The 70693-nt window shown below is 48.0% G+C and overlaps 1 protein-coding gene across 2 annotated transcripts; it reads left to right on the top strand.

Annotated features, from left to right (window-relative positions):
* Nucleotides 1-24705: 24705 nt before the first annotated feature.
* HRAS (HRas proto-oncogene, GTPase) lies at nt 24706-67506 on the top strand. 2 transcript variants are annotated; one of them, XM_086612769.1, is made up of 7 exons: nt 24706-24841; nt 46909-46973; nt 56817-56970; nt 61449-61627; nt 63938-64097; nt 64804-64928; nt 67030-67506. In XM_086612769.1, the coding sequence occupies exons 3-6, from the start codon at nt 56860-56862 to the stop codon at nt 64921-64923; spliced, it is 570 nt and encodes a 189-aa protein (XP_086468895.1). In that variant the 5' UTR covers nt 24706-24841; nt 46909-46973; nt 56817-56859; the 3' UTR covers nt 64924-64928; nt 67030-67506. The 2 variants fall into 2 exon arrangements, with proteins under 2 accessions (XP_086468895.1, XP_086468896.1); XM_086612770.1 differs by lacking the exon at nt 46909-46973.
* Nucleotides 67507-70693: the final 3187 nt, after the last annotated feature.

Genomic DNA, 70693 nt, shown 5'->3' with positions numbered 1-70693 from the left:
ACATCTACCTGTCTTTTAAATACCTCCAGGGATGGTGACTCAATCACTTCCCAGAGCAGCCTGTTCCAGTGCTTGATGACCTTTTCAGTGAAGAAATTTTTCCTAATAGCCAATCTAAACCTCCCTTGGCACAACTTGAGGCATCTCCTCTTGTCCTATCGCGTCTTACACAGGAGAAGAGACCAACACCCACCTTACTACAACCTCCTTTCAGGTAGTTGAAGAGAGCGATAAGGTCTCCCCTCAGCCTCCTTTTCTCCATGCTAAACAACCCCTGTTCCCTCAGCTGCTCCTTGTAAGACCTGTGCTCCAGACCTTCACCAGCTTAATTGCCCTTCTTTGGACACACTCCAGCACCTCAATGTCTGTCTTGTAGCGAGTAGCCCAAAACTGCCCACAGCATTCGAGGTGTGGTCTCACCAGTGTCAAGTACAGGGGGACAATAACTTCCCCAGTCCTGCTGGGGAATTTCTGACACAAACCAGGTTGCTATTGGCCTACTTGACCACCTGGACACACTGCTGGCTCATATTCAGCTGGCTGTTGACCAGCACCCCCAGATCCTTTTCCAGATCCCTCTGTAGAACCTTCCTACCCACCAGCAGATCAACACTCCCTCCCAGCGTGGTGTCATCTGTAAACTGACTGAGGGTGCACTCAATCCCCTCATCCAGATCATTGATAAAGATATTAGACAGAACTGGTCCCAGTACTGAGCCCTGGGGAACACCACTTGTGACCGCTACCAGCTGGCTTTAACTCCATTCACCACAACTCTCTGGGCACGGCCATGAGTTTAATTTCATGTTCATCACTTTGAACTCGGGTGGATACTTGATTAAAATCAACCAAAAGCATATCCAAGAACTACTTATGCTAGTAACATTAAAAAAAAAAAAGAGAAATATTAGTGGTATTAGAACTCAACTCTAAAAAATTAAATTACAACTCGATGCAAAAAATGTAAGATTGACAGACAGTGTTACGCTACACTTCAAATACTGCTTCCTGATGTGAGACACTACAATCAAAGGAATGAGTGCTTTCTGATCTTATATTTTTTTAAAATAAATTATCAGATAATGCTTCTTTGAACTGGCCAGGGTCCACAATCTTTTTCTTTTAATACAGATACATTAGCCTTCATTACATCCGCCATGGCAAATCCGGTCTTCTGATTTGTATTATAGCAAGTACTTGTGGTCCTATTGATACAAAATAGGGTTTGCTCCCAACTGTTTGTCAAGCTAACATATGAATCTACAGAAAGTATAAAAACACTAAATATTTTACTAGCAAATCAAAATTACGCAGATGTATCTAAATTCATTGCTGTGAAAAGCTCATGAATTTTGTGATTTAAAAAATAACATTGTCATAATTCCTCCCGAATAAATATTAAGCCATTCCGATTAGTGCCAAATATAACAATCCCGAATTTATGGTATATTACATAAGATTACTATTTTGCAGCACTAAATTTTATACTACTTCAAACTTAAGATAATAAATGTGGTTTCTTTAACTGTGTCACCTAAGGAGCTTCAGTTAGATAAGCACATGCATCATCATTATAATAAACCATAACATCACTCCAGTCCAGTGCTAGACTCACATCTGGTCTCACATTGAATCTGAATCCTGCTTTTATACAGGATCAGGTCCCTTGAGTTCTGTAAGAACAGGCTGATGGCATCCCAGGCCACGGGCAAAGCCTGTTCTCCCTTCCCCTGATGGCAGCCTATGATTAAACTAACAAACTGAATAGATGTATCCACATATCAATCTCTTAAAACGTCAGACCTGCAGGAGCACAATAATTCTCAGATTAAAGCCAAGAGAGAGAACACGAAGGCCAGAAAAAAACCCCACAACCCCTCCATTCCCTCCAACAAACCTGTTAATGACAGCAGCTCTGAGATCTGACATGCCTAAACGCTGCATTTTTAACCCAAGTTCTTTCAGGCAAATTCAAATCAAACAAAATAACACAAAGCAGAGAAATAAATTGAAATGGGAAAGTAATTAAGAAAAAAGTTCTGAAACACTTTAAGTCTTTTATACATTTGAAATTTTTACCTTTTCTTTCAATGCCACTGTTGTCCTGTGTCTTTCATTTCCCATCCTTCTCCTACAGAGGTTTTCATTTACTAGTCACAGCCGATCGCCTCCATTTATCTTGAATGATGCGGATGCTCATAACGCAATTTCTTGTTTGATTGCACTATATCCTACTAGAAAAACAGTAAGAACACAATCTTCAAGAGAAAAACAAACCCAAAACAAACCCAGAGACTCTGGGCATTCCACAATTAATAATAAAAGAGTACTTTATCCATTGTAGCAGCAGAAGTCCATGCTGAATAAGTCTTAAAAGTGTAACAGGACACGAAGCAGTACAGCCTAGAAGAGCTTAGTGAAAGTAGAATTGAAAACAATTTCTCAAGGAGACCATGAGAAGGTGAAGGATTTGGTAGAGAAGAATCTATATATGTGCAAAAAAAGTTCTTTACTGAACAATTATTTACTCAAAAGAAGAGTGGTTTCCTAGGCTGTAGGAGTAAGATGAATCTGTGTTAGAGAAAACATCGCCAGTAGGTTAGCATGGGGCAGAAGGCTGAAGTCAACATTTAACACACTTTCACTGTATCATTCGTCAGAAAATTTTGCCTTGTAAAAGCAGCCAGAATGGAAAACAGTAGCTGAGAAGGAACATCTATATCAGGAAACAACGACCACAGAAGACAGGTGCAGAGACAGGACAGCACAGGCCTCACAGGCAGGCCAAAGGGAGAGCTTCAGATATCCAATTAACTAATTACTATCTGCCAAAAACTACGGGCGAGTATCACGCGTCTCTCGCGGACAGCAGCTTCATCCCCAGACCACCCTCCGTACCGCAGAGGGGCTGTAAGCAGGACGGGGGCCACCACTGAGCCCCTTCTGCAAGAAGCTGAACAAAGACTAAAGCCGACAAACCCGGCATGGGCAAGGCTCCCCAGTCATCCCAGAGACGCTACGGACGAGCCGCGTTCCCTCAACGTGAAATACCCAGGGGTGCTTCCACAACTCGCCAGTGCCCAGGACGATTCACTCAAAGGCATTTTTCCCCTCAGAGCTCCACCAAAGTGTGAAGTTTAAACACGCCGTTAAACCTACCGGGTTCATGATCAGCACCGACACAGACAGAGAACTGCAGGTGCTCCCACTTCCCCGCAGGCTTCCTACAGCAGTGCCCGGGATGGCTGCCGGCGCCGAGCGGAGGCCGCCTCCGACCTGCGGGCCGCGCCGCGACCGCCCGTCGCCCGGCAACCGCCGCCGCGAGCGCGCGCGCCTTCCGAAGCGGACCCGGGGCTGGCGGCTCCGCCCCCTGCCCAGTCGCCCCGCCCCCTGCCTAGTGGCCCCGCCCCCTGCCCCTTGACTCCCCCCCGCCCCGTGGCCCCGCCCACTCCCGCGCCCACCGCCCCCCCCTTTCGCGCCCCGCCCATCCGGCCGCCCCGTTGCCGCCGGGCTTGGCTGCGGGCGGCGGCTGGCGCGTACCGCACGGTGCTGCGGGCACCGAGAAGAGACACAGCCTGGGCCGGGAGGAGGAATAGGGTGTGGGGATCCTTCCGAGACAGGAGGGAATCCTGGCTGGCAAGAGCAGAGGAGGATGCTGGCAGGGGAAGAGTGGGAACGTAAAGCAGGAGCAAAGCGGGGAGAGCAGCGGTGGGCACAGCGTTAAGGACAGGAATGGGATGGGAGATGCAGCAGGACCCTATGTGGGATGTGGGTGGCAGGTGGCCACTGCTGAAGGAGTCAGGATGGCAGTTGGAGAGGGGTTGAGAGCATCTCTGTAACTGCTCCCAACAGTGGCCGAAACCTGTACGCGGGCTGACGGATAACTCCTAACACCAGCATGCACAAAGGTGATTCCACAGCCCTGCGGCTAGCCTGTGCACAGGGAACAGCTTCCCTGAGGCAATCCCTCCAGTAACTCAAGGCATAACTGACTGTGTTGATGACCAAAAAGTACGGCCTGTGACGCATAACAAGGCTGGTTTCACCAAATCATTTTGCATTTAAAAAAGAAACAAGAAATAAACAGACTAAAAGACTAAATTTCCAGATCAGACCGGTCAAAAGATTTGACATGACAGAACAAATTTTTTCAAAATCTGGATCCAATGGATGTGGTTCAGCTTTTGTTGGTAACATGATCAATCATCTCCAATGGTGCAGGAGTGCAACTCCGGTGCAGCTCTGCGAGCAGCAGTGTGCAATTCTTTCCCCATTCACCATCTCCTGGCTGGAGATCGCCATGGCATCATCATATTTCTTTTTCACTGTTCAACCCCAATACGAATGAACAATGCTTAATAATTTCTGGGAGAGGGTTTTCTGGGATATCAGAAAATCACAGTGGCATCAGCGCCAAGTGCTTACCCAAGGCACAGACAAGCTAGTGTATGAGAGTAACATCCTGTGGTTTAACCAGTTACGGTGCATCTGCAGAGCCCTCTTAGCTGACCACATCAATGGCCCTCCCACTCTCTGCACCAAACGTGTTCGCTTTCCCTTAATATGATTTATCAGAAAAAGCAAGGGACTAAAGCACAGCGTAGTCGGTTTTCACAGCTCCACTGAGAGGCAGTAATTCATTAAACCAGGTTAATTCAATCATCCAGACTCATCTGTCCATAAATTCAATTTGCCTGTTCGAACACACGCATTACCTGGATCTTTTAGACTCATCACAATATATTTGTTCAAAACATTGCTCTTACCACTCTCACCCGCACTCAGGAGGAATCTGCATTTCCACACTTCAGATACAGGATTCATAAACCAGGCACCTAGGAAAATGCATTCACACCCTCAACGGTCCCACATGAAAAGCCTGCTTTTCCAGGGGTTTACTTTCAGGATGGTACCCAGGGTTTTCTTGGGAGCAGCCCTTAGCAGTGTTTCTCTGGGAGGCAGGAAGGTAGGAGGTCTGGAGGGAAGATGCAGAGCCCTGCCTGCCGTTTAGAAGAGGCTGGGGTTTTGAATAACCTACTTGCATGCACCCACCCCCTCGCACCTCCAATATATACTGTACCTTTGCGAGGATGGTGGAAAGCAGCAGCTGCTGGTGGATTGCATCAGCATTTCCTCTGCAACAACGTTAAATTTACTCTAGGGTTTGGAAAATACTATCTTAGACCATAGGTCAGGAAACGTGTTGACTCCTCTCTTGCAGGGTCTGACAGTCAATTAACGTCAGAGAAAATCACCAGGGGCCTGATTTTCCAAGGTGATGAACACATTCAGCTCCACCTGGTTTCACTGTAGTCCAGCTGCCCATCTTCACAGGAAGGAAGGCAATGGGCCTGGACATGCTCCGGGAAGGTAGCATAATTCAGTGAAAACAACACTGAATCAAGCATCTGCCCCTCGAGTTTGATTCCCAACTCTGCCATTTATCTTCCAGGTAATTAGCTCAAGTCACCCTGACTCAGTTTCCCCCCCACCTCTCTTCAAGGGACACACTTCCCGAAGGTTATCTATAGAGTCAGTGTATCATGTATGCACACATCTGCGTGGTAGTTTACTTCTTTTCCTTCCTTTGCTGGAAATAATCTTGTTACGGCCAACCTAGCCTGAACTATTTGAAACCAATCAAAGAAGAAATGCATCTTTCCATCACTGAGCAAGAGAGAAGTCTGGCCCAATGTCAGGGTAAATACAGGAGCTTTATGTCTGCCCTGTTCAAAGCTGTGCTGGCACCATTCCTAGAGCTGAGATAAGGTCGGTGAGAAACCTGTACATTAATAACTGTGGAGCTGATGTGATCTCTATCCAGGAATCATGTTGTACATTCATGAAGCTGTATAGGAGAGAAAAGTTATGTTTCACTTTTGCCAATAAACGTTTAAAATTTTTAAATCTTAACATTGACAATTGGCATACCCAGGACCTATTGGGACACGTTGGACCTGATTCTGATCTGACCATCACAGGAACTCCACAAAATAGGTTGATCTGGATTAACTATATTGGTGCTATTGAACTGAACAGGAATCAAGTGAAACTTTCTCTGAGAACCAAGCCTAGATGGACACGCTTTTCCCTTGGTGTCTTATCTTACAAAAAAAGAGATTTGTCTGTCCTCCTGGTTTTATCCAGTCATAAGCAACATTCAGTCATCCCAGTCACTAATTAATATTATCGATTAATAACTAATTGCTGTTGCCACTTGCATTATTAACATTTAGGAGTTCCATTGTACTACAACACACAGGACCAGAACGGGCTTTCTGGTCAGAGGAAGCAGTTTCCTGCTGTTGCAGGTAACCACATCAGAGTCATTTACATACCTGTCAGTCTCTTCCTCCTTCTTCTGAAAGATTGGTCCAAAGCCCCTCTCCGAAGATTACAGACCCTCTAATTTATAGGTTAAAATTATTTATTGCCAAGTTATACCTACTTGTTCTTTTGCCAAATTATTTTTCAGCTTAAAATAACTCTTCCCCTCTGATGTTTGCATTCCTGATATATTTATAGGGCCCACTGTCATCTCCTCTTGACATTTGTTTTGCTAAGTCATACAAGCCAAGCTCAAAATCTCCTGTCATTAAAGACAGGCTCGCAATTTTTTTAATCATCCTGGTTTCTCTTTTCCAGTTTTTCTTTCTTGAAGATGGGTGACTAGAACAGTATCATTTACTCCAATCATCTTGTGCAGTAGAATAACTATTCTCTGTACTGTAAATGTCTGGTATATCCTGGGGTCATGTTATCAACGTCATATCAAAGTGGTTGCTCATAATCATCAACTATTAAGATGGGGTTCTCCTCTTTCTTTGTCTTCCCTGGTTGCAAAGGCAAGTGGAATGGAAGTCCCCAATGTAGTAAAAGGTTTTGTAAGTACATGACCCTGCACTGTGTACCAATACATTTTATCCCATTCCTATTAATCCCATCCCCTTCCTCTCATCTTCCACTGATACCCCTTAATCATTGGCAAATGTCATTAGCATGCTTCTGTCTTTTCCGAATGGCACTAGCAGAAATTAAGATGAATATTGTCCATAAGAACCTCCACTACAAACTGACAGTCTGCCTAACAGCATGATCTCTTCTCCCCATTAGCCAGCCCTGTCATCACCTTTTTGTTTTGTGAGAGCCCCTTTTCCAGCAGAACTACCAGTTTCCTTTGGGACACAGTACTGAAGGCTGTCCTGAAGTCCCATAGTAGTATCATTTTTTTCATCTAGAAGATCAGTCCTCTTACCAGAGGTAGGTATAATCCACTTCTGGTAAACTCTTGCCACGTTTTTCCACATCTTTACTTATGCTTGCAGTCAAAATTTGTTCTTAAATATTACATACTGTTAGGGGTCAGACCGAGGGGTGTGTGTTAGCCTACATCTCTCTCTTGCCTCTCACCTTGTTCAGAACTGGCATGCATTTGCAGTCCATCCCAAATGTGATGGTTTCATTTAAGATGTTCTTTCAGTATAGCAAGGCAGAAATTACTCAGTCCCCAAGTAAAGTGTATTAAACTCTTAAAATTTTGCTTTCACCCTGGATAACTTTTATTTCAGTGCAGTTTTCATTAGCCACCCTACCAGCACCACAGTGTAATATATCTCTATTGAAAGCAGAAGAATAGGAGTTACTTTAGCTTTAAGTCCACACTTAGATGATCTTCAGGCTTGCTCCATTTGGGTTTGATTTTCAACTATTCTTAATCTTTACACAAAAAGGTGGCAATACAGCTAACGCTTTCAGTTGAATACCATACATAGTAAAAGATGTGCCTCCAGAAGCTCATTGTTGCAAGTAGATAATACAGAGCAAGGACATTCATCCCCATTATATACAACAAGACAAAAATCAAAACTAATCTGAGATTAAGTGAGGAATTCACACTATGGTACTGGCACCCCCATCCAGACTGCTGCTTTGCTGGAAAACTCTCCCATCTTCTTGCATTGCATGATAAGCAGAACACTGACTACCTTTGGTAATTCCTCTATCAGTTAAGAACAAGGAACTACCATGGCATTTTCCAAAAAATTAGCTCAGGTCTGCAGAAAGAGCTTTGGTTGAAGTCTATGGCATTAAGCTGATGATTTCAGGTGCTTGAAGTCACTGCGTTCAGAAGATGATGTAAGAACAGTTTCAACCACAGCAGGTGTTTAGGACTTCATCCTCAGAAGCTGTGAATGAAGCCGGGAGGGAGCAAGAACTCATCCAAAGATCCAGAGGATGACAGGAGTCTGTGAATTAAATTTATTCTGCTGTCACTGCACCTGGCTGGAAAAGAAAGCGCAATGATAGGATCCAGTTAAAAAACATCTCTGACTCACTGAATCCATGCATTAGTTTTTGCTTCTTTTCATAGGCTTATGTGAATTCATAAACTGCAACCTGAAAGGAAAGCTTTGTCAGGCAACATACGGCATTTTGTACAACGCTGTATCTTTTCAAGCTGAACTAGACCTAGAAAAACTTTCACTAAGAGTTTTTATAGAGTATTTTAACTCACACTGAAAGATGGGCGATCATAGTTTTTCTTTGTCCTTGCTTCTATGAACAAGTAAGCCAAACTACTGATGTCACCAAAGTCGTACAGAAACCGTGTGTCATGTTTGGAGGTGACCCGAGGTCCTGTGCTAGGTCCTGAGTGACAGAACCTGCCTCCTCTCACTGCTGCATGCTCACTCAAGGAAAACGAACACCTTCCTTGGCTTCGTAGAGTTTTGGGGTACATTTTTATGGCGCTAGAAGGCAATAAAAAAGTAAATGGCACCTTCTCATGGCAAAGGGTCTCTTTAGAGAAACGGTAAGCTTAAGACAGGCTTCAAATGTATTGAGATATTGATATATATTGCCCTGGTTTTGACTGGGACAAAGATAGTTTAACTTTTTAACAGCTAGAAGAGCCCTGTGTTTTGTTTTTAGTTGGACTCCTTACGAGAAGAATGCTGACAGCGCGCTGATGTTTATAGTTGGCACTGAGATGTCAAGGACTTTTTAGCTGCCGTGTTCTTGCCAGTGTGCAGGAGCCCAACAGGCTCAGGGGGTGCATAGCCAGGACAAAGGGTCCATAATTCCCTTTATTATTTGAACTTAGGATTGAGGGCTATATTGGCCAATGAAGTATTCCATATCATGCAACGTCCTGCCCAGTATATAGACGAGGGTTGACCAGAAAGAAGGGTTTTTACTTTTCCGGGAGCTGTCTCTCTCAGACTCTCGGAGTGCTCTCGCTCTCTTGTTCTCTTTTCAGGCCTCTCGCTCGTCTGGGATTGTGGTGTCAGGACTTATCTGTTGTGGGACTGTTAGCCAGGACGGGACAGTCGTTGGTCACCAGGTGGTGAACAATGACACTGTGCATCACTGTTTTTATATATTATTATCATTATACATCTATATATATTAATATATTACTATTATCATTATTACTTTTAATGTTATATTATTATTGTTAAATTGTTCTTATCTCAACCCACAAGTCTCCTTCCCTTTTCCCCTTTAATTCTCTTCCCCATCCCCTGGGGATGGGCGAAGGTGAGCGAGTGGCTGTGTGGCGTTTAGTTGCCGGCCAGGGTAAACCACAATAGATACCTCATTAGCTTAAGCCCTGATCAGGTTTATCTCTGCTGGGAGGAAAGAACTCTGGTGGAATCTCACTTACTTTCAAGCAACACCCAGTGCAGATGCCACACCAGAGGACTCTTTCCTTCCTTTGTACTATTGCTTTAAAAAAGCAGGTTTTAGTTCACAACAAAGTCATTCTACCCAGAACTGGTTGCATTACAGTGCAGTCAAGATGATTGATTGGGATGAAAGACACGAGGTAGCAAAAGGTGAGATAGAGCACTGTAATAATATTTGAGCCACCAACCCAGGATTTCCTAATTCCAGACTGGCTTATCTCCTAATTCTGCGTTAATTTTGATGAAGAGTTGTAAATAAATGAATACCTAAGATTTTTCTACATTCCCATTTTTACAGGAAAAAGGAAACAAAAGCTTTCTTCTCTGAAAAAATATTGACAGCCAGAAAAGCATGCTTGCACTCCCCTGTTTATATCATTCCTGACTCAAGATGAATCAATGGTAACTTGAAATGCCTGCGTATAAAACAAAGGTTGTTGTTTTGTGTCTCTCTTCAAGGCCATCTACCTTTCTCAGTTTCTTTTGAGTCAAACTATTTCCCGGTTTTAGAAAGCTCAAGGATCATATCTGCATGCATCTGCCCTTCCACGGTATGGCACCCTGTCCCACTGAATGGGACAAGTCTAAAGCTCCCCTACAGCTGCCAGATGGTCATTTTTACTGAAGAACTGGTAGGTACAAAACCCAACGTTGTTACAACTGTAGTACTGTTCATTCAGTTCAGGGGTATCACAAGGCTTGGTTTGGTAGAAATCTTCAGCAAGAGCAGGTCTTGCTGAGAGGGCTTAAAATGGTAGGCTTAAAAAAAATATATATATAAGGAATAGTGTTGGATGCAGTATTAATGCCCCTGGGACACAGAAGGCTTCTTGCTGCTGCTATTTATAATTCCCACCTGGTCCACATTGGGTCCTTGCATTTCTTCTGGGGTGAATTCCATGGTCAATGATTGAGTTACAACTTTGTTTTCAACATTAAACTAAGAGAAAAATGGATTGACGTTGGAAAGCAGTTAAAGTCAATGACTGTTTTGCCATAGTTTTTTCAGGAGCATCACTTGTTCTTTGCAATGTAAAGAAATCTGTGGCCTCACTACGCTTTTAGGTCTGTTTTGCTAAGCAAGTGTTAACTGTGAAATTCATCTAGCTGTCTTCAGGCAGGGGAACCTTTGCAACATGTACTTGCTTTTCATGCCACTGCAAAGCCACCACAAAATGTTACCAAATCAGAAAGGTGTTGATTTGTATTCACTTCCCATCAGTGTAAGTGACAATACATGGTGTGGAGCAGTGGAGAAATTGAGGCTTTTAAAAAAATTAATGAGGGGAAAGCACCAGTTTGCATGCCATTACATCACTAGTTTGCATGCACTTTGCACAGTTCTAAGGTTACTCTGAATGCAACTCATGTATACCAAGGCTTTCAGCCGTCACTGCCAAAGCACCACTGCGGGCCACACTATAGACAACAGCTCTGGCAAAAGTCCTTCACAAATCCCTGTTGTGCTTGTAGGCCAGCTCTTTGGCCATGAAAACCTGCATTTTATCATTGCATGCTTGCACTTCTGGCTAAGCGCTCCATCCCAGTATCCTCTTTTCTTTAAATACCTTAGAAGAGACCCTGGGGTAAACCCTTACAGTGATTTAATAGGAACTCCTAGCGCCTGAGCTGGGTGGTGTGCATTTGACTGAGCAAATCTCTTCTGCAGAAAAGAGAAATACAGAAGGGGAACCCTCTCATGATCACAAACTACTGTTATCTGTAGGAGTCATGATGCTCCTGTAGTATTGTGACTCACAGAATCACAGAATCATAGAATCATAGAATCATAGATTCATAGAATGGTTAGGGTTGGAAGGGACCTCAAAGATCATCTAGTTCCAACCCCCCTGCCATGGGCAGGGAAACCCTCCACTACACCAAGTTGCCCAAAGCCTCATCCAGCCTGGCCTTGAACACCTCCAGGGATGGGGCATCTACAATTTCTCTGGGCAACCTGTTCCAGTGCCTCACCACTCTCTGAGTGAAAAATTTCTTCCTTATATCCAATCGAAATATCCCCTCTTTCAGTTTAAATCCATTGCCCCTTGTCCTATCACTACATGCCCTTGGAAAAAGTCCCTCTCCAGCTTTCCTGTAGGTCCCCTTTAGGTACTGGAAGGCTGCAATAAGATCACCCCGGAGCCTTCTCTTCTCCAGGCTGAACAGCCCCAACTCTCTCAGCCTGTCTTCATAGTAGAGGTGCTCATCTCCATTCACTTCCTACAGTCTGAGCAAAGACCTTGCATTTCCAGACTAGCCCACCATCGTTAGCAATGGAGATGGACCTTTGCTTCAACTGGGATCTGAACTTTTGGAAAACATAAAGGGGGCAAAAACCAGTGCTGGATGTGCACCTGACTTTTCCTAATATGATGGGATGCGGAGACTTGATTCATTTGAAAGTATTGCCATAATGAGACAAGCAGAAGTTCATGCATTGCATTAGCATCACACTAACACAACTTGGTACAGTGTTTGGCTCTTGCTGTTTTGTAGTGGAGGCCAATGTAGACAGATATGTCTAAAATACTACCAAGCAGCATGGTGAAATGTGTATCCCCCTCAACAACTCCCAACACATCACCACTGCCAGAACCTGTCTTCCTTGGAGTGCACACAAGCCTTCCCTGTCCTGTCCTACACTGGTCACTCCCTATGCCATGCTGTGGATGTGCTAACACAGGGACATTAATTAACAGACCGTTTGCAGTAATCTTGTGTATCAAACACCGGCAGCTGGCTAATTTCTGAGTTATCAGTTGATTACTCCCTGCAGTAGCAGATCAGGGTACAAGTTGAACTAGTGTTAAAAATACATTTCTTTCTCATTCTCCTTAAAAGTCAGTGGAAACACAAGTGTGCAGCACTCAACTATGTATTCAGCGTTTACCAGCTAGCTCCTGGTTTGTGGAAGGCAGATTTTCCAGGTGCAGTTCACAATTAACTTTTCTAGAGAATTGAGCAGCTGGAGATATGCCTACTCTGTTTGCTTAGGACAACTTCTTTCTCCTTTGGAATACTTGCCTCATAACACATCCAGCCCTTGGCAACCTGGAGAGTGAAATATAAAGCCTGAGGGGAAAGAAAGAAAGGAAAGAAGAGAGGAAGAGAGGAAGAGAGGGAGGAAGAAGGAAGGAAGGAAGGAAGGAAGGAAGGAAGGAAGGAAGGAAGGAAGGAAGGAAGGAAGGAAGGAAGGAAGGAAGGAAGGAAGGAAGGAAGGAAGGAAGGAAGGAAGGAAGGAAGGAAGGAAGGAAGGAAGGAAGGAAGGAAGGAAGGAAGGAAGGAAGGAAGGAAGATCCGAACCGTGGGCATAATCCCAAACCTACTGAAGTTAAAGGAAGTGATTTCAGATCACGTCCACCATCTAGCCAACAAAGAGGTGCCAAACTAACTTTAAGGTATTGGGCTTTCCAAACCCACCATATTTATAAAATGGTGTTGCATTGACTGACAACCGTTGTGATAACTCCTGGTCAGTGATCATTAAAATAAAATCCCTGTTCCAGCAGCATGCTTGGCTGTAGCAAGAGTTGAGTGAAAGTATTGCCTGCTGCATGCAATGAGCACAGAATCTTAAAACATAGAGTGAAAAACCCTGTTTGTCACAGAGTCAACATCCCAGCAAGGGCAGATCCTGTACCACACCACAGACCTTCTTGCTTATGATCACATGCTTGAATTTCTTCCTCAGCATTTATACAGCAGTTATTGAGGAAATAAGTTCAGGGAGTATCCTAGTACTTCCAAGCACAACTTTCCAACATGCTTGTTTCTTAACCAAGAAGTTAGGCAAACATCTTAGCTGCTGAGAAACAGAAGTCCCTGAGACCACCTTACCCTGATAAGTCTGGAAGCCTTCCTGCTGTGTGGCATGGTGCATGGCCAAGTCCCAGATACATGGGAACCAAGGCTGCTTGTTTTGGAGGCACACTCCCCGTTGATGCAATGGGCAGGACCAGGGAGTAGAAGGGATTTGGCTCTTGGGGCTCAGGTAGCTGATCAAAATAGCCAGGGACTAGGGCTAATGACAAAGCTGTGTCTGGATGGAGAGATAAAGGAGAGAAAATAAATAAAAAGCAGGAATTAATCTGAGGAATATTTCAACCATGGTCCCTGAAATGCCACAAGTAAGGAAACATCTTAGAGTAGGAAACATCTCCAACTTGGACATATCAACATCTGAGTACCTTTCATCCAGCAAATTCGTAATGCTGTTTATGCAGAAACTTTATATCATCTTCCCTGCTGCAGCATAATATCTGCTTAAGCCTGACATTTTAAAATGCCTCTGCCGCATGGAGACAGGCAGGTGACTCAGTACAAACATGCAGACCTCAGCTCGGCCCTGTGATAGGTGCCGTCATATTGCAGTACAGCTTGTGAAATCAACAGCTACAATATACTTCTGGAAAAAAGCACGTCAGCCAGAGGGTAGATCTGCTTGCACAGTCACCGCACCTGGCATTACAGCTTATGTTACCATCTAGATTATCTACAGGTATCAACCCATCTACAGATGGAGGTGCTCAAGGGTCTGGGACAGCCTTGAGGAACTGTGGGCTCAAAATGGCGCATGCTGCTCGCTGCTGCACCAAAGCCAGCTGAATGACACCTCATAACAAGGTGCCATTTTTGTGTCAACAACAGGATCGTCAATATGAGTGTCAGCAGGCTTCAGATCAAATCCCTTTCTTGGAGCAACACAAAGGGAGGTATTTTTTGTTGAGCCTAAAGCTGAGCTCCCCTGCTCTAGACTGCAGCATACAGACAGTGGGAAGTACAGGCAGACAGAAAGGTCTGCTCTCTAAGCCTACCTGGCTCCTTGCCCGAACTTCGTATGCAGCCTACAACGGTTTGACTTGAGACAATTTGATGGATACTGTGTGGGTGCTGGAGGCAAGAGAAGCCAAGAAAGTGAGGGATCTGTCTGTCAGCTGGTCTATTTCCTCAGATTTTTAATGCAAACCCTTCATTTCTGTAAATATACTCTGCATGATGCTATAGATAGGCTATGGTTATAAGTGTGATACTGTGAGAAATGGGTGCAAATGAACCAAAACTGAAGAGTTTTTCATTTACAGACCACATGCCTTATATGTGGTAATAACATCCATGCGATAAATTTATGTACTTCTGCAAACAGGTCATAAATTACATGTCAGCACAGTAATCCCCATTTACCCCATTCTTTGACCTCCCCTGCAATATGCATGTTGAGTCTTCTCAATGTGCACTGTTTTTAACTTTACCAAGTGCCTAAAGCCCTCTGAATTTTGATCATCGATTGCCAACCACTGCAGTGATTAAACAGAAGCCTGAGCCATCCCTGTTAATAAAAACTCACCACTTGCCTTTTCTGCAAATCAGATTTCATTAGCACTCCTCTCCTCTTCCCCCTTGTCTGGCCCTGACCAAAAACGATACGCAGGACCATTTGCCAGGGTTAATTTTTAATAGTGTCCTCGCTGCCGCAGCGAATGAAGTCATTTATTATCCAGCAGGCAGCATGCTAACGCACTAGGCAATAACAAATGCTAAAGGAGGTGACTCAGGCATAAGCGATCAGGCAGAGTTTTACATTCCCACCTGCCGGATGGCTCAGCACAAAGGGCCGAGCACAGTGTTTTGGTTTATCCTACTCTTGTGCCTTCATCTGAGGGACACCTGGATTCAAGCCACACAGCCAGCGAAGTGTATTTGATTCGTAGTCGTGTGCAAAGCACGTATGTAAACAGCGTCTGTGTGGCCAGCCCTCCCCACTGCCGCGGCGCTCTTCTGCGCTAATGAAGGAGGTTAATATTCCTCCTAGGCGGTCATCCCTGCTGCGGGAACGTGTCAGCCCAGGCAGTTTGGCCCTAAACAACGCTTTGTGATCTCAGGCAGACTGGATGGAGCTCAGACGACCCACCTGCAAAACAGGTTTAATGGTAGTCGGCTTTTCTCTAGAAAAGCTAGGAGACTTACTTCATGTCTGAGATCTCTAGATGAGAACTGCTCAGTGGCAGTTTGCATTTTAAAAGAGCAGCTGGAAATCAGGGCCAGAGCAGGCTGGCAGCCCCGTGAGCAGGTAGAAACGACCACAGAAGCGGCACTGTTCTCGTCTCATTACCCAAGATCCTCAGAAAGGCTGGGATGCAGATGATTCACAAACCAGAAAGTGCTTTTGAATTACTTATTAAGTAGGATTCTGGTTGATTTTACTGCTCTGGGATGCACAGGGTTGGGCTGCAGAATCTTCTGCCATCTCTTCAGAGTGAAATGTGGTGGTAATGTAGAGTCCTCTCACCCATGTATCTATCTCTGTTGTATTTTTGCCTCCACAGAGTAGTCCAAAGGCCACTGTAGAAGTCCATGAATCTTCCCTACAGCTGCAGTAAGCTTTGCATCAGACCTCAGTAAGCCAGCGAGAACGTGCTGCTGAACATGCTACAACAAGTTCACTGGCATGTGCTCGTCACTGAAGGAGAGCTGGTATAAGCATGCTCCCAAAACCAAGGAAGATCTTGACTAAGGAGGCAGTAGCTTCCTGCTTAGTCCTTACTGGAGCACACCAGTGCCTCTTATATGGGAGAACAGAGCAGCTCTGAACCCTGTACACTATCCCAGAGAAGCTAGAGGGATGGTATTGTATTACTCTTAATTCACTTTGTGATCGTGTAAGTCTCCGAAATCAGAACACGATGAAGGAGGAGCTGGAAATGCTCCACAAGAGCGTCAGGAAGAGGCTGCCAAAGCTGTCCATAATGGAAGGGGCCAGATAAGCAAGTTTTACTACGGTTGGGTACAGGAGTAGAGTGTACACTGGAGACTCAAGAGCCCTGAGAAGCAGAGAGATGGTGAGAAGGCTGGATTCCATCCTCCTGTCCAGTCTACAGGGTGCCTACATTTTGTGTGAGTACTGCTTTGCATCAGCTTTACTCGCTAGCAAAGGTGGGAACTGAAGTTCAGGGCAGCTCAATACAGAAGAAGGAAAACCAGAATTCAGTGACAGAAGAGAAGGCTCAGCAGCTTGAGGAGGAGGGCTGTGTGGCAGGAATAGAGACAACATGCAGCCAGTACATTAAAAGGCAATCAAAGGAAAGAAGCCAGTAGTTTAACTGCATAAACACAAATGTCTAATTCTACCTAGTTCTACCATGTGTGCATGCCTGAATCATGCTGCACTACACTGCTTCGAAATTTCTGTGAGAAACAGATGCAGTTAGCAGTTGTGCCTCAATGCTGAGGGGAAAAAAATCAGCATTAGCGGATGAAGAAGTCAGAAGATTCTTTTAAAAAGAGTAAGAATAATCTTAGTGTCTCCTCCAGGAGAATGCATGGGATGGTCTGAGATTTCAGTACAAACTCATCTGGTACAGAGAGGCCTTGAACTACACAGATAAATCTGTTGCACATCAGCGAATGCAGAAATGGCACAGAGCGCAAGACGTCCCTTAGGAACTCATCTCGTTTCTACTCCTGGAAATCTGGCTCCTGCCAGCAAAGTGACACAGATGATCCAGAGCATGGTAAGTGATCCAAACTGTCCCATAAAGAAACTAGTAGCATGCAAGCTGCAAAGCGTTGGAACTTTTCTGCAGAGTTTGAAAACGAAATTCACATGAGGCCTAAATATCGCGAGGGCTTGTTAACAAAAAAATAAGGCTTTTCACTTCCAAAGACCTGAGTTACTGCTGTGTGAACATAAAGGCAAAAACCTCCTTCCGAGGGCAGTGATCTGAGGATCAGGCTCCGAGGGAATGACTGACATTCAGTTCAAGCTGACAGCTAACAAAAGCTCCTGTACATACGCCAGCAAACCACTGGCAGGAAAATCAGCGTGGCTCCCAACTTGCAGATTTCTGCACTAGCAGACCTCCTGCCCTTTGTGACCCTGGCTGATCTACACTGGCAGACTCAGCAGAGTGGAAGGAGATGAGGGGACCTCACCAACCCTGGTGACTCTCGGTCAGGCAGCAGCATTTCACGAAGGAATCAATGTCACTTCTAAGTAACTCAGGCTCTAAACTCCCCACGCGATCAGCTATAAATCCCAGGAAACAGCACAAGGAGTGAAAAAGAATATTGGTTGGGGTCTTAAGCAAGCACCCACAGGAACGAACGGGATGCTTTCTGTAGAAGGCAGTTGTTCTGATCTGCTTCAGATCAGACTGAAACTAGCAGGCAGTTGTAGAAAGCGACACTGCTTGTAAATACAGTCTCAGACATCTAACCTAGATCTCACCTACCCCTTCCACCAGTCTGAAGTCCAGACATCCCACCATCTGCTCAGGTGAGGGCTTCATGTGACTAACTACCACATATCATGTACAGGGAGATACGGTGGTTGTTCATTCCTACAGTGTCTCTACAAGGAAGCTAACTCAGTGGAAATGACCAGCCTTTGAATTACGTCTATTTGTGTGTGTGTGTTTGGGTTGGGTTTATTTTTAATTGAAAAAAGGAATCAGCAGTTGTCTGTATTTTTAAACTGTGGAACACAGACCTCCTTCCACTTCCAAGCTCTCATTACAAAGTCTTTATCTTCTGTGATTCCAGAGCATCTTGTCTCTGCAAGTTTCTATTTTCAGTTCATAACTGAGCAAATCCAACTGGTAGCAGAATTCATTTCAGTCAACAGGAATCTTTGTCTAGCTTTGGTGGAGCTTGGGCCAGGCACCTGGCAAGGTGCTGCCTGGTTTCCTTGCTTATTTCAAAAAGAAAATCCATGATGAAAAAGGATCCTGTCCTGAATCAGATAACTCTCCTGGACTGATAATTTTGCTCTGCCCACCCAGAATCTTCTGCCATGTTTCAAATGGTTTGGTTCAAAGAGGCCTGAGCACTCTATTTTGTAGAATTTAATCCAATCTTAATGCCATTATTTTGGAGATTAAAAACAAAGTAGTTGTTGGATGGGTTCGGTCCCACTTATTGGTTGGGTCACCTGAAGCAATGTGATATTTTTGGCAATGATATAGAGGAAAATTTTGTTGATTGATTGAGGGTTGGTTAATTAATTCAAGGTTTTGTTTTGTTAATTGATTACTGCAGGAGATTTCTCCAGTTCAGTGTCCATCTTAAAAAACCCTTTGAAACCAGGACTGATAGGTTTTCTTTTTTCCTTTGCATGGTCTCTCAGTTGGACTTCTGCTTCCAGGTCTTAGATATCTCTTGAGAGTCCCAGGCTCTTTGGATGATGGTGCATGCTTGCAGAATTTCACAGTTGTGATCTGTCTTACGGCTATGTCTCTCTTCGTGAGATCTGCAGCAAGGATTAGCCCACAGACTTTTCCCAGTCTCTAGGAGACTGTGTTAAATTATAGTGTTGAATAGTTTTAGCATGGTTTTCTTTGAGATTACTTTCATCTATCTACTGGTTTCTTTGTGCTGCAGAAGACTCCCATTTTCCCCATAGTCTTTTTATAGTCAATCACTCACAGTATAACAACTCATTGTCAGGTGTAAACTCTAGCCTTGCATCTCCACATAGATTTATCTGATACATTAAGAGCTTCTCTCAAAGGTTGCTTTCTAAGTCACGCTATTGTTGGGGCTTGTGATCTGACAGTATTTTCTCCACAGCCTCACCAAGACGCTAGAAGAGGATTGTCCATGAGTCACAATAATTTTACCTGTAAATTCAGCTAAGCCCCCGGGCAGCTCAGAAGGCTGGCCACTGTTTCTCGAGCCTGATGCTACTATATCAACAGCCTAAACTTTAACTAGGAGAGAGCGTTTTTGAAATAGAAAGGGGAGCATACACTTCATTCCATCATACAGTTGAAGCTGTGTTACCTGCAGCTCGTATAAATAGTCTAGCGATCAGGAAACTTTCAGTTTTCTTTCACTTTTCAACACTATCCTGCAGAAGGCATCCTTTCCAGCTCAGAGTAAAGCAAACATTTTGTATATAGCCCAGACCCACATCAGATTTACAAATCAGCCTGCCTTAAGCACAGGGGAGTTCCGCTGGCTTCTGCGACTGCTTGCACATATACCAGTTTTCAAAATTGTCCTCCTCTGAGCTGACAAAGCTCAGTTTTTATTTCCTTGCACAGCAATAATTATGAGGGTTTCCCCTCTCTGCACTTAGCCAATATCCTTTGCCATTTTTGAATTCTCTCACTAACACAAGTAAGCTGCGTAGCAATGAGTCTGCCCTTACCAGAAGCATTCCCATAAAGAGCATGTGTTTGAAGACAAGACTCTGTGAGCCTATTCCATCCTCTGTCCCAGGTAACTCTAGAATACTCCTGGATCTGCAGAGATTTGTTACGCTTCAAGAAAAAAAGGGAAAAGAGAGGGGGGTAATAATGGAGACTGTCAGAGAATGGAAGTCAAATCAATTTCAGAATAAATTGGTTCATCCCTTACTAGCATCTGCAGAGTTGCGTCAGCTTGCTGCGGAAATGGATTTGGCCTTGTATTTCTGAGAATCCAGCCTTGTTTCAATTCTTCTGAACACTTCCTTCTTTCCTTCTGACTGCACTTCAGTTTTGATCCAAGTATCAGACAGGCCCACGAGGCAGCTGACTTGCACCAAATGTAACATGAACTTCTACTGACAGGTTCTGCTACCTAGATGATGCACAGCCCACCAGCAAACAAAAAGGATAAGGTCTCAGCTTCTTTCCTTGCTATAGCAACAGAGCACCTTGTGATGATAATTTGTTTCCCTGTTTCATAAGCTGGTTGCCATGGCAAGTTACTTGTGTTGCATTGTCAGATACTAAAAGGAAACAATTTGCATTCTCTAGAAAACTCAAAATTTTAAAAGTCGATTGCGTATTGGTTTGCTTTCTGTCATAACACTACTCATCTTCTAAGCTCAGGGAGAGACAAGCAAGAAAACCATCCCAGTATGGGAAAAGTGGTTGCAGGTTTCTTGAGTCTGCTGTATCGGCAGGAGGAATAAACTAAAAAATCATAAAGAATATTGTGCTGTGGGGAAGAAGAACTCACAGGGATCTCTGCTTTTCTCAGTAGGCTCTCAGAGACAATGTTAAGGAGAGCATAATGACATAGTCTTCCTTCCAAACACTTCAAGAAAGTTTCAATTACACAGAAAAAGTATGCATCCAAGAAAATGGACTAGCCGAGTACAGGGAGAACTCAAAAGCCATGGAAAGAACCAGGAAGCAGTTTGCATAATTAAAAGTCAGGTGAACTCGTAGATATGGCAAAGTAACAGGAGAGTCAGAACAACAAAAGCAACTGACATCACTAATCTACCCTCTGTGTCTGCTGAGAATTGATATACCCTTCAGCATATCAAAAATACAGGATGTGTATCTGGATGTATTCAAGTATATATCTTGTGAAGCCAAAAAATTACTGTTACTTATTCTGCTGCTGATTTCGATGACCACAAGAAGACCTTTTCATGTTCATTTGGGTTTTTTAAGGGAGAAAGAAAGAAGAGTTTGACTTGGCCATTGCCTGGGTGTTTCTACTAGAAATAACTCTAAAAAAGATGAACATTTCAAAAATGTCAAGGATAGCCTTGATCTATAGCTGATGAGCAAGTTCAGTTGCTAACTAAGCTCTTGGCATAAGTTTGTATGCCACACAGTGGAGACCTAAGCTCATGCCTTGTCTATGACTCTCCTCTTGCAGAGGTTAAAGAGGGAATGACAGTATCAAGGAGTTATTTTTTGGGTCACAGCACCACAAAAATCAGTGATGTACCTTCTCAGACTGAATTTGGAGTGCTGTTACAAAAAGTCATGATGGGATAAGCATGTCCATGAGTTACTGCCTCCCATGTGCAAGCTACATACAGTTTGGTGAAGACAATCGGGAAAAACTGAAGGCATGGGAATGACGGCACAGCTTTCCAACCCCACTGCAGATTTTGTTTTGGCAGTATTACTGTGGCAGTAAGGATCTTCTGAGATTCTCTTTGATTCCTTTTTATTGCTCTGCATGCCAGCGAGCCCAGTATTTGACTAGCCTTCCTCTCCTGTCAAGCAGTGCTTGCAATAGTTAGTAGCACGGCAGGACTTCAAGAGAGCTGCACATTTCTCTTTGCCTGCCTTGAAGTCTGCTGTAGAGCAGAGGAGCTGCACTGATGCCTGGTGGGTAGCTGGAGAAATTTGTTGCTAGTCCAGCTGGAGACACCATGGGATGACTTAGCAGAGTAGTTAGTTAGTAGACTGAAACACCTTCTTGCGGTGGCATTTGAGCTGCTGTTGCTGTGGCACTGCACGTCTCATTTTTTAAAAAGAGGGTTCTGACTTCCAGAGGCCTCAGACAGGCCAGACATTTTCCTAGATTTAAATTCAAGTTTAGAGAAAGGAAGGAAGAATCTGTCCAGGCAGAACGACTTTGTACAAACAGAACGGGCTATAACCTCAGTAAGTGTAAATCTGTCCAGCTTTGCCAAAAGCCATGGAGCCATGCCGCTTTGCAACGCTGAGGATCTCATTCCAGTATTTTGCTTTTTTAATGCAAAAATAGAAAGAGGGAAAAGACGTCTTTAAGCTATATCACTCTCTGTGTCCTCACAAGTTTGTGTCATCACTCCTATGTGATTTTGTGGTTATGACTCAACAATAGGTGATTATGCCTCTGTCTTCCAGAAGTCAGCTAACAACAAGTAGTCCTCAGGTACCTTATACCCTGATGTGATGTGGCACTGAAGAATAAGCAAGAAAGAGGCAGTTTCAGTCCCATCTTCTGGTGTTTCTTGGTTCTTGTAGGTTACTGAGAAGCCCAAGAAACATGAAACTGAGGTTCGCCTAGAGCTATGTCTATTATAATATTTAGTTCTTGCTCCCTGATTAAGTTCTTCTGGGCCACCTAGGTACTGAAAAATATAAGCCTGCTTTTAGGGTGCTTCAAAAAGCAAGATTTCAGCACACTCCAGTACCCTGCCTGCTCGCCAGAAACAGCTACAACAAGACGAGACAGGTAGTGCAGAGAGGCGGTGCGCTGTGTGTACGTGTGTCTGCCTGTGAAGAAACCCATCACCTTTGTGTGTGCAGCTGCTCCTGCTGTTAAGCTTGCTTAGGAGAGATGCCGTGTTTCTGCGAGCTGCTGTCCTTGCTTCTGTGCAGAACTGAGAGTTCGTTCACAATCAGGAGGGCTTGTTAGAAGCAAGAAAAGAGTTTCAAGGTACGTTAAAGCTTCAGCCTTTTTGTTTGGACCTCTTTGCATGCTGGCTTTTAGAAAGTGCTCTAGCAGGCTTGTTTGTGCTGGTGCAACACGTCGATGAGACCTGAAAAAACCTGCATAACTCTCTCAATGGGTATCCTTAGAACTTGTTTAATCTGCTCTCACTACAAGCTCTGCAGGGCATGAGCTTTCTATTCTGTGTCAAGCGTGGTATCTAGAACAATGGTTTCTAGATACATTTTCAGATTACTAGATACTTTTCTAATGGAAACAATAAATTGTGGCAGTGTGCTTGAAACGTATGTCAGAGTGAACAGTGCTTTTTCCAGTATCAGGAACGCATACTTTCTTCGGCGTCATATTCTGCACCAAAGTTTGATCACTTCTGCATGCTCCTGGATAACAAGATGACTATGCAATCCACTATCCACTTTCTAAAATAATAGGGGAATCATGGTGCCCGATAGTAGAAAAGGTCTGGTAGTACAGGCATACTGTGACACGGGATAGGAAGTGCTGTGTTGACAGACCTAAATTCATGGAATGAAGCTCGAGTCCATACAGGTTTACTAGCTTCAATTTAGTGGTGCTCCTTGTGGGACCCAAACAGGATCAGAGCAAGCCTCTCGCCACGCTTGGATCTTTGCCTGTAATTGGAGTAATTCTGTTCATTTGTTGTGTATCTCTGCTACTAAGCCTAACTGGACCCCAGCAGTCTTACACAGAGCCAATTCAGGTCTTTTCTTTTGTGGCCTGTCTAATCACTCCGGAATAACTTGGAGTCATCTGTTTTTCCAGCCATTTCCACGGGCCGCATAAAAGCACCCCGTGAGCTGCGTTTACCCTGTGGGTTATCAGCCACGGACCGTGACTGGTAATAAACACGTTTCACCAGTTTCTGGTCTTCCTTCCCCAAAACGCACTGTCTGCCGTGCCTCATGGGAAACCGAGCGCGGCAGCGGGCTGCAGGGCGGTACGTGCGGCGCTGGGCCTTGCCCGCAGGGCGAGGGCTCTCCCGGCCGCCTCACCTGCAGCGCCGTGCCCTTCCGACGGCACCAGCCCCGCTGCCGCGCCGGCCGGAGGCTCGCAGGCCCCGGGACGACCGGAGGGCTGAGGCGATCTCCCACCTCGTACGCCGCGCTGGGGCAGCTCCTGCTGTCAGCCCGCTGGCTACCGGGAAACCTGCGGCGCTTCCCGGTTCCCCCGCGGGTAGAGTATCCCCGCAGCCGCGGGGAAGGGCGGGCTGAGGGAGCGGGCGGGCGGCGGCTGTCTCTGCAGCACCGCGGCCGCCAGGCCTTCCCCTCACCCCGGTGCGGGGAGCTCCTGAGGAGGGGCCGCCGCGGGGCGGGAAGCGGAGACACGGCCCCAAAGCAGGACACACGATCGCCGCGGCTCCCGGGGGAAGTAGCGCGGGGGCGGGGCGGATCACACGGGGGGACCGAAGCGGCGGCCCAGCACCCAGCACCCTTCCCCCTCCCCGCCGCCGGCCGCCACCGCCCCAGGGACCGCCCCGCGGCCAGGCCGCGGCGGGCGGGCGGCAGCGCCTGATTGACAAGCGCCGCGGCCCACCCGGAGGGCGGTGGCGGCGGGGGCCGCCTATCAGGGGCGGCGGGCGGCCGTTGAGCGGCGGGTGGGCGGGGCGCGGGGCCTGGGCGTGTGCCGCGGCTGCCGGCGGGGCGCGCTCCCGCTCCGCTGCGCTGCGCTCCCCCCCCGCACGCACATTGTCCGGGCGGCGGCGGCAGAGCGCCCCGGCGCCCGGTGCCAATGCGGGGCGGCCGCGGTACACCGGGGGCGCCTCCACCACCGCGGTGGAAACTTAACGTCGCGGCCAGGCCGACGCGCGGCTGAAGCCCCCGGCGGGGCTGGGCTGGGCTGGGCTGGGCGGGGAAGAGCGGAGCGGCGGGGGGGGGGGTTTGCCCGCCTGGGGGGCGCCTCGTCTTGTTTGATTTTCCTCCATTGGAAGAAAAAACAAATAATATCATTGCCCCACTTTAAACTTCCGCGCCCAGCTCTGCAGGACGCGCGTCTCGCCTGGCGGGGTGGACGAGCCGGTGAGTGACCGCCGGGGACGGGGCTGGGGCTTGGGGGGGTGGGACGCACCGTCGGCGAGGGAGGGCAGCGCCCACCGGCTTGGCGGGAACGGGCCGGCAGCGCCGCCGCCACCTGTTAGAGGGGCGGCTGCAGCCCCCTGGGAAGTTGGTACCCCCGCTGTGCTGGGGGTGCCCCTCGCCGTGCGCCGAGGGGGGCGATGGGGGGGGTGGGAGGGAGGGACCCCCAGCCCGTCGGGCAGTGGTGGGGCCTGGGGGTGTTTGGGCGCGGTCGCATGGACCCACCTGCTCGCCTGGCCGTGCCGTGACTCTGCTGCCTCGGTGCTGCCTGCCGACCCCGGCCCTGGGGAGGCGCCGAGATGGGAGAGAGCGGGGCATCACTGAGCACCCCCTTGGCCCTCCATCCCCTCTACACCCCCTTGGCCCTCCATCCCTTGCCCTCCACCGGCACCTCCTTTGCATTCCATCTGCCTTCTGTTCCCCCATGCTGCAGCCCCCCTTCCTTCCCCTCTTGCCCTCCCACTCCCCCTCACGTCCCCAAGCTGCAGCCCTCTACCCCCTCTTCCTCTTCTTCCTTGCACGCCCAGTTTGCACCCCCCTGCCCCCACCTTCCCTCATCCCCTTGCATCTCCCACACCGCCTCTGTGATGCTCCCAAGGGGGAGCACCAGGCCCCCCACCCTTTGCCAAAGCAGATGCCTGCGAGGCTCTGGCTGCCCCATGTTGGAGCAGCACCGCCCAGGAGAGACCAGATTCACGACAGTGCCAGGTGTGGGCAGGCCGGGGGTGAGGTGCGGAGGGGGCACGCAGGTAGCGGAGGTGCAGGTATGTGCATCTAGGAGCAAGTGAGCAAGGTCCCCCCGCTCCTGCGTGCGTGCGGCTCTGCGGAGCTGGTGGCACCTCCCTTCCTCCCAGGGACGCTCGCCGCCGGGGCTCTGCGGCGCGTGGAGGCTGCTCGCGCCCTGCCCGCTGCGCAGGGGTGTCGCGGGGTCTGGGGGCACAACGCCTTTGCCCCGAGCGGGAGCGGGTGCATCTGGGGGCTCGCTCAACCCGTATGGGTCCTTGGTGGGGATACGTTTTAATTGCCTGGAGCAGTGGAGCATGCCTGGAGACAAAAGAGCCGATGAGAAATGGGAGAGTACTGGCAAACTCTGGAACGACTGGAGAAATGCTTAGGACAGCTAGAAGCAGGAGGACAACGCGGTAAGAATGGCTTGACCCAAGTCAATCCTTGACCTAAGTCAAGCCATCGACTGTGTCATTGACCTAAGCTATGTCTCTTTAGCCTGCGCTGTGGAAAGTTGCTCCTAGGTGGGTCTTTGAGATGCAGAAGGGATGCAAACTCCTGGTGAGGCTTTGTCATGATGTACCCCAGTGGTTGGCATGGGCAGGTTGTGTGGGTTGGAGCAGGAACTGGTTTTGAACATGACACATAAGGCTTCGTGCGGGTTCAACTAAAGAGTTGATAGAGGGTTATATGGTGGATGTTGGTTTCTCCTGGCAGAATTGCTAATGTGTTTATTCTTGCAGAGCTCAAAAGTGTTTTGATTTTGCAGCTGGTGATTTGCCTGATTTTTCCAAGTGTTTGTAACACAGCCATGACTTTGAATCCATGCGTGTCCCCCCTCTGTGTGTCTGGTCCTTTCCTTCTCCTCATCAAATCTTTCTCTGCATGATTAATAATATGCCAACTGCGTCATTTCAGCATCGGGGAGGCCGATGCTGATTGATTTCCCTGCTCAGTCTCCTCGGTGGGTCTGAAGTCTTGACAGGTGTTATCACTGCAGAAAAGTCTGCTTTGGGGTGGGAGCATCAGCATGTCTTTATCTTGGTGAACCTCTTATTTCTTTTAATTAAAAAGAGATGAAGTGTGCGTGGTAATACCCTCCATGTTTACATAAAAATGATCTTGTAATTAGCAATAATTATCTCAGTTTGGGATATTGCTGTGATATTTAATCGACTTGGGACCTGAGGGATGCTTTTCTGGGCCCGAGGAGTTACCTATGTTGTGATTCTCTCTGATGACGAGTTTGGTTCTTGGCTGCTGTCAGTGGTGAAGGTAAAGCAGTGGTGGGAGCAGCCCTGGGTTTCTCTGACGTCAGCCTGGAAAGCGATAGCCACCGTTTCCTCCTCGAGGCCTGTGCTGCTTCACGGGGCTCCCCGGCAAACCTGCCACCACGTGCATGGAGATGGTCTGCCATGGTGACTACTCACCCCACGGTCTGTAGGTGGGGAGGGGACTGGCAAGGGGACTCCTCTGCTGTTGTGTTGGGCCAGAGAGGGCAAAAAACAGGCTGAAAAATTGCCGATTGAGCTTTTTCTCCCCCCCGCCCCCCCCCCCCTCCAGTTCTCCTAGGGAGGTTTGGAAAAGGCTGGTATCGTGAAGCTTTTCCCTGTGAGACTAGAGATTCTGAGGCATCCTTGTCCACGTGGACATCTTCACCTGACTTCTCTTCCCTTTAAGAGAAGCAAAGCTCAGCTCACAAACGTAAATGCTTGCTTCCAGGCTGGAGACAGCACCCACCGCCGCCCCTCCTGCTGAGGGTGCACACTGATTTTTGCCTTCCTGCTAGGCTGCCCTTGGAGCTCCCCAGATTTTCTTGGGGTAAAAAAAGCTTTACGGAGTAAAAAAATTGAATATGGGGGAAATATCCAACAAAATAAAACCCTAGACAAAAAGTACCGCCTGCAGAGAGGGATTCCTTGTGGGAGGGTGATGAAGGGAAGAGGTAGAATGTCTCATCTCCTGTCTTTTGAGATGTGTTTTGCTGCTGTACCTTTTTGTCAGTCTAGGAAAAGTGAAATGATTGTGATCCCAACACTCTTTATCTAATTGTAATTTATTATCAGCTTTCTATTTTAACATTTTTTTAAGTGTAAACTTAAAACCAGAGCTTATTAAGCAGAAGATTAAAATGTTGAATGTATTTGAATTTTACCTGTATTCATTTAATAATCTATTTATGAAATTATATTTGATCAGCTCTATAGCTGGTTGAAGACCACAAAAGAATATTAATCAAATAAATTATTTGACAAATATGGATGAGATTAAACAAATGATCCATTTGCCAACTGCTGTTCAACTACTGTGCCATGGCACATTCCTTCCGGTTTTCATTTCACTTTTTCATGGCTTATCTTTTCCTGAACTGTCCTCAGTATCTGTTTAATTTAATTTTTCTTTTCCCTGTGTTTTTCTTTATCTCTGTTGTGTCATGGTTTTCCTTTCGTTCTTTCTTCTACCTCTTTCTTCAACCTCTCTTTCCATGCGTTTTTGAGTCTAAATGAGCCCATTTTCCTCTTTTTCTCTCTCTTCGTGGTGGAGATTTTTATTGAACACTTCATAGCCAGCTCAGCTGAACCTGGTATGCGTTTAAACCCATAAAAACGTAAAACTAAACCCAAACTGCATGTGAATATGAAGATGTCTGCTTGGTGATAATGCTTTTCAAAGGCTGTTGCAAGAAGGGTGTTCCTGCAATACTCAAGTTTTTTTCCCAGCTCTCATTTTGGCTTGTGCTCTTCTTATGCCTTTTTTTAAAGTGAATTGACTTTGTATCCTAAGGAAACAACTAAATCAAATGGCAGACCTTGCGTTGTACGTTGGTTTTGTCTCCGTATGCAACCTGCTTCCATCTGCTGCCTGACCAAGTGCACTCCTGCTTTCCTCCGGGCATCATCCTTCCTCTCCTCTGGGGTTATGTCCAGGATGTATCTTTCAGTAGGGCAAAAGGGATGAGTGCTCTGAAGGTTTTCTGGCTTACTTGTTACTTTTGGAGTCTGTATGAGTGTCAGGTTGATGAGGATAAGTAGCAAGAGACGAACAGGTTATCGTGTGTGACTGAGCAGTCACAATATTCAACTTAGATCTAGTATTTAAGGGGTAAAGTCTCTTAAAAGTGAAAGTGCTGTTATGGAGAAGATTTGTGTGTGTGTGTTTTTTTTTTTTCCCCTGGATGAAATCTAGGGAGAGGGGAATATTCTCAGAAACAATGAAAGGACTAGAAAACTTTGTTTCAGGAGAGGAAATTTGCTGTGCCTTGGCAATAAAGCTCAGGCAGTCCAGAGGAGTGCGGATGGGAGCACTGAGTGCGTGATTCGTGTCTGCTGATGGTTGCAGTGATGTTGCTGCAGTCAGTGAGCTAAGCTGTGTATGTCGTAGCTGTCTGCTTTAAGTGCTGGGAGTTACGTGATGGTGCCGTTCGTACCCATAAGGAAAGGTCTCTGCTGTGCTGAAGTTAACGGTTACACCACTCCTCTATGTCTTGTGAAATGTTTTGGATAACGCTCGGGTGCACTGACACAGCGAGCAATTCAGGCAGCACGTTGTTGCAAAGCAAAATTGATTGGGGAGAATGGGGCCAAGAGGAATATTCTTTTGCAGTTAATTATTTACTGTAGGGAGAGAGGGAAGCTGATGATGTTTGGTTTCTAATTACAGATATCCAGAGGAAGATGCTTCAAGATGATCTGTTTTATTCTGTGTGTTGCCACCTGTTTCTTGGTCTTTCTGTAACCTGAGACCAGCACTGTTTAATGACGGGTTTAGTAAAAGCAAAACTTCATTTATCAACTTCTCGCTGCTCCAGTATGGTTTATGCAGCTTGCTGTGTGTGACACAACATGACCTGAGTGCTTGCAGAGGGAATAGTCTTTCCGTGCTCACCGTCTTAATGCACAACCTGGCCGTAATGCCCATCTGACAACAACGTGGGCTCTTGGAACGGCTCGTCTATGTGCCAAAAGGTGGCTTTGTGGTTAAAGTGCAGGACTATGAACCTGGGAGTCCTGACCAGTCTGCTCTGGTCTTGGCTGAACTGATTGCTTTATCTCGTTGGGCTCTGTTCTTCAGGAGTGATACTGACCCAGCAGATACCCAGCCTACCTGCCGAAAGTGAAGGATGTCCTGGGTGAAGAGCACTCTGGTAACGCAGAGGCAGCAGCAGCCTAGGTACTTGCATAATACAGCCCTGTGGGCCAAACTATAAGTGGATTTTTCCTTTTGCAAAGCTAAACCCATTACCAATCAGACTGCTCATATGTAAGTTAAATTCAAGAGCTGGTGGAGCTGAGTTTAGATGTGTGTGTGTGGGAGCAATAACTTGACGAATACAAAAAAGAGACTTTGCTGCAGTGTCTTCTGCTTGTTTAGTATCCTTGAGAGAACAGCAGATGTGAGGGAGAAGCTCTGACCTGTGAAATGAAGAGGATGTCATCATCTTACTGAGAGAAGGAGAGGAGCAAGAGCTGAAACGTCAGGGAGTAGGAGCGAAGTGAGGGACATGGGTGTACACAGTGGGATCTGCTCCGGGCTGCCCTGTTCTCACTGGGTAAGGCTCTGCAGGAGGAGAAGCGAGGAGATCAGTGGAAAAAGGCATCGTGGAGGCTGCCGTTGCACACGATGGAGTGTTGGCTATCCTGCTGCTCGAGGCTGAACTGGAGCACGGCTGGCTGGCAGCGGAAGAGCACGGGATCGCCTCCCCTGAGAAAAGCAGACTGGTGAAAAATCTCCAAAGGAGAGTCTGGCTAGCAAGGGCTTGTGCCCCAGGCAAGTCGAGATCTTGTTTAGAGGCTTGCTGAGAAATGAGCTCCGTTCATCAGTGGTTTGTTGAGGTAACAGCCTGCCATCGTGTAGGCTTGCTCCAGTATCAGTGTTGAGTCTGCTCTGATGCTCCATGCTGTCTTCAGCAGTTCTGTGGCTGGCATCCAGCTCTGTTCAGCCTGCTCCAAACCGTGAGCATAGAATAAGCTTGAATGTAAGAAATTGGAGTCTGCAAGTGGTGCATTTTTTCCCTTGTCCTACCCCAGATAGCTACTGCAGCAGCCGAAGTGGTTCTCCTGGTGTGGCAGTAGCTTCTGTATTTCTTTAGTGACTGTAGCATCCCTACTTCTTCCCTGGAGCTGGCTTTGCTGGAGCAAGAATGAGAGATCAGGGAGCTTAGTGTTACGTGAGGGACTGGAATTCATCTTCTAGAAAAAGGAGAAGGCTGGGCTTGAGAAACCAGGCTTTGGTTGTTATGATAAATAGATAAAACAGTAGTTGAGTATGTTAAGTAAATAAAGCATCACTGTTTCTTGGAGGTAAGTATGGGACAGACCCCATCTCGCAGGTGTGCTAATCCTGTAACTAACTTTTCCGTTGTCTCCCCTTGGATGTGTGTCTGATGCAATGGCTTGTGTTAGGCTCCTGTGGTGAACAGCATGACTCTATCCTGATGGCACAGAGACCCAGCAAACACTAGTGGGAGCAGGAGAACCTCCTGCCTGCATGTGTGCACACGCACCCCTTGCCTCCCCAGCTTGTGTGTGGACCTTGGTCATGCAAGCTTTCTCCCAGTCTTGCTTCCCCTGGCCTTTTCCTGGTTTGCATGATATCGTATGAGGTCAGCCAGCTTTTTCTGGAGGGCTTGTCCCACTTTGCACGCAGGCAGCCTTGGGCGAGTGGTCGGCTCCCTGACCTGCTTCGACAGGCGTGTGCTGGCTTCTTGCTCCAACAACATGGGAGGGAGTATGAGGCCAAGTGCTGGGGTCTAGGCAGGGGGAGGGCATCGTGGTGCCGGTTGGTGATGTGACCTCCCATCTGGCAGTCAGTGTAGCTGCTCATGGATGAGGAAGTACGTGCAAATCCCTGCTTCGCTTTCTGCCTCGTCATTCTGCTGGGGGACGCAGTGGCTGTGACTTGTACTCGAGTGTGTGAAGGTCAGATCTGCTCTCTCTACTAGGAGTACAGATGTGCATCCTCCATCCTGCTGTACTCAGTTACAGGTGACAACTCTGTGGCTATTCTGATGGTCCCTGTGAATTTCCAAACATCAAGGTATTCATTCTCAAAACACACGTGCTGGAAAGAAATGACCAGTGTGACTATGGTGAAGGTTGGGAAACGGAGATGTGAGAGTGTCAGACCTAGATCTGGAAAAGTGCTTCTGCTCCTGCTCTTCCACAGCAGCAAGGAGGCTGCGTCCTTCTGTGGCTCATAGTCACAGGGGCATGCGCAAGGTCTCACCAGGTCTGTGGCAGAGGAGGGAGATGGATGGTCAAGGGTGGAAATCTCTTGGCTGATCCCTGTGCAAGATGCATCTGGTACAATTGTACCATGGTTCCTGGTGCAGAAGGGATGAAAGCCACAGTATTCATTCCAGAAAGCCACCGCGGAGGCAACATGAGGCTATATTTCTGTGAGTAGCTGTCAAAGTTGGCGCAGACATGTCATCCAGTGTTAGATCAGTTCTGTGTTCCCATCCCTGCAATACACCCGGTATCGAAGGATCAGTGGCTAAAGATGTCGGGTATCTAATTAGGGATGTTTTCAAATGTGAAAAGCATAGTCTTCTGAAAATACTGTTCCTTCATATATCTCGGTTGTTCAGAGACTGAAGTAATTCCACAAACTCTGGTAATGTTGACCAAGACTCAAGAAAAGCAAGAAGGCAGTGCTGTAGGCTGTGCAGGGAGGTAGGGCTGTGTAGAGCACAGCCTGGGTTTGATGTGCAGATGATGATCTGCATGGGGCTGTTGAGCAGACGCAGTGATCAAGACAATCAGTTGAGGTTGGACTGGGAGGTCCACCAGCTGCGTTGTACATATCGCTGTTTCCCAGCTGACTGTGCTGACTTGCGGTAGGTGGCTGAGGATGGAGGGTGCTTTGGAGCACATAAGTTTCTTAAACCCCTAACAGTGGTTATTTAGAGCTGCAGCAAAGTGCTCTTGTGGGCATACCAGTGCAGCTTAACTTTGGCCTCCAAGAGATTGGTTTGCTACCACCCCCACCACAAACCACAGGATCTTGGGGCTGATCCTAGGCACTGTCGCCATAAGCCCATCTCAGTCCTCCTGCCATGGGGCTGTAGGCCATGTCAGCAGCCCTTCAGTGTGGGTCTAACAAGGCAATACCTCAGTGGAGTGAGAGCGGTTCTCTCGCTGTTTTGTAGCAGGCACAAGGAGGATACAAATAGGAGGAAAACATCCTTTCTTGTCTGATTCCAGCACCTGCTGTGATGGTGGTGTTCTTGAGATCATTTCCTGTCTGCCATCCCAGGCAAGAATTTGTGCAGTTGTCCTGCAAGAAGGAAAGCTGGGACTTTCAGACTCTGGGTAACATTTGCTTAATAATTAGCCATCCAATTCCCACAACTACTGCATCTGATTATCAGAGGCCAGATAAGATGTCTTCTGCTCCACATTTCTTCCACGATAAACGTGTTAATCTGTACATGTAAGAGAGAATACTTCCTCCACATCAGTTTACACCTTTACTGTTTCTCTCCTTCTGCGGGGTATGTCCCAACCAGCCACCCTCTTCCAACCTGTGATGTGCCCATATGTTCCTCATATCTGCTGGAAAGTGAAAAACTGCACTCCACCTGCCAAGTTCTGGCCGTTGAAAGTGAGTTAATCCATGAGTGTCTCTTTCTTCTTGCTCCTTCCCAGTGTTTTACTGGTAGATATGATCACCCTTACTGCTGGTGGGTAACGTGTCCCTACCCCAAGTATATACCAGTGTCTATAGCCAGGGCAGACACTAAACAGGGAAGGGAGAGGTGTTACTATGATCTCTTGTTTTACAGCTGGGGAACTGAGGAATGGAAATCCATGTTAACAGGAGGTGCCTGGAGAAGAGTTGAGAAAAGAAATCGTTGTCCTAGGCTGCTGCTTTGACTGCAAGATCAGCTTTCTCTTTCCTTTGGTAACTGATGAGTGTCAAAAGATTCAGCACCCAACTGTTGCTAATCAGATTTTCTGATGAGTGAAATGCTTTCTCATTACAATGAACTCTGAGAAGGTGGGATTTTGTTTCCTTTTATCATTTCAAGCAAGGTTGTCTTGTCTGTTGTTTTTAATTTTTTGGATATCCAGTCTTAAAAGGGATGTGAGTGGAGGGCTGGAATAGCAGTCCTTTTCATGTAAGTCTTCCAGGCTGTAAGTGGGGCTTGTGTCTGCAGAAATGGATAGGTATCCTATGGTAAAACTGAGTGTCCTGGCTTGCTGTGGGTTGGAAAAACAGTAAGAAAATTTAGACAATTGAAAAGAGATATTGTAGCCCTCTGGATGGAGGTTGAATTAAAAACCAGAGGGCTTTCTTGATTTGTGTTGATGGCAGATAATCGCAAAACGAGCCACTACCTTTTGGTCACCTGCGCTGAGGCACTTTGTGGAAAGACCTGAAAAATAAGATGCAGTTAATTGACCAAGTCTTTGAGGATAAAAAAACTTCCCGGTGAAAAAAAAAAAAAATAAGGTGGATTGCTTCAAAAAGCGAAAAAACCCTTTCCTTTTTCTCAAAGCAGTTTCTGAGGCACCTAATCTAATCTTTTCAAAACAGTTCTCTGGCAGCCAGGGCTTACGTATTTTAAAAAACAGTGTGGAAAGGAATGTATTGTGACAGTTTAATTTGTTGCTGAAATACAGTCACCTCTGGGGTAATTCAGAGCAACTGTGGAGTGGATGATAAACCCATTCAGGATGGGAGGTGAGGCTGCTCAGATGAAATCACCGATGGAAGGTACCCATGCAGGAGTATAATTCCTGGAATTTAGGTTCATCTTCTTCCTCCTTTGACTGTAACAGAGCTGTAGCCTCTTCACATCTTCTGAAGGGGGCAGATGTTGCTGAGTCCTTGCATGTGTCCTTTGCTGTGGCAGAAAGGCAGGTTTTGGTGTGATTCTCCCAGCAGGTGGTAGGAAAACCGTCTGATACTGGCTAGCTTTAGAGATTAAATAGATGCAGAAGAAAAGGTGAAGGATTACAGCAGGTAAGGTACAGGTGCCTGTACCTTCCCTTCTGGTTAGGGACTTCTAAAGGCCCAGGGCAGCTAGCTGGATATTGTAGTCACCAGTTCATGGGTGCAAATTGAGCTGTGTAGAGCTGGCCTGCAATCTCTACCATTTTAAAGAGGAAACAAAGCAATTTTAGGACGCTCTTGAAGAAGACAAAGGAAAGCCTGCCTGCGTTTGAGCAAGATGTATAATTTGAAAAGAAAGAGGTATGGAGTTGCTTCTGCAGCCCTCTTTTAGGGTCTTCAAGAAGAGCATTGTCTGAAGTGCGCTCCTAGTGAAGAGGTGGGAAGCTGAACACTTTTTCAGAGCATGCTACGAAGTACGTGGGTTTTGGCAAGCCCTGCAACAGCATTGCAACAGCTTTACAAGATCTTGTTCAAATTCTACTGAAGTTGGCTGAACTATGTTGACTGCAGTGACCATGGGCTGGTTAGCAGTACAGCATCTCTCAGGTCAGTTCAGGTTTTCATCTCCTTTATTTCAAAGTCTGCATCTAGAATGAGTTCATTCAATTCACATCTTGGAGCAACTTCAGAATAAATCCCAGGGGAGGAGAAAAAGGAGAAAAAAAACAAACCCTATCACCAACAAAACAGATCAAAATAATGAAACAGCTCGTGTTATGGAACTGGAATGCAACTGGCAGCTGACACGTGGAGGTGGACAACCACCAGTCACATTTCCTCAGTGTGGCTTGCTCTGCGGGGGCAGCAGGAGCAAGTATCTGTTGGGATTAAGATGCAAAGAGGTAATGTTCAAATTCTGAGGCGGGAGCCTGCGAACTCAGTGACAATTATACGCTGGAAGAAAAAGTTCTTCCACCAGTAAGTCACCCTTTCAGGAAGCTAAGTTGAACTTGTTTTCTTCTGAATCCTTCAGTTCAGTCCCACTATGGTAAACATCATGTAGTCTCTTCCCTGTGTTCTTTTTTTTTCCCTATTTGATTTGAGGGCCCTTTGTAACGACTTAATCCTCGTTCATCCTGTTGTCAGGGAAGTTATTCTGCCTGCAATCCCTGTCTGAGCTTAATTTTCTTGTTTTCTGTAGCATGAGGGCTGATGGCTTCACAAATCTTAGAATAATTCCTCAATCTCTCCCCTGGCCAGCCTAGCAGCACAACAGCTCCGTTTAATGTGCGCTGTCTGCTTTGGCTTCCTGCCCCTAGACTCATTATTTTGCATTTGTCAGCATCAAGTTCCAGTGTTGCCAGCCCCAAAGGATCATATATCAGAAGTCACGAAAAAGAGAAGAATCTTCAAGGTTGGTCTGTAAATTGCAGATCTCTCTGCTAGAAGAAATGTTCAGTCTGAGTGCTCTATCCTTTCCTCTCCCATGTCCTTGCCCTGGTCCTGCTGTATGTGTGTGTGCATGCATCCCTCCCTGCCTGTCCTGGTGCATCTTGTGATGGGCAAGAAGTGAGCCTTGGAGGCTCTCTGGGCAATGCTGTTCTCATGGCACAAAGCCTTTGGTGCCTAGGATGTTTCCCTTTCTTCTGCTGACACAGAGGCAGGCTGAGACCTGCAGCTCTGCCTGCTTTTTAGCCAGCCCCGAAAATGACTTGGATCCACTTGGAATATAGTTACAGGGAAAATTTTCTCAGTGGTAGATGCTTCAGGGCACGGGCCTGTCGTCTACCACTTGAAGTGTAGCGTTACCTTTGGGCCTTGGGGACTAGAAGTGCTTTCATGTTGGGTGCAGTGTGAGATAGTCTCTCTCTGAAAAGCTTACCAGCTAAGTGCAAGATGGGGAACATCAGGGAACAATTCACCTGTCCAGATGTTGACATCTAACAGCCCAGCCGCTTACCCTCAGCTCCCCTATATAGGCAGCGGAGGAAGTGAGCACTTTCATCTCATCCTAATGCAGGTAGATATTTGAAACAGGTTGGACAGATTGTGCTTGTCTCTTCTTATTGAGGATAAAGAGGCTTCGGGTGATGGGCCCTCATGGAGATGTCTGTGTTGTAGGTGAGATGAATCCCGTCTTGACTAGCTACATTGAGAGGGTTGGGGTAGCACAAAAAGAGAGCAAGTCTATGTTGAATGTGGTCTGTCCTTGTCTTAGCTGTGTGCTGTCTCATTTGGTAAACCTATGCCTGTTCCTTTGCTCAAGAAGCTACCCTTCATTTCAGTTCCTTGCTGGCCAAGAGCTGGAGGGACATCATCCAGACAGCAACTGGAAGACAGAGTTAAACACCTCTCAGGTGCTCCTAGCAAAGGTGCTAGGACAGAGCTCCAAGCCTGTCTCAGCTCTGGACCAAGGGGCATTTTAACCAAGCGAAGGCAGAAAGCCTAGGTAGGAATGTAGGTTTTGCCTCTGAGGCCAGGCAGCTGCTAGCGTAGGTCAGGGCTTACTTGGATACTTCTCAGGAGCTCCTGACCCCGTGTGTGTGTCTGAACAGTGGTCCTGTTGTATTGCAGTGAGAAAAGACATGAGACCTTTAAATTTGGAGCTGAGACAAGGGCATGGGGACTTCAGATTGTGAATTGACAGATGATAGCAGCAGGAGCCCTGTGGTGTCTCTATAGGAGCTGCACATCTGGATGTTCTGGGCTTGGTGGGTAAACACCTTTCTGTTAGGGGAAAACAGCTTTTTCTTAACACTGAAGTGCTATTAAATGCTGTAATGGGGCTTTGGGCATGATGGAGCCAGTTTTTGTAATTTTGTATCTTACTTAAGCTGAACCTTCACAGTTGCTCTGAAGACCCTGGTGTGGTCTGCAGGGAGCAAGTTGAAGGAGACCCAGAGCTGTTCTTGAAAGAACTGGAAAAACAAAGCTGAGCTGACTGTTAGGAATAAAGCCTGGTAGCCTGGGGAGGATTTTCTTGAGTGGCTGATTGGGAGCACTTGTTCCATCATGCCTTTTGCTGGGAAAGAATTAGCCTGGTGGCAGAAATGTGGTGCACCAGGACTTTTGGGAGTGAAAAACCCGTCTGCAGCAAGAGCCTGCAGAGCTTGAACTCAGCCTCCGAGTCCCTGTGCTGGCAGCAGGTTGCAAGCCTGCCGGGCAGGGGAGGGTGCCGTGCCAGACTCTTTATCCTCCGTCTCATGCCTATGTAGTCAGCATTAAATCCTAGGACCCTGAAGAAAGCCAAAGTCAATTTTGTACCCCACTTTTTGTTTGTTACTGAAACTGGTGCTATAATTTCTATCAGTTCAGACACCCACAAAATGGTGGTTAGCTCTGGAGAGTCTGTGGAAGTGTACTGTGTGCGCTACAGTTGCTTCAAACTTTGCAATAGCAGGGAATTTATTAAAGGAAAAGTTTCTGGCTGACCCTAGGTGGGAAGCACACATACCATGCTACAGAAGAAGGCAAAAAAAACCCCTTATATTCCATATATAATGTATTTTCCTCACTTCACAACGCATCTCATGCCTCCCTTCTCTCTTTCTTGTTACACGTGTCCACCACAAGCTTTTGTACTTTCCAACTCATGCTTCTAGGGGACAGTGAGGGCAAGGGAGAGTGTATGAAAACCTTCAGGAGGCTTTTAATTCAAGAAGGAAGGTATATGAGGGCCTCATGGTTAAGATCCACAGCATATGTTTTGCTCTGATGCTTTCCTTATTGTCCTTCCCCTCTGAACTTTGGTACAATAAATATGGTCCATGTTTGAAGAGCGTCCCAGCAGAGAGGCATCTGGCATGGCATCAGGTCCTTACAACTTCTCGATGTTTCTGCTGCAAGTGGTCTCTTGCCTGGTCAACAAGTGCCTCATCAGCGGCACTGAACAGCGAGTGTGACCCTGCCCCTTTTGCCTGCTCACCCAAGGTAATTCCTTCTGTTTCTCCTTCCACGTGGCAAAAACGAGTCAGAAAGGGAGAGATGTTAACGCAGGGTTTTGGTTTGCAAAATGATAACCTGCAGTGCCTTGCTGTACTCCGGTATTCACGTGCAAAACCCTGAGCCCTGTCCACTGGACTGGTATCGAGCTAGTACTGGCTTTTTGTGGCTATCAGCCTGATGCTGGTTGAATTCACTCTGACAAAACAGTGCATTTTACTTGTTAATTTTTGCCACCAACAGGATGCTCGCTGCCTAGTCAGTGGGAGATGGTTCGTAGGTCTCTGGGAGATGTACAGCAGCATCACTTGACTGTTTGCTCTCCTGATTGAACAGGCACGTGCATGGGTCTTTGAAAGCTGGTGGGAGAAACCAAGATCAATCAGACTCTTTAACAAAGGTTTTGTAACTATATGACCTTCCTAACTGATGTTCTTAATTCCCTAATAACATGTACGTGTAACTAAATCTGGGCAGACAAGGCTATATCAAGCCTTAGGCATGGGAAATTGTGTAATACAATAACGTTGCGTTTCGTGTCCAGGGCAGAGCTAACCTTGCTGTGCCAAGAGCTTCCTTAAGATTCTACCTTTAGGGTGGGAAGACGACTCCCATTGCAAGGAACCCCAGTTCCCTCTCATACTCCACCAAATGCTGCTTTGGTTTCTGATTCAGCGCTGCAAATACTGTCTAGTGAATTCAAACTGGGTATGAAGTTGGCTGGTATTATTTCTCCTGTGAAGGCTAGAGCGAGGAGAGAAAATTAAAGCAACTTGTCTTAGCCTGAGCCAGCATGGCAGAGTTGTGAGCATGTCTCTGTGGAGTCTAGGGAAAGGTCCCTGCCTTATCTGGCTTGATATTTTGCTGGTTGCACAACTCACACATCCCGTAGATGCAAATATTTTCCTGGGGTTGGCCCTGGTTGCCCAAGGAGGGTGTTTGTTCAGATTCTCATGCTTTGCAATTAATATAAGCTTGCAATTAATATAAGCTTCTCAACTCTGCGTGAGAGAAAGAAGGGGAAGTGGTGCTAGGTGTTGGTGTGTTTTTTTTCCTCCCTCTCCCTGTTGTTGTTCCTCACCAGCTGACTACTTTGAAACAAGCACCTTGTGGTTTTTTCCTTAAGAAGGAACGTGTCGCTGCCAGTTCAGCTTCGGAGAGGCTGTGGGAGCTTTTGTCCACTGGTGTTGCGGCTGCTGTGAGCAAGGCACAGACCATATGCAGATACCCAGCCTGCGATCTGGGTCTGGTCAAAGTGGACACCAGCCCAGCCGAGCGGCATGGTCCTCCTTCCCTGGTGCATTCCCACACTGGCTCGGTGGCAACTGGGAGGTTCTAGACCTGCCTCGCTCCTTCATATCATCACCCAAATCGTGCAAGAGCAGCAAAGCTCACACCGTGGAGTGTTGTCAAAGGAATGCGAACCTGGTGCCGTTGCAAATAAATATCTTTTCTCCGCCTTGTTTAGCTAAGGCAATGTTATCTCAAGAGGGCTGTGTGAAGTGTGCTTGTCACAGCTGTGCCAGGCACTGACACAGCTCATGGAGATATTAATGCACATTCTCTCCTGAGCTACTGGATGAAGATTGGCTCTTCTACAGTGTAAATTCCCTCCATTTTACTACAGGTTCAAAAAAAGGTATCTAGTTTAGACCTGGAGAGCACACTTCATCTTTGGGTACAGCGGCAAAACTTTGAGTGAACCTCGCAAAGTCTGTGGTCCATCATGTTTTCCAGAGTACTGTCTGAAGTTGCCTTTTTATTTTTTTTGGTGTTCTTCAAGATCAGCAATTCCTTTGGTGCTGTAGAATAAAAGAAGTGCTTGCTTAAAGTGATGTGGAGGTGTTGGCCCAGGTTGAATTTTAAAGGGTCACATCAGCTGTGTGTTCCACAGTGATCTTGGCTGCTCACATCAGTCTCTTTTTCAGACCTTTGAGCCATGTGGAAGTCTTTTGGAGGGGAAGAAAAGGCTGACTACATGAATTTTTGTATCTGATCAGGGTTTTGACTGTTAGCTTAGGTCAGATTTCCTGTTTGAGCTGACATAATATGTCCCGAGTTTGATCAAAAATATGTGGAAGTAAGGGCAAATGAAGCCTGTGGAATGACAGCCACCACTTGGAACAACTTCTTTATGGTAAACCTCCATTTGAGTAAGAAATACTAACTTTAAATACACTTTTCTTCAATGCAGGTCTTGCACTTTTTCTGTCCTTTCTTAGGTGTGCAGGTGAAAGGCAAAAATTGTTATAGTTGGTGATAAAATATTTGTGATTAGTAGGAGTTTGAGTCGAGATCCTAGACCCTCATCAGCTTCTGATGGAGGGAATTAATTTAGAGTGAGACAGTCTTTACACCAAGTTTTTAAGGATGGATTGTGAGGGTAAGTTGGCAAACTCCAGTTTTCAGAGCTCAATGCAGTATCTCTCTTTGCTTAAGTAGTGTTTCAGGTTAAAGTTGGCTGGTCTGACATGCGAGCTGGTGGTTTTCCGTGGACTTTTCTGCTTTTAAAAAAGTTTTTTGCAAACACTTGATTCATTTTTTTAAATTTCATTTTATTTTTTCAGTTGAAGCTCCTATATGGAAACAATGAAGGCTATGAAGGAACCATACCCACTACGCCATGCTATGGCCTTGAAGGTTCATTGTAGGGACACACATGTTCCTCAGGGAGTTGCTTTCTGAAAATAAGAGAATTTAAGGGGAAAGTCAAGCAACAGTTTATTTTCAGTTAGGTGTGAATGATGTCCAAGAGTGAGAAACTGCTGTGCATGCCTTCGGAGCCCTGAGAAACAGCACTGGTGAGCTCTGCTGCTGTCAGATGAAGCAAGGAGGCTTATCAGCCCATCACCTCTTTCTGAAATCTCACGGGTGGCTTGTCTCTGTCTCATGGGCCAGGCTCCCGTGAGAGCACACGGTCATGTTTGAGATCTCACAATACTGGCAAGACTGTAAAAATTCAGAGTTCAAGCTTAATCTCTGAATTTATTCTTCTAAGGAAGGAGAATTTTGTCCTAGCCAGGGTTTGAGGAGAAATGGACCCATGAAGTAGACTGCAGATAACTTTGGTTCTCTGCTCCCTTTAAGAAAAAAAAAAACCCAACCAAACACTGAAACTCTGAAAGAGCTGCTTGTTCAAAAGTGAAGACTTTCTGTAGTTGTTCCTAGTGACTGTTTCCTCAGGGGAATCATTTCCATATCTTATGAGTAATTTCTGAGTCCAGCTCGAAGCTCACAAGACAGATCGTGTCATGACAAGAGCTAGGAAGTTTGCATCATCTGATTAGCCTGGATCATCTTTAACAGTGCCAGTTCACATCACCTGTCTGTTTTCTTGCTTGCTTTTTCCTAACCACTGAAGGGAAGAAAAAAAAGCCCAACAGCTTTGTGACATTTAGTATTACTTGAACACTCTTGCAGTCTTGAATGGTCAGCAAAGGCACCGTGGACAAATTTTACGGGTGAGCCGAATCGGAGAACCACCCCAGACCATGCATAGGACCAGGCTCCTGCCACTTGAACAGTGACTTCAAAGCTGTTACAATTCATATTTATAGTAGCAGACCAAAAAAAGCCTGAAGGTGTGAAAAGGAATGCAGCCACCAGTCTGTGCAAGCACGTAGACTGTGGTCTTTTGGTGCACATCCCATCTCTGTGTCCCACCAACCATGCTTGGAGCCACTTCAGTGGTATTTCCCATAGCCCATGGACAGTTGTATGAGGCTTTTGGTGCCCTGAGAGTTTTCAACCCTCTTTCCAGAAAATATCAGAACTTCAGTTCTTGTGTCTGTCTTGGTGTTTGCGAGGGCAGATGCTGAACACAGCGGTAACCGATAGAAGAAAAGGTCAGGGCTGGTTTACTGGTGGCTGGGGGCTGATGGCAAAGGGTGATAACATGAAGTGCTCCCAGCAATCACTGATTTGCAAGGTGATATGCTTCATGTTAACAGATCTTCCCAACCCCACTGACCTAATAGTGTATAGAGAATACAATAAATTTAACTTACAATAATAAGTTGTATTATTATATGCCGAGGGATTGAAGGCAGATGCTTGGATTTTTTCCAGTGGGCTGAAGGGTTTTGTTTTGTTTTATTTATTTATGATATTTTAAACCAAAGCTAAAGAACCATGAGTCAGCTTGATCTTTGCTGCAGCAGTTCCTCCGCTGTGGTCCTCAGGCATTGTCCAATAGATGTCTGCACCTCCACTAGGATGGATGGACCCAGAGACTGCTACATAATGTGTGCAGGCTTATTTTTGTCACCCCCCCTTGCAGAAACCCCTTAGGCAGACTCTGTGTGTCCTGAGGAGCCAGTGGTAGGGGAAAGGAAGGGATGCTTTGAGCCTCTTAGCAGAGAGGTCAGGGAAGACACTCAGCTGCTGACCCCAGGAGCAAGTTCGCTGTGCCAGCACCCACCAGCGCCATGTGCAATTCCTCGTGGCAGCAAGGTCTCTAGGGAGGAGGAAACAATGCGGTGACCTCCTTCCTTCTTCTGCTTTATGATTGCTGACTTTCACAGCTGTTCTGTAGGCACTCTCTGTGCCTCCCTGGCTAAATGAAGGTGTATTTTTAACCCTTCTTTTCCCATGAAACGTCAGTCTATCTTGCCACTGCCTCAAGATGGTGAGAGGTGTAAGTGCTCCAAGTGGGCTAAGGTTGAGAATGAAAACAGGCCTAGTTGAGGTCCTCAACCAATGTTGACTGTCTTGGCTTTAGGGCTTCACTGCAGAGACGCTACTTTTTACCTTTTCCTTAAGGTCAGATCTCAGTTTTGGGATTCATGTGTTTGGTTCTGACTTCTCAGCTTGGGCTGTTTTCTCCCTTCCTTTGGGAAACTAAAAAAATCTTACACCTTGTCCATACTACATAAGCAGAGTGGCTTCAGGCTGTCAGGAGAGGTCAGCTTTGAGGCTCTAAGTTTGCCTTTTGTGGTTGTGTCTTTTTCAGGCCAAACACAGAACCATTTGTGAGAGCCTTACGAAGTCCAAGAATAAATCCAATGAACACTTCTGTGTTTCTTTTTTAAACATCTCTGCAATGTGTGCTTCTCCAGCATTGCAAAGTTGTGCTTGGGCAGCAGGATCAGAAAGTCTGAGAGGCTAGTGGGAGATGGCTGGACACTGGGAAAGAAAATGGGAAGCCTGACAAAAAGAAGTGATGTTTATAGCTTGGGGATCTCTTTGTTGCAAGATGTTAGTGAAGTCAGTGTCTTCAGAAGATAGATTTGAATGTTGTGTGGACAGCAGGAACAATGAGAGTTAAAAAGAATTAAATTCTCCAAAGTGGAAGCTTTGGTATAGAAGTCCCGTTTTTTTGTTTGCAGATCATATGGCAGGATGAGACTCTGCTCTAGGACCAGAGATGGCTTCTACTGTAAAGAGTAAAAGAAAGTTTAGGGCTATGTGAGAATCTGCTACAACGTCTTTCATGCCCAGCTGTTGCTTATACTGCCCTGATGAAGTTACATTACAGTAATTACAGTGCATTACAGTTCAAAGTTCAAAAGTCTTTTTTTTTTTCCTTTCTTTCTCTCCTGCCTCCCGGAAGTGTGTGAGACCTTTTCTTGCTGCTGTTTGGGGTTTGCCTGAGGAGTTTGCTGTGCAGAGATTGATCTGTGATGGAGGTGCATTGCCATACCTGATAAAAGGATGCTTCATCTAGGAGGGTACCAGCGGGCTCATGTGAGGCTGTTTTACTTCCCCAAACTGTGACTTTTCCAGCTTATGCCGCAGACGTTTTTGGGCGGTGCTTTGCATGCTTTCTTCCTGTACTCTCGGGAGAAACCAGGTGCTAAAGAACAGGGTGAAATCCTGTCTGTGGGTGTTGTGAGCACCAGCTGTGTCTGGTCACCAGGTACCTGCCAGGTGGTACCAGCTGTGGGCAGGTGCTGGTCTCTAGCTGACTCCTACTAAAGACATTCTCTGCCTAAAGACTTGAAGGTTTTCTTCTTTCTGTTTGCGGTTGGGAGCTCATGTCCACGCTCCCTTGCATCTTTTTGTCCATTCACTTCATGAATGCTCTGACTCTTGCTTTCACAGTGAGTTATCACCCCTGAAGCTCAGGGCACAGTGTGCTTCCTGTCCATACCTCTTTCAAACAAGCAAATCTCGTTAATGTGACTGAAGGGAGCACTTGCTCCTTCAGTTGTGCTAGTCCAGGTGAACATCAGAGCCCTGTGTTACCCTTTTCTCCATCAGTTGTTCATCTATGTAGAGGAGCACCTAAATTGAGTGAAAGAGGTCTCTGGAGCTTGATGGCCATGTCAAGTGCAGTGCCAAGGCCAGATCTAGATCTACTCATTACCTCTACCAGGGATATCCTGAGGGACTGGGGATCAGTTGAGGAATTTTGAGATGACGTAGGTACACCTAACCTTTTAGAGGCATTCTCAGAGGGACCTCAACCACTCTGCTGCTCTCAGAGGCTTTGCTTATTTGTTAATCATGTTGTCAGGCTTCAGCGCTGAGGTGGAGCCGCTTCTCACACAGGCTTGGTGTCTCGCATCTCCGTGGTTTCTCTTCAGCCCTAGTGTGCCTGTGGATGCTGGCTGCGAGCCCACCCAAATCCTGCATGTCATCGTTGCTGTGGGCTCCCAAGGAAGCTCTGGAAGGAAACACACCCCCACCCCCCTGCTTCTGCTGATTCTGCAGGTCTGCCAGCAGATGCTGGAAGCCGTGGCTGAGGTGATGGAGTAGCTCCTGTCCCCTTCATAATCAATCACAGCCATTGATGAGAAGCACAGTCTTGTAGCAAAAGCTTGAACATGGGGAGCAGAAATCCCCAGCTTGACCATGAGTTTCCTGTGTGACCGTCAGCAAGTCACTTAATTACTGCGGATTCCTTGTTGCAGGGTGGAGTTACTGTTTCCTTGATCTGCTACGCCATGTGTTCCCCGGGGGTGGGATATATGAACCTGCGTAGAGTGTTCTTGGAGCTGAAGGAGCATGTCTTCTGCGTCCGTGCTGGGACACTTGCAAGACAGGCAGGATGAGTCCCTATGCATTGTCCCTTCATTGCTCCAGAGCCAAAAGAGGGAGATTCCTCCCTTTTCAGTATGGAGAGCTGTAATCTGTACATCTTCGGTCTTACTTGCAGCAGGTCTGGGCTTTTGACAGTGATGCATTTAAATAACCCGCCCACAGCGACATTGCTTGCATTTTTTTAAAAATCCAGACTGCTGCAGAGGGAGGGGACACGAGCGTCACATAAACAAGCCTGTTGTGGCTGAGGTTCACCACAAGCAGCAAAGTGAGGTTTGGGTAATCCAGGGCCCAAACTTAACAAAGTCTACTGATCTAAACTTGGATCTCACGCCTTGCCCTTTGGACCTCTCTGTTGGTGTCAGTGGTGTGTGATGGTTGCTCAGTACTGCACACACGGTGCGTTGGTTGGCTCTGCCTGGCTTCAGAGCTGGTCGTGACGGGTTCATTCGCCTTGGATGTTGAAGGGCTGGGTTTCGAGGTGTTCTCCAGACCTCTCCGCCAGCCACGCTCAGTGTCCCCATCCCTCTAGGTTGCAGTTGGCTGGTGCTGCAGCTGCCAGGTCTGTAAATCAGCAGCGTGCCCCTGCATATCTACTGCATAATGACTGATGCATATTCATGCTTGCAACAGCATTGTGTCACCCTGCTAATAACATGTCCCAGTGGGAAGGAGAGCAGGGATGGGGTCCCAGGAGCAGCTGCCTGCTCACTTCCTTTTATCTCCTCTTCCTGCTGCCCCCTTGGCTCCCTGAGACGCCCCATTGCTTGCTTTTCTAATGTGTTTTCCCCAGCTCCTTCTCCCAGATTTGTTAAAGCGAGCCCTGCAAGTTTGCTTTTTGCTGTGGTGCCTTCTCCCCCTTCATCCCTGCTCTGCTAGTAAATAAGGACATGTGCCTGCAAAGGCACTGCAAGGGCTCAATGAATGCAAAAGGATGATCGTTATATTTGATCACGTAAATTAAATGGCTTGCTAATAAAGGAGACACTCTGGAAGTATCTGATTTTGGCTGTTTGGAATCACTCAAGCTGTTCCTTTGAGCTCTGTCTTCGAATGAATTGTATGAGCGATTTTTTTATCACTCACTCTCCTGTTGGGAATGGAAAAGCAAGAAGGAAACTCAATCTTCTTCCCTCATCCCAAGATGGACTGTCCCTCACCCACAACTAGCCTGCAGAGATGACTCTATTCTACCTATGCATTTCTACCCTCTGTCTTGAAAAAAATGAGGGGCAAAAAACATGCTGTACCACCTTTCCCTGAAAAGATACAACTTTGGAGGATATGATCAGCGGCCTGTGATACTCCACATGTGACAGAGGACGGAGTGGGGTTAACTGCTTTTCCCCTTCCAGTGCAAGGTCCTAGGTGCTGCCCAGGGAAGCTGGGGGAGGCCAGTTGGGTGCTAACTGAAGGATACCCCGAGATACACCTGTCTGAGTCCAACTCAGCTAGAGCTGGCTGTCCCTGCGGAGAGGGATCCTCTCACTCCTCCCCTCTGTTTCTTCTCCTTCTAGGGGGACTTGACCCATCCCCAGACGAGAGGACTGTTTCTCTGCAGGGCTGGTTAGCCATCCAGAGGGTGAGTGCTGCATGGGCAGGAGCAGGCTCCTGCTGTCCCAGGATACTCATTTGTCTGCTTTTCTGCTGCTGGCCAACAGCTTCCACCTCTTTCCACCTGATCCCAGTACTGCTGGCTCGCTGTGTGGACCTTTCTGCTGCAGGAGCTGTAGTGCAATAGGACATGTGCTGTGTGTGCCATTTCATTCCTGGAGACCAGAGCTCACCAATACTCTTGTAATATTATTTTGGTCCCAAACCTGGCCTTTTAAAAAGACTCTTATCCATTAAATGTTGAAACAAAAAAATTAAAAAACTAAAATCAGTATCAAAACAATTCTTGAAACTTCCCAGCTTCAAATACCATGTTGTCTTATCCATTTATTTGCTGAAAAAATACATATTTTAGCGTTAGGATTTAAAGCAAGCAGGAAGGAAGCAATAGGAACAGCCAGACCTATTTCCATTGCAAATTCTTCTCAGTGAAAATGGCTTGGATGCGTTTCCTGAAAGCAGCTTCCTAATTTTTCCCTGTCAGCAGTTGTTTGGGAGGAACGGGGAAGGATGGGAGGGAGAGGAGAACGGAAATCTCATAGGGCGATTGCATTTCTTGACTATGGGGGGTACGTTTTTTTGGCCTGATACGCATCGGGAGTGGTCAGATTGGGACTGGCCCTTTTCCTAAGTGATGTACAAGGCCACCTCATACCAGTGGCTTCCCCCATTCTTGTAGCCGGCCTTCACGTGGGGAGAATGGCAGCGGTGCTCAGCCTGCCTTTCTGCTCCCAGCCCCACCTGCGTCTCCCATTGCTTAGGTGTGCATCAGAGCATCCACCTCTCTGCCTGTGCCTGTGACCCAGCCATGATTTCATTAGGATAACTGGAGAGCAGGGCGCCTCTTGCAGCACTCTGAGCTTTCCTGCTGGCTGTACCCTGCCTCCCCAACCATCTCTGCCCAGGGAAGCTGGGCTGGGGTGGAGCTGCCAGCTCTGACAGCCCAACACAAAGACCCAGCAGCAGACCAATGGCTTTTCCATCCAAAACCTCTACTGGAAGCTTCCTGTCTCATGTGAAGACCCCAGATGGGAAGCCACTGAATTTAGTTCCCAGCTTTACCACCCATTGATTACTTCGGGCCAGTCCCTCGGCTTGTTTGCATCCCCTTGCCTGTGCAATGAGGACAGTGTTTCTGTTCATGCATGGCCGCCACCCCCGCCTCCAGCATTGGGTGCTCCATCTCTGGCAGCTTGGTGGCGAGATGGGAATTTGTTCCTTCTTATACTGTTGCAGCAGTGTGATGCCAGGATTGGTGGGTCCTGGGAGAGGCTGCACCTTTCTCTGGCAGCTTGCCTGCACCTGTTCTCTCATCGCCAAGAGGACCAGGCAGAAGACATCAGGTACCTTAGGAAACCAGCCTGGAGGCAGCGTCTCTTGTAATCCCACCCCATTACAGAGTAGTATTTGCCGCAAAGCCTGATGTTCTCTGTCCCTGCCAGTAGCTGAAATTACAGAGATCCACTTAACACTGGCACTACGTACTCATCTGGTCTGAGTTTCTACTTCCTTGTGCCTTATATCTTGTGGGAAAATCAATACAATTTGGTGGTAGCAAGTCAATAGATTGCTCAGAGCCTGAGTTCGTGGTTGCCTACTGTGCATTTTAGCAGTTATAGCTATCATCTATAATGTGGGTCTTGTTTTAAACTTTCCTGAGTGCCTGTCCATCTCTTCATATGCTCGAGGTACATCATGCTGCTTTTCACCCATTCCATTTATGTGGATAGATGAGATTTTAATGCAAAGGAAAGTTAAAAGCAGCCTCTTCTCTTGAGCTCCACCTGCTCTTCTCCACTGCAGAGAGTATGTTCTTAATTTGTTTTTCTGAAAAAGGCTGGGAGGCCTGTGAGAAGTCTCTTCTGCAGGGCGAGGTGGAGAGCTGCCAGCCCAGGCGGGGACCATCTGCCTCTGAGCCACCTGCTTGGCCCTGGGAGGCTGGGGAGGAGATGAAAGTGGAGGAGCCCTGGCAGTCTGCAGGCTACTGCATCTCAGCAGCGGGAGCTTTTCCTCCCCCACGCCGCTTTTCCACATGCGTTGGCAGAGTCTGCGCCAGGTCCTAACTCCTGACTGCAAGATAAGAGCTCAGTTTTTAGGTAATTGTCCCGTTGTCCCAGCCTGCTTTGTGGTGTGGTCATGCCTTCGTGCATCCTCCTTCACCAGGCTCTCAGACAAAACTCCAGTCTCCTCTTTCCTTACGCAGGCTACTCTTGCTCATCTAGAATCTCAAACAGCACTGAAGTGTTAGATCATAAATCACGAATGTAATTTAAAAAGTCTTTGATTTCTTCAAACCGTGGGTCCTGCCAGAGGCAGACAACTGATGTTTTCAGCTAGTGACTTGGGTGCTAGCCCAGGTGGTCTCTCCCATCTGCTTGTCATTTTTTTCTTCTTTTAAGGGTCTGTGTTCAGCAGTGGGGTGGGACATACCATTTGCTTGCCTCTTTCCTTCAGACCTTTCCACGGACTGGCAGCAAGTAACCAGCAGAGCAGCACGCTTTCTCTCTGTGGAAGTTAGCTTGGGAGATTGGTTCTTCTGCAGAGGCTGTGGTGGGACAGGCTCCTTGCTTTCAGGGAGGAGGGCGGAGTGGTGATGGTGGGAGGTGAAGATCCCACCATGATTCACAAGCATGTCCCAGCACCTGCCAGAGTTCCCTGATGGCGTGCTGTTCCCTGTGGCACGTTCGTGATGCTGGCGATGCTGGCATGAGCAGTCCTGGTTTGTAAGCTCCTGAGATAAGGGGTCTGCTACTCTTTCTTTGGAGTGTAGTAATTTTGGTGGCCTGTGTTGGCTGAGGGAGGCAATTCCTTCGTCCAGAGAGAAAGCTCTTGGGTAGCTGGTTTGTTCTTTGGGTTTATTGCGTTACTGACTCGTGTAGGTTGTTTGCTGTTTTGGGTGGTTTAGGCATAGCTGCCTACCAGTTGTTTTTCTTAGAGTAAGCTGGCAACAAAGAACTTTATTAATAATATTTGTTATTTGAGAGGAAAACCAAGAACAGCGCAACCGGACCCACTTACTGGTAACAGCCGATGATTGTGCAGCTTTGTCTTTTACTGAATTACTCAACTATCAGTCAGCTGAAGTGGGAACCAGGGAACAGAAAACGGGCAGCAGCTTTGGTGAGGATGGTACTGTCTTGTTTTCCTTTGTCCTTCTGCCTCTTCTGGAGAGGGAAAGTGAGCAGGGACTTCACTAGCTCTTTGTGGTTGGGTAGTCTCTGGCAGCGGGGTTGTGTTGCCAGAGATGCTTCAACTGGAAACTGTGGAAGGGCTGGGCCCAGTGCAGGGACCTGTCTGTGCCTGTTCAAGACCTTGTGCAAAGCCACGGCTTGCACCTTGCTGCTGGGACACGTTTGTGGCTGCTGCAGAGAGGCAATCCCTCTCTTCCAGACCTGCCCTTGCCTCGAACCTGCCCACAGCTTTCTGCTATTCTTCCACCCAGGTTTCTCCTTGAATGTGTGCCTGTTTTCTGAGCCTCCTACATGATATCATTCTTTACTCTCTTTCTTTTTTTTTTTCCTCTGGAGCAATATTTTTGTGCTCAGTCTCTTGGGACAGGCTGCCTTTTCCTTCAGATCATGAAGAGCTTGCAGAGGATGGAAGAAGCCATTCTGTTCCTCTCAGGCTTTTTTCCCTAATGGAAGTCGTTTATTACCTCCAAGTTGTTTCTCCAAAGCAGCGCCACCATTTGCAACTTTTATTCCGTCTTTGGCATCCCTCACTCTTTGTTTTCATCTGTGGACTGCATCGTCTGAGTTTGCAAGTACACAGTCAGCAAGCCAGCAACAAGCATGTTAGGTTAGATTTGCAACCCACGTGTTATTTTAAAAAGCAACAAGTAAATTAAAACGAAGCATTGGATAGGCTGTGATTTGTAACAGAGCATCCGCGTGCCAGCCTTGTTTCCCTAATCTCTTTCAGGCTTGGCAGGCCGTGGAGAACATCAGTGTTTTGACTCTTGAGTGAAGATGGCAGGTGGCATTTCACACCACTGGAGAGGTTCCTTCTGTCCCTCCAGAAACTGTATTTTGTGACGTTGGTGACAGTCTTTTGCATGAGCAAATGGAGGAGCCTGGACGGTCACCATGGTGGGCCAGCGAGGTTTGCCTTGTCAAAGTTTTAAGATCACCAAGTAGGATTCCTGACTTGCAGGCGTGGTGGACTGCTGGCGAAAGGCCAAGGCAAGTGTTGTTCTCTTAGAGGACTACAGACCACTTCTGCCTGCAGGACATCTCTGCTGAAGGGAAATAAAATCAAACTGTGGCATTTGTGGTCTTAAGGGCTCTGTGGTTCCTGTGGACAGTGCTTTTGGAGGAAGGGATGCCCAATCTGAGACATGTCCAAAGAGATTGGCAGAGGTGAAACTGACTTCTGGTGCCTTTAAATGCAGAGGCCTCCCAATGGACAGGTAGAGGGTAAATGTTCAGTAATGAACAGTTGTAAAACTTTTGTTGGGGCTGGCCTCAGTACAGTGGTGCTGCACAAAAAGCTGTCTCTTGGCTTGGTGTCCATCCTAGGGGAGAAACAAGGTGACAGGAGGAAAGGGAGGACAGAGAAAGCTCCTTCAGTGATCCTGTTGGAAGGGTGTCGGAGCTGCCCTCATGGTAAATGCATTGGAAGCCCACTGCAAATCCCTTTTGCTTGACACCTGAGCTTTTCTTGAAACTGTGGCACTGTGATGGGACGTACTGATGGGGACATGCCCCTTGAGTTCTTCACCTCTTCTTCTACTGAGTGAGTTTCTGGAGGTTTCACAGTCAGGTCCCCAAAACCACCTCTCCTCCTGCAGATGAAGCTCTGTGCTGGAGAAGAGGAACCATGAAGAACATCAGGTTGTTCTTTGCAGGACACAGCTGGGTCTCTGGGCAGCGCCTGTAACCTTGCACTGACCTGCACCTCCTTTAGGTCTTAGCCCCACAAAAACTTGTGCCAAGTGTCTTGGTCCTTGCTTCTGCGGGCAAAGCCTCTGTGCTTCTCAGCATGCGCAGGCAGGGCAGAAGACAAGGAGATGTGCCTTCTGCCCTCACCTACACCTTCATCCCCTCCCTGCAAGACAAAAGTAGGATGCTGGTGCCCACCACGGCTGGGTGCTTGCTCTCCCAGCCTCCTGCACAGGGCTGGCAGATGTTTCTTGTTTGCTGGAGCTGCGTGGCTCTGGCTACTGGGCTGGGAACAGCTGCCACTGCCAGGCGGAAGCACTCGGAGAAGCTTTCCTAGACAGCTTTGAATGGGAGCCAGGAGCCCGCTCGCTACAGGAGAAAATCCACAAGGTCAGGAAATACAGAAGCAGCAGCTCTGGCTTCACACTGGGGCTGCTGGCTTGGCACGTGGATCCCAGCCCTCCTCTTCCCGGGCGGTGCTCCTGCACGACTCTCCTCCTTGCCGTCTCGCTCAGCTGTTTGTTGGACAGCCCTGTGTGGCTTTTGCGGGGAGCAACAGTTGAGTGCTGCAGAGGTGATAAAATTGAATAGGCAGGGAAAACACCAGACAGCGACCTAGGTCAGGCTTTCGGGTCTTGAAGATCTTGGAGAGGATGGGAGAAGTGCTGTTCCTGCTCAGCATGGGACTGGGAGGTTGTGCTTTCGTGTTTCCCTCTGTTATTTTGTGGTCAGCTCTGTCTGGGCTCTGTGTTAGCTGCTGAGAAATAGAAACTCTTGTTTATCCTTCTCTGGAAGTCCTCACATCAGGAGAAGCTTTCATAGCAACCAACAGGATGCAAATATCTGTCTGGTGTGCCCTCAGATTGAGTGTGAAAACTTGGGGTGTCTGCTACCATCTCTGTGGCAGGAGCCCTGCTCTCTCTTCCCTGCCTATGTGTTTTGGAGAGCCAAAAACATTGTCTTTGGGATGGCCGTTTCTTGAACCAGCTTATGTGGTGGTGGTGATGTCCATGTGGCGCTGAGGAACAGCCACCCCTGCGTCAAAACCTGTACATTCATCGATGAGCAGCCTTGTTCTTCTTATGTTCAGGAGCAAGGAGCATGATGGGGAGCTTTGAGATGGTCTCAGTAAGGTCAGCTTCGGGATAAGACCAGCTGCCCAGCTCTGTAACAAAGCTTGGCTTTCCCTACAGCCTTGGGCCAGGCTCCTGTGGCATTTGCACGTGCTCTGATGAGCGAGTGGTTGGGTCTGCATGCTCCCTGTGAAGAGCTTGCATTGTGGATCCTTTGGGAAAGGAAGCGAGCTCATCTGAGCAGTGATTTTAGCACACATTAATCCAGGCAGCTCTCACACCCAGAGCTGTCCATCATTCCCTGCACTCTCGCTCTACATTAGGAAACATTTTGCAGTGATGGTATGAAACAGTTGAGTGGGCTGGACTTGCCATCCTCTGCAGGCTGCAGAAACTGTCCTGCCGTTGCCTGGGCAAGGATGGTGTGCAGAACAGTGAAGAGTCAGCTGAGGCACCAGCTCCTTCTAGGTACGGTGTGAGTGGACAAACACCAACATTGCAGAGTTTTTGTATGTAAACTGTCCATGTGCTGGCTGTGAGTGGTGGGGAGCAACAGCTTTTTCATCCCCCTCATTTCCCCTGCCTCCTGGGTGGGTGCAGAGACGTGGATCTGTGTTTCTCTATAGGAGCCAGAGCTCAAAGATCCGGGCTGGGGTCATGATGTGCAGGGCTTGCTGGTGTGTGGTTGCCCCTCTGCTGTGCAGTGGAGCTCAGCAGCTCAGCTGGGGTCTGGAGCAAGGGAAGACTCTTAAGCTGCTGTGGGTGACCGCCTTGACCCCACCTCCTGCTGCAGTGTGGACCAAGAGTCTGGTGTGGCTTTGTGGGCTGGGGGTTTCTGAAGGGATAGGCCAAGCAGTGCCTTCCACTGGGATGGTCTCAAGGGAGGACTACCCCATTGAGGACTCATGTCTTCTCCTCCCCATCGTGAGTCTAGGCTTTTCTCACTGCCTTAGTGAGTCCCATAGACCTGGGTGGTTGTGCTGTTCCCCTTGAACATCATCGCAGCAGCTGCTCCGCCATCAGCACCAGACGCAGAGCAAGGTCCATCAGAGCCGCTGCGGGCCATCCTGTGTTCTGCTAGGGGTTGCAGATCTCCCTGCTCTGTATGAAAGATGGGAGCTGGTTGCAGAGTTGCTTCAGACCCTCAAGACCTCTCTGTGTTCAGCTGTGAAGTTGTGCTGCTGCAGGAATGATCCTGTCCTGGCCAGTGGTGCTAGTGGAGACGGTCAGTCAGCATTTGCTCCTCAGTCCCCATTTCAGCCTGTCATTGTCTCTCAGTGGCAATTGTCTCTTCCCATCTGAGAGAGGTGAGAAGCCTGAGGTGGGGATCTCTCTTGTCCCTGAGAAGCAGGGTATGTGAGAAGCTCACATACGTGAGGGCGTGTATTAATGAAGCAGAGCAACGCGCACGCAGTAAATTCGTGTGGTCACTTAGTGTCTTCTGTAGTCTTGCTTTCAACCTGTATCTCTTCCTTGGCCACCAGAACAGAGGCACGTTGGACTTTTCTGGGAATCAGTGGCACTTTTGGGTATGGACCTAGAGTATCACATTATTTGCATCTCATTTCCCCCACCATCACGGCTTTTCCACTGTGTTTAAATGATCTTCAGCTTCTCCAGCAGCGAAGAACAGCACAGCAGCCAGAGGTCCTGCTTGGCATTGTGTTTGCGCTCTGGTTGCTCTTTTGCACCTCTTCCCTTGCCTTTCTTCAGGATCCTGAATGCTGAGAAGAGCAGCAGCTTTGTTTGCCTTCCTGCTCCTGAGACAGCAGCTTAGAAAGGGCTTTGGCAAGAGGCGGTTGTGTCTGACTGCTCCTGGCTCGAGTGGGTGATTGGGCTGTCTGAGTGGTTTAAGGTTGCAGTCAGGTGGGGAGTGAAGGCAGAAAGCTCTGGCCTCCTTTCCATTAGATTTTTGCTGCGTTAGCAAATGCATCAGATGCAGACTGGGTCTAGAGTGGCCTTTGCCGGCACAGTTTGTACCAGCTCTGGGGTGTTGGGAGCTGGGCTGGCGAGCCCGGGGAGGAGGGTTGGGCTGATCCCCGTGCAGCTGTGTTCCAGGCTGCATTGGGTGGCCACTGGCCACGGGAACCGTCAGCTTGTCTTCCTGCTGCCCGCTGCACTTCAGATGGCTTCCCCAGAGCTCGCAGTTGATGGTTGTGGACCAGTATGTACCCTGGGGTGACTGTCAGTGGGCAGGGTTGCAGTCCAGTGAGGGTGGATTTCTAGTTAAACCTTTGGGGTTTTATAATCTTCCTGAGTTAACGTTCCTCTTTCTCAGCAGAGTTGGAGCAGAAATTTAAGGGAGGAGGTGGGGGGTGATGAATTTCCTCCTGCTGAAGGGCCATGGCAGGTACACAGTGCTGCAGCAGTGTGGTTTGCTTGTCCTGGCGCTAATCATCATTCCTAATTAGCACCTTTTGTGATAGCATCTCTTGCTCCCCTGTGGGGCATGCCAGATTCATCTTGTGGGAGCAGGGGTGCCCCTTCCATGGTTCTCCTCCCTCTTGCAGTGGCCAGCACGGTGGGAGGCATTGTTAGCTGGAGGACAGGGACAGGGTGCGGATGTGCCACCATCTCAAATCCGCACTGTGGTTTGAGGTTTAACGCAGCCTTGAGGGTGAAGACATGCAGCTAACAGTGTATTTGGGGGGCTGAGACTTCTTCCGTGCTCCTGTGGGCATTGACATCCAAACCAACTTGGCCAAGGCTTTCAAATCTATCTAATGATTTTGGATTGGCAGGTTGAGATAAGGCAAGTTGGAAGCAGTGCTGAGCACTTCTGGAAAAACAGACCTCTTAAATTGGTTACTTTAGGGTTTGCTTTTGATTTACATAGCCTGTACCTTGGTTTTCTTATCAGTAACACTCCCTTACCTCTCGAGGTTTTCTTGGGGAATGTATGGAGTTTGCATCCAGACTGTCAGGCTGAAGGATGGCAGCATATCACGGGTTGACATGGTTTTGTATTCCGTTTGGTGGATTGTTTGCCCGTTTTAAAGTAACCTTTATTACTAGCGGAGAGTATTAGGTTAAATACTCTGGATGCTGCAGTTCCATGCCGCACTTTTAGACCAAGTTTCATGGTTTTAGCTGAGGCTGTCTCACATTTGAACCCCAGAGTATTGGACTGTAAAAGCCAAAGAAAAACAATGGATCCTGGCAGCACAGTACAGGGTGGCAGACTGAAATAAACGTAATTTTTTTCTGGCCAGATTCCCAGGGTAGTCAGTGTGCTGGGTGGGAAGAAGGTAAGAAAGCCCTTGACCGTTGGGGCACACTGGCCTACCCACCATCTCCCCATTTCAAGGCCAGGTTCACCAGGGTGGTACATCTCCGAGCTTGAGATGAGACACAAGCGTGATCCTGGGGCAGAATACCCTGCAGTGGCAATTCCATGGATAATTTCATAAAGCTATGTTAAAAGCATGTTGCATCCCTGACGGTGGCTTGCTGGTTTTCACCCCAAGGAGTGAGGGGTGGCTCTTTGTCATCCAGAATAGCAGTGAAGTGGGTTTACTTTGTCCCATCCTCAATCTCTACTGAAGTCAAGCAACTTTAAAGACCATTAAAACCTTAAGGGTTGCATCCCTTCTCCTCTGCCCTGCAGAATTAGATGTCTCTTGTGTTACAACGTGCCAGATCCCAGACCTCGGTGTCTCTACTTGGCAGCACTTGGGTGCTCCTGGGGTGTGCAGGAGACATGGGGAATGCTCAATACCCAAGGAACAAGGCTGTGTCTTGCAGAGTTCTGCCTTTCGCAGCAGAGAAGGGAGGCTGACCGCTCAGCCCCACTGCAGAGCAGGCGGTGATGGGGAGGCACCCCCTCTCCTAACGCGGCGGCCGTGTTTCTCCTTGCAGGTGGTGGTGCTCCTGGAAGTCCTGAGCTGGGGTTGCCTGGAAGATGACCGAATATAAGCTGGTGGTGGTGGGAGCTGGTGGTGTCGGGAAGAGTGCTTTGACGATACAGCTCATTCAGAACCATTTCGTTGATGAGTATGACCCCACAATAGAGGTAAGCGGCTCTGGGCATGGGGTCGGTCTGTCTGTCTGTCTACATGTTTTCCTCTTGTTCTTCTCTACCTTGCTTCCAACCCAGAGCGTGCTTGGCTTGGTCTCAAGTCTGAACTTGAGCAGGGATGTTCTGCTTTGTAGAGCTATTCTGAGTCGCAACGTGTGTGTTCAGAGGTCGCAGTGACCAACTTGTGCATCCTGCAGAAGGACAGTGGTGTCTGCTGAAGAGAGATGGTGAGGGAGACAGAAAAAGTGGGCAGAGGGAGAGGCAGCAGAAGCGGGCAGAGCCGGGCAGGGGCCGAGAGGCAGCATAAAAGTCCTCCTTTCTGATGAGATGACAGTGTAGGGAGGGGTTAAAGATTTGAGGCTGAAGAGCCATTTTGTGCCTGAGCTTCTATTTCTCCTCCTGTGAAATCGGAGTAAATATATTGATTTCTCTTGCAGGATGTTTTCAGATTTACTGGTGAAATGGGTTTTACCAGAGCTTGGTCGTATTATGTATGTCTTGCAGTTTGAGCGAGACATGCTGAGCAGCTGAACTGTTATAGTTCCCAGAGTGCTGTCTCTGCTCCATTGCCAGGAGTTAAAGGTTGATGTGTGTGTCTTGTACTCAGTGTGGATGGTAACACTGGCCTGTAGAGCTCAGCACCTGCCTGGAGAAGCAGGCAGGGACCCTCTGCTCCTCCAGGCTGTGCAGAGGAGGGATCTGGTCTTCAATGTGCATTACACTATTTATTTATTTTTCACTTTTGAAAAGCATATTCCAGTCTCTGACTGCTTTCACCATTGCTAGTGAGATGCTAATTACCCCCTGCATGACTTACACCTTCGTTCGGGGGAGATGTGGGCATCAGCCGCTGCTCTGCATGAGGAGTAAGTCCACCCTGGGAAGGCAAATTACAGCTCAGTCATGCCTCTTGGACAATAACCTTCCTGTCTGCAGTCCTAAAGGATTCTCTACCAGATGTGTATAAATGCAGCTGTGGTTGCTGCAGTTGTTATTATCATAATGGCTAAAAGGCCCCAGCTGGGATCAGAAATCTGTTCTGGTAGGTGTCGTATATGTAGTCCCCACCCTGAAGAGCTTACAACTTAAATAAACAAGCAAGACAAGGCTTGGTAGAAAGACAGAAATAGTCTTACCGTTTTACAGATGGGAAGGAGAGAAAGCACTTAAAAGCACGTGCTATGACATCATTTGGCCAAGGTCACCTAGAAAGTCCGTGGCAGAGACTGGAATTTAATTTAACGGCTCCCGAGTCTCGGTGCTGCACCTTGCTTATGGATGCAGTTGCCTTCTTCCCCAGCTCCTCTGCCCTCAAGTGTTTGTCACCAGTAGCATCATATGCTTTTCTTAGAAACTTGTTCCAGGTTGGTTTTGGCAAAAGAGCTGCCGATGGAGAGCAACCTCCCTGGGGAGATATCTGCAGGGATGGGTCCTCTCTTGGACCTTAGGGTGGGCAGAGGCAGCTCTGAACCAGTGATGTATTGGGTTTTGGCATCTTATTTTTTTTGTCTTCAGCCGCCTGCCCCCTGTATGTGTACATGTACCCTGCAGGGAATTTTCTCCATGTAAACAGGCAGCGGGGAATGTAAACCTTGCATGGCATTTCCCAGCACACCCTTCTCACCCTTCCTGCTCCTGCTGTGCCCTGGGAGATGCCTGCTCTCCCGTTCCCCCCAGCCCTGCTCGCCTCCTCTTCTCTCCCTAAAGCAGCCACAAGCTGCTCCTCACACCTCTCACCCCTGGTGCTTTTCCACCTGCAGGTCCAACTAGCCTGATACTTCTGCAGCTTCCTTGGTTGTGCCCCGCATCCCCCCTCACCCTGGCCATCTTCTTACTTGTTCCAGGGTGACTCTTTTTAATTATACTTTGTTTTATGGGGGTTTAGGACACACAGTTACCTGCTTGGCATCTGAATGTGACCAACAAACCACCCTTCTGTGACTAAGCTGCTTTGGATCATGCCCAGGAGCTGACTCGGACTGTTCAGCCAGCTAACAAACAGCACAGCAATGCTGAAATGAGCAGGATAAAAGGGGGAAGAAAAAAAAAAAAAAAAAAAAAAAAAGGAGTATATGTGCATGGAGCAAAGACTTTACCTGTTGCTTAAATGAATCGAGCACAGGCTGTGGTGCAAAGTGGGGTGCAAGTGGGTTGGGGTTCACGGAGAACATGCTACCCAGGTCAGGAGGGGTGGAGAAGTGAGTTTGTCCGCTGTCTGAGGCAGAGACACTGACTGAGTGCCTGCTCCCCTCCTGGCCTCTCAGTTCACTAGTGCAAATGTCTGACTTTGTAACTGAACACTGGTCGACCTGCTACAGCACGTGCTTGCATGCTTACTCTTGGGCTGCTGAGGAGCCTTAAGACCTTTATTTTGGGAATGGGAGGGCCAAGGCACCAAGGAAATGTGTGCTGCTGGGAGTGTCTCATGGCAAATGAGGGGGGATGGAGTGAGGAGTCAGACTGTGTTGAGAAGTTCCTCAATTTGTCTTCCAGCTTTTAGCAGTCAGATTTCCCAAGCCTCTGGTTGTATCCTGACTGTAGTGTTTTAACAAATGGACCTCTTGGCCTGGTCCCCCAGGACACCTGGGGTGCTCCCAGCCTCCATCTGGGATCCTGAGTCTGAACTCCAAGTGGCCATTGTTTCCGCTGCCTGGCACTTCCCAGCTGGGTCCGGCCACTTTCCCTTATGCAAGAAGGTGGGGTGGGACACGGGAGGCTGTTGATGGGACAGCCTGTCAATGACCTGAGCCAAGATGTGAGATCGCTTCTCTGTAGGCATGCTGTCTGCTGGTGAGACCTCCTGTAACTGGGGACTTGGCAATTAATTGTGAACCCATGTGACGAGAGGCTCTGGATGCAAGCCAGGGTGCAGGAGCAGGAGGATGCTCTGCTGGGCACAGCAGGCACTGGAGTCCCCTTTGCCGGTCCCTGGAGGTGGGACCACTGCTCTTCTACCTTGCACTGAGGAGGCTCCAGATACATTATGGATTAGAAATGGGAGCGCATCCCTGCAGGGCAGCCTGCCAGTTGCCTTCAGAGCGGTTGGCTGGAAGCCAGCCCATCATTTCACACTTATTCCTGGTGGGTCAGCAGTCCCCTTTTTGGGAAGGTACGGCCAAGAAGGTCGTGACAGAGCAGATCTCATCTCCTCTGATTTCATGGCCCTCTTTGCAAGGTGAGGAAAGACTTTTATTAGCCCCAGTAGATGACGTTGTTGTAGTAATGAACCAAAGGGTGGAGGATGCATTGGCCTCGTTCCCTTTCTGTGCCACTGCTGGTCCTGTCAGTGGCCTTTGCTGCGTCTGCTGTTTGTCTGCAGACCTGCAGAGCTCATCTGATAACATTGTTGTGGTCATTGGAAGAGCAGCAGACGCTTGAATTAATTTTAAACTGCAGCCATAGCCTCTGCGAGTGGCTGCAAAGCACTGTCGTGGTCAAATCGACGACTTGCACCTTTTTTGCACCTTTGGTTTTGGCTTCTTCTCTTGCTGAGAGTGGAGGACGCTGCGCCGTACCTGGGGGACGGCTATCCGAGAGGGATGAGGCTGTTCCTCCATGCAGGGGCTGCCCTAGCAGCATCCCTGCTGATGAGACCAGGCACAGGGGAGAGGCATGGTGGGGAGGAGCGGTGCTTTGAGGAGCTTCCTTTGAAAATGAAACCTTTTGAGGGATGCCCTGGGTGATTTCCAGGCCTTCTCACATCTGCGATAAGTTGCGATTGCCTCTGCTGCAGGGAAAATCTCCAACTTCAAAGGACCTGCTTGGATAGTCCCTGCCTCTCCTGGAGCCCTCAGGGCACAAACTGGTTGTGGGAAGCACCCTCCTCACAGCTGTAATTTATTTTTTTTCTTCCCTCATGTTTGAAGAAGAGGTTTACTATCAAGCCCAGTTTGCAGCCTCACTGGTGGCATATCGCCTCTGGTGCCTGCTCTGAGATGCGTTGGAGGTGCTGGGTTTCCAGGTGATCTTAAACACCCTCCAGCCCTGCATATCGCAGATGGTGACTGGAAGACCTGGTTGGCCGGAGCTGCCTTTCCTGGATGTCTCCTTCCAGCACCTGGGCAGGGCGGCAGCAGAAGGGATTAGCTGGGACTAAATAAAGCTCAGGAAAATAGTTGTTGAGGGCTATGCGATGTGGTAGAGACAAAGCTGTCCCTGGTCTGCCAGAGGCAGGACTGGGAATGGGGAGAGCAAGCCAGGGGCTGTCTTCTCTGTGGCTCTGCCAGAGAAGGGGAAGCCTGCTCAACTGTTCCCTTTATTCCTTTATTCCTTTCTTTTTTTCTTTTTTTTTTTCCCCCTCTCCTTCTTTTCCCTTTCCCTCCCATTTTTGAAACGGATTGAGACAGTTATTTAATGGAACTAAACCCGTGATGTCTTCCCAGGGATGCACTTGCTGCATCCCTTTGCTTGGCCAGACCCGAGCACTCCCATAACACATCCTCCTCCCTTTCTCTCCCTATCCTGGCCTGCAGGATTCCTACAGAAAGCAAGTCGTCATTGATGGAGAGACCTGCTTGTTAGACATCTTGGATACTGCAGGGCAAGAGGAGTACAGTGCCATGAGAGACCAGTACATGAGAACGGGGGAAGGATTCCTCTGCGTCTTCGCCATCAACAACACCAAGTCCTTTGAAGATATTCACCAGTACAGGTCGGTATCCTGGGAAAGGCCCCTTCCCTCTTGCCCTGTGCAAAGGGGAGGCCTTGTGCTGCACCCTCCTGCCCTCCCTTTTAGATCAGCCCCCGCAGTGGAAGCACTGGCTGCTGGCAAAGACAATTAGCTCAAGTGGCCATTCCCCAGGGAAGAGTCAGAGCAGACGGCTAATGTCAGTGACTCCAATAAAACCCATCCGAAGGGATTGCTTGTGGCCTTTGGGGACTTGGTAATGTAATGTTGAAGTGTTTATGGTGACTAAAGAGAGAGCTGATCCTCCATGACCCCCTCCCTTTCCTCCCTAATTAATGGAATTGCTCTGTTAGTGCAATCGATCTCAGTGACTTCTGCTGGGCCTGGGAGTTGGGAGAAGAGGCTGGGAAGGGTAGGGAGGGCTGCTTCCCCCACTGGCAGCTGTTGCGGCAAGGCTGTGGTCTGCTGGCCACACGCACGCGAGGAGAGGCAGTCCTGGCCAGTTAGAGCTCGGCTTCAACCAGGGCCAAGATGGAGCAGGAGGAGAGTCGGAGCCCTGGCGAGGTGACTTGCCCAAAAGGATGTCCTAGAGGGGCAGTGGCAAAGCAGAGACCTCATCCTGGTGTGGTCTTGCTTTGGCTGCACCCAGGTTACCCATCCTGTTTCTTCTTCCTGCTGCCATCACCCCTGCAGAGCTGGAGGGCCAAGGTGATGATATAAATGCAACGGGAGTCTTCCCCGGTTACCCCCATGTTAGCTTAGGGAGAGATCTTTCTGTTTTATGCCTTTTTTTTTTTTTTGAGGCTTTACTATGATAGGAGGCACTTGCCGAGGATGCAAGAGATGGCTCTGTCCACTGTCCACCAAGTGACTGTGTACCCCAGTCCCTCGCCATAAACCCAGGTCCCAGATAATCCTGTAGCTCCGAGCACAGGCACAGCCCTTCCTTGCTCTGAAATCAGAGGCGCTGCTCCGAGCCGTCGAGATGTCTCAGTCTTCAGCTAGCAGGCATGCTCAGTGTAATAACTATACGGTTGGACTAATGTGGCTTGTTTTAGCTGAACTGGAGGACAAAGGATGGGATTTTCCTGAAGCACCTGAGGGATTCAGCAGCATTCATCCTAGTGCCAGGGCTGGTGCCTGTGAATCACTCTCAGGATGGCTCGATTTCAAGCCCCAGTTTTAATCATGATGTAAATCACTGGCTTTCGTCTTGTTTCGCCTGTGCTCTTTGTGTTTGCCCTTTTAAAAGAATATTCCCCAGAGAAAGGCTGGCTCTCCCTGGTTAGTAACCATTAGGAGGTATCTCTTTTCAGCTAAGTGTGGCCTGTGCACTAAATTTAGTACTTGCGTTTGCCGATCAGGATGTTACATGGAACATTTAAGTGGCTTTATGGCATATCATACATCTAGTCAGACTTCATTTCCATGTTCTACTACCTAAAAAAAGATGATTGATTTTTTTTATGTGTGATGCATGTCCCAGCTGATTTTGGATGGAAATTTGAATTCAATTAAAATGCAAAATCAGCATTTTAAATAATGCTTTTATTAGTTAAATAAAACCATGTTAAATGTTCTGGATGCACGAGCAAGAAAAAAAAAAACTGGTTTGCGTCTAAAGTTAAATGATTTATTAAGCAATGGAAGTTATTATCTGTCAGGAGGGAATTGAATGGATTGTTTGTGGTCATCATAGCCTTTAAGATTTTTAGAAGTGGTAGATCTCATCCTCGCCCACCTAGTTTTAAATCTGAGGTTGGAATGAAGAAGCGAGCATTACAGCTTTTTTGCTTCCCAGTTGGTTTCTCAACTTTGAGTGACCTGAACTAAACTGAAAGGAAGCAAAGTCTGCCTGTGCATCTGCAGAAAAGGTTACGGCTGCCAAAAGCTGGTTTATCAGTGTAGCAAATTCTGCTTGCAGGTGGTTTTATTTATTTTTATTGTTTTTTTTTTAATTCAGGGGGATTACTTGATCTAAAATGTTGGAAATAACACAGGTAGCTGCTTGAGTATTCATTTTATTTACCTTAAACTATCTTAAGCTCATGTCTTAATATAGATTGTCATAATTTCAAGTTATGTTTTGTAAACAGTTGCATTTAAAGAGCAGGAGTATGTTTAGTTTTCATTTCCAGTAGCGCCCCAGCTATTTTGCTGTTTACTCACTTACGTGCTGTGGTCGTTTACATTCTCCTGAAAGCCCAGCACAAGGCACTTGGCAGGAACGAAGTGTAGCTGTTAATCCTTGATGAAGAAGCTGGTGGAGAGTGTCCTGGAGCTGCCCCCTGATGCCTTTTCTCCCTTCACTTTGGCACCTCTTAACTCTTGCAGGGAGCAGATCAAGAGGGTGAAAGACTCAGATGATGTTCCCATGGTGTTGGTGGGAAATAAATGTGACCTCCCAGCCCGGACAGTGGAGACCCGGCAAGCGCAAGACCTGGCCCGGAGTTATGGGATCCCCTACATAGAAACGTCTGCCAAAACCAGACAGGTAGGAAGAGGGTTTTAAACAAAATCTTCTTTTTCTTCTCTTTTCTCCAGTGGTGTCCTGGAGAGGCAGGAATGGGCAGACACCACCTTGCAGACAGGTGGGTGTGAGGGCCAGGGTTAGTTGCTTCCTCAAGGCTAATTGCTCCATCAGGATGTTCCCTCCCCTGTCTGAGCTTGAGCCTCCAACCCGGAGAAGTACGTAATTCGTGCTCTGGCAGCAGCGAAAGGAAGATACTTTCTCTAAGGCTCTGGAGTAACCCCCATAGTCACTACAGGTCAGCTAAGCTCAGGGGACTTAGCTAACCTCATCCACGGTCTATTTTGGCAGAGCTACAGGCAGAATATACTAGTGCTGGAAGGACCATCTGGGGCTCCCAGAGCACAAAGGTGGAAATAGAGCAGCTGATACCTTCAGTGTTCTAGTGGTGGCTTTTCTCTTGGGTGGTAGACCTCAGTCAGGCTGCTGAAAGTTGATGAATCTCAAGGACTTAAGAGCTCCTTGGTTGCTCATTCAATCTCGCTCTCCGTTTGGGGACCACACTAAGGTCCCTGTTACTCTTCCCAGCTTGGTTTCGTGCCTTTAACTCTGCAATCTGCACTGCTGGAAGACAGCGCTAGGGACACCTACATGGGGAGCAGAGCCCTCTCTTCTCTTCACTGTCCCCTCTCGAAGTGGGCAACTGCTTCAAGCGATGCTTTTCTTCCAGGGCGTTGAAGATGCCTTCTACACCTTGGTGCGGGAGATCCGTCAGCACAAGCTGCGCAAGCTGAATCCCCCAGATGAGAGCGGCCCTGGCTGCATGAACTGTAAATGTGTGATATCGTGATGATGGTGAGTTCTGGAAGCAGGAGATGGGGTGCAATGGGGGTGTGTTGGAAGCAGGACAGGAGGTGACTGCAGATGCACTTGTCTGCAAACAAATACAGCAGAAACAGTTTCAGCAATGGGTATTTTTTAATGAAACACCTTTTTGACTGAAATAGCATTTTTCTGTCAAAACATAGGTAAGTAAAAATTCCCACTTTCCTGAGGAAGTGTGTAGGAGGAAAGAGTTGTTTATTTTTCCCCCTTGTTTTATGCAACAAAATTCTAGAGAACTGAATGAAGAAAAAACCAAACATGTTTTGTTGTGCTTTCTTGGGGAAAGCTTCTTCTCATGCTGCCCCTCTGAAAGAGGAGTTGAGCTGGTGCGGAAGGTGTGCGGCTCACTGCGTGTTCACTGGAGTGGCCCTAGAAGAGTTCAGATGAAGAGCTGGGTGACCACATTGCCACCTAATGCACTCGTGTAAATTGCCTCATCCTAAAGCTTCAGAGCAAACCTGTCTCACTGTGAAAGTCCTGTGTTCCTCAGAAGAGTTTTCCCCATTTTAGATAAATCCACTGGGATGTTTGGAACCGATGCAATGTTGAGAATTAGCCATAAGGGGGCTGTTCTGCTTTTATAAATGGTGCGTGCTGGAGCCAGAAACGGTGTTTTTCAGATGGTCCATGCTCACTTGCCTGTTTTTCTTCTTTTTCTTTTCTTCTTGATTGGTTTTGTTTGTTTTTTTTAACGATGAGTTTATTTAAATCATTGGAATCCTGCTGGATAGCAGTGAGGGAGAACTCCTATCCGTGTCCCGGTGTGAGCTGGGTGGCCTTAAGCCAAATGCCTGGGAACATCTGGCTGTGTAACCAGCTCCTTCCATGGCAGAAGTGGAGAGAGAGGCAACTGGGGATGAGTGCACCGGGTAGATGTATATCTAAGGACATCTGGGACTGGGATGTGGGAAAAAAGCCTGCGCAAACATTCCCCTTAATGTCTTTTGGGGAGTTTCCCAAGCACCCATACTGGCCCTTCACCCTTTTACACAACAACTGGAGTCCTAAAGAGAAGCGCATCATGTCCAGAGATGGTGCCAAGAGGGTCTCACTGAAGGTGGAGGTGGGCAGCTGGTTTTCCTTGGTTGCTTTTTGAGCCAAAGGCCATGAGCACAGCAGAACAATTCCCTCAAAAAAAAAAAAAAAAGGCGCTGGCAGCGTTTGCTTCCTATGAGCCATAAAAGCACCCAGGCACCCTACCCCTCCGCTCCCAGCCGAGGTGCTCGAGGTCTGCTGGGGGCTGAGCCAAATGCTGTGCCCAGCACACCACTGCTAAGGGGGTTTTCCAGATGTTCAGGTCCTCCAGATGTTCAGGAGCATTTCCTCCGGATGAGGATGTGAGCTAGGGGCTCATTTCCTGCTCTGGCTCACAGCTGACGACATGGGCTCGGCAAACACTGCTGCTCCCCTACATTGACTGCTGGGATCCCAGTCCCCGTCACAGCCTGGTGGCCAGAACCAGCATGGGCATTGCCTTCAAAAAGAGGGGCAAGAAGGGGTGGGAGGGAGTCTCTTGGAATCCCTTCTGTAAAAGGAGTGTGCCCTGTGAGTTGCCCACATCTTTCTGCCCAGGCAGAAACTGGAAGCCAGACATCCCACTTTATTCTAGCTGCAGTGGCCAAGAGCAGAGAGGGAAGGAACATCAGGGCAAAAAAGGAGAAGCAAGGCAAGGAGACGCTGGGTTTTTGGGAGGAGAAGAGGGGGAGTGTGGCCATGGAGATTTGGCTGCACTTTCCCTGGATGCACTTTGTGGTTCCTGTCATCCCTGGAGGATGGAGAAAGATCTTGCCACACAGTGCCCCTGCCCACAACAAGGTTTGTGCAGAGGCAGGTGGTCTGGTGAGATGCCTGAGGCTCACCCATTGCTCCACAGACCATTTGCTTGTTCCCTTCAGCACATGTGCAGATGCTTTGCTGAGCCAGGTCCAGACCTCCAAGATCTGTGTAGCCATTTGCCTTCCTTCTGGGCACTAGCAGGGTCATCCGGGAATGTGAGGGGTGGGTAATGGAAACAGGCCCCGCTGGTTCTGATGGTGAATGGGTGCTAATGAGTGTCCTCTTCTGGTTTCAGCTGACTGGACTGTGTCTTGGAGAGATTCCCACTGTGCAGAGTGCAAGGAAAGAGGTGAAGCGAAGGAAGAAGCAAATGGATTCAGGAGAGGAGTATAGGGGGAGGGGGAGAGGAAGAGGACAGGGGGAGCATGAGCCCCTCCAAGGACTATCTCGCACTTCACCTAAGCCTACAACAAACAACTTTTTTTCTTTTTTTTTTTTTTTTCTCTCTCCATCCCCCCGTCTTTTTGCCTTCTCCCACCCCGGCAACTGTACAAAGCCACAGATTGAATCACAGTAAATTATTATTTGATGGTCTCAACAAACCGTCTTGATGGCTTTGTCCTCCTTCCAGAGGGTGCTGCTGCTGGTGCTCCAGGAGGATCACTGGTGGAACAGCAGGGAGGGAAGGGCACTGAGATTTTCTCTCCACGGACCGAGGTCACACTGTAGACCATGAAGGCGATTGGGGTGGGGTATCCTTCAGGGAAAGAGCTGTCTTCGTCTCCAGCAAGTCGTCATCATGTCCTCATTCCCCGCCATCCCACCTGAAACTCTTTGCCGGCCCCAAGTTTTAGAGGGGTGGAAAAGCTCAACCAGCCCAAGCCTGTCCTCAGTGCTCCCCTGGGTACTTTGCCTTCAACCTAGTCATTGTGGGATGTTTTTATGGCCTCAGATGCAATGCCTGGAAAGGAAGAAGCATCGGGGAGGACAGCTGAGAGCTGGGTTCACCTCTGCTGGTGCCAATTTGTTGCTTCCTTGATTTTTTTTCCAGGCAGCTCTTTCTGGCACAGCACCTCCCAAATGTTTATGTGCTCCAGAGGTAGAATTAGGCCTTTCTGCTCCCCTCCAGCACCCAGCTAATGCTAACACCTGCATAGCATATATACCCTGGGCTGCTCCCATCTGTCAGCAGTGTGAAATGGTGTGGAGATGCTCGTCTGTCCTGTGCACGGCTTCATTATGGGTGAGCATGTAGCAGAAGGACTCTCCACTGCAGACAGCTGTCTGACTGCTCAGCAACTAAGGCTAAAGGATTCAGACTTGCAGGTTTAGAGTGGGTAAGAGTGTTTTGGACAAGGGCTCATCTGTTGGAAGGCCTGTCTTCGCTAAGCCCTGCTCCTTTGGGATTTTTTACCCAGGGTCTGACTGGCTTCTCCCACGTGCCTTCCACTTGCAGAGCCAAGACGAGGCATCGCACGCAGTGCAGCAGGCAGCTCAGTGCTCACTGCCTTTCCCTCTCCCAAACTATTACACCAGCTAATTTAGTTGGCATCCAGAATTAAGAGCATCAAAGGAGGATGGTGATCCAGCTGAGCATGGCAGGGAGCTGTTCCGCACGGGCTAGCCCGGGCCTGAAGAGGCGCCGGGTTTGGCAGCCAAGGCTGGTAGGGGTTGGGAGCAGCAAGGGCAGCGCATGAGTCACACACCTCACACAGCAAAACCCGTACAGAAACCCTGGGCACCCCTGGCACGAAGCCACAGCCCACTCAGGGCTTCCCAGCATCCGTGCGGGCAGCCTCCCGTCCAGCTCCTCATCTTCCGTCGTGCTACGCAGCAGCAGAATTAAACTCCAGCGCTGCTTGAAGTTGCTGCCTTTGCCTTTGGTCTGGGCAAGAGAGGACTTGTGCTAAGGGCTCACTTTTTGTCCCTGCCTGCTCCGAACTGCTGTGGGGCACAGCCCCTGCCCTGGTTGCAGCTGCCTGGCACCCAGTTCCTGCTGGAGAAGGGCTGATCCCAGCTGGAGTGGGAGAAGTTGCCCAAGGGAAGAGTTGCGCTGCCTTTAGCTGGATGTGCCGTTTGCAGCAGCACCTGTCCCCATGCTGGCGGAGTGCTGAAGATGCTGAGTCTGGTGTTACATGGTGGGGCTGGACCAGAGGCTCCCAGAAAGCATCCCAACCTAAGTTGCTTCCAGTGGGAAGTAGGGGTTTTGTTCCTAAGCTGGCAGCTTGTGCACAACTGCAGGCAGGGCAGGGCTACTTTGTCCTTCTGGAAGAGACAACTAAAAGCCTCAACAGTTACTGGGTGAGTTGATGTGGGGGCCCTTGCTCAGTGGTGTTACTGCACTGGGGGAACCTGGTGCTCTTTTTTTCTGCAACAGACCTTATCCCATCCTTCACCAGGCCCTTGGTGAAGGATGGGATAGCTCTATCTGGAGGCCTTCAGATGAGAAGTAACACTGTGTTTGGGGTTCTAACATTCAGTGTTTGAGGCTTTCTCAAAGACTGGACTCTGGATAGCTCTAACCACTGACAGTATCCTCTCGTTTCTGGTTGGGAGCCAGAAGCCGCAGTCAAGGACCAGGAGCCATGGTCAAACAAGGTCAGGAGTTCTGGGGAGCACCAGAGGTGAGCTGTCTTCAGAGGGCAGGCACCAGCTGCAGTTGCAAGAAGCTGGCATGTCTTGGCAAGGGTGTGCTAGAGCAGCACTGGCCAGAAGACAAAGTCCTTCAGCAGTTTGGTCAGGAGCAGGAAGCCGAAGTACAAGCATGTCCCTTTCAGAGAGATTTCTGCATCCCTCAGGGTGAGGTTTTCCAGCTTGCTCAGGAAAGCTCTGGGTCTCGTCAAGTCACGTGTATTACCGCAGCTTGTTCAAGTGTCTTCTAGTTGTAAAATATTGTTGCTTGCTTGGGCCACTCCTGATGGCTGTTGCACCAAGAGGTGCTGAAGATGAGCTGGTTCATCAGCGGTTCAGCAGTCTGTTTAGCAGCACAACATCAGGCACCAGACGGGCTTTTCTTCCTGCTGGAGGAGTCTAGTTGAAACTTCACAGCTCTGATCTGTTTTACACTTCAAGTGGTTCCAGATATTGGCAGTCTCTTTTCTGTGGTGGCTGGTTATAGTCCTTTAGCCTATGAATAGCTAAAGCAGACGTAGATGTGCTAGGAGTCACTAGGGTTCTACAAATGGACCTAAAAGTTCTTTAGGAGCCAGGGTACACCTTCATCTCGGTGCAGGTGGTAGGACAGTGCCATGATGGGACAGCACTTCACAAATCCAGTAGGCAGGTAGGAGCTGGAACAGGAGACTGCAAGCATCATAGGAGGACCTGGCTGATAGGTGGTGGTCTGAGTCTGTCAGGTTGCAGACCAATCTCATTCCTTTTGTGGACTGCACCCAACAGAAGCGAGGCAGCCAGGACCCTTTGTCAAATAGTGCTGGTCAGTAACATGGCCATCTCAGGAGCTGGAAGCACCACAGGTTAGCTTTTTGCTGTAATTAGAAGATCACAAGGAACCCCAGCTCAGCTCAGTGTTCAAGTCCATGCTGAAAGTTGGAGGTAGGTTGGGAGCAAAGAGGGGTGCTAAAAGCTTGGCACCACAGCTCTTCCCCTGAAATAATGTATTAATCTTGTATTAATGTCGTACTGCACCTTTGTTCCAGGAGGTTGGCTGCAGGAGAGTCATGACAGATCTTCAATGCACAGTACAATACATCAGCTCAGAGCTGAGCTGATCTTTGGGGTAGACAAAAACCAGGTTCTAGCACTTCTCTCAGGTGGAGCTGTTACTTTGGACTTGGCGTTTTCACTTGCTGGCTTGGTGCTGGTAATTGGGTACAGGATAGCAACTTGCTGGTCATGACAGGCAAGATGTCAGTATATGGCTTCACGATGTGTTCTCTGCTTGCTCACTGAACTTCTTGAGTCTGACAGTGATACGGGGGTTACAGTTTCATTAGAGT

Source organism: Tauraco erythrolophus, chromosome 6 (genome assembly GCF_009769465.1).
Source record: "Tauraco erythrolophus isolate bTauEry1 chromosome 6, bTauEry1.pri, whole genome shotgun sequence".
NCBI lineage: Eukaryota > Metazoa > Chordata > Aves > Musophagiformes > Musophagidae > Tauraco > Tauraco erythrolophus.
Note: the sequence above shows the minus strand (reverse complement) of the source record. Positions and strands in the feature narration are given on the sequence as shown.

Coding starts and splice junctions, on each gene's coding strand:
- HRAS (XM_086612770.1), top strand. CDS start 56,860: ATGACCGAATATAAGCTGGTGGTGGTGGGAGCTGGTGGTGTCGGGAAG. Junction 61,628..63,937: donor GAAGATATTCACCAGTACAG/GTCGGTATCCTG, acceptor TAACTCTTGCAG/GGAGCAGATCAAGAGGGTGA. Junction 64,098..64,803: donor CGTCTGCCAAAACCAGACAG/GTAGGAAGAGGG, acceptor CTTTTCTTCCAG/GGCGTTGAAGATGCCTTCTA.